General features: G+C 46.4%; 2 protein-coding genes and 1 pseudogene across 2 annotated transcripts; 1 reads left to right on the forward strand and 2 right to left on the reverse strand.

The window, feature by feature from the left end:
• Nucleotides 1–31,719: 31,719 nt before the first annotated feature.
• On the reverse strand, nt 31,720–32,303 carry LOC109759991 (putative cyclin-dependent kinase F-2; annotated as a pseudogene).
• Nucleotides 32,304–32,911: 608 nt separating this feature from the next.
• Nucleotides 32,912–33,880, forward strand: LOC141027381 (uncharacterized). The gene has a single exon (XM_073504387.1). The coding sequence runs from the start codon at nt 32,964–32,966 to the stop codon at nt 33,774–33,776; it is 813 nt and encodes a 270-aa protein (XP_073360488.1). The 5' UTR covers nt 32,912–32,963; the 3' UTR covers nt 33,777–33,880.
• Nucleotides 33,881–34,339: 459 nt separating this feature from the next.
• LOC109759993 (DNA repair protein REV1) lies at nt 34,340–56,816 on the reverse strand. The gene is given in 19 exon segments (XM_073505153.1): nt 34,340–34,678; nt 35,078–35,137; nt 35,350–36,415; nt 36,581–36,690; nt 37,122–37,190; nt 37,317–37,822; nt 45,008–45,263; nt 45,349–45,408; nt 51,954–52,046; nt 52,331–52,450; nt 52,956–53,159; nt 53,266–53,316; nt 53,410–53,498; nt 53,595–53,727; nt 54,349–54,483; nt 54,838–55,478; nt 55,959–56,035; nt 56,139–56,254; nt 56,369–56,816. Coding segments are annotated over 13 exon segments (2,160 nt in total). The 5' UTR covers nt 56,705–56,816; the 3' UTR covers nt 34,340–34,678; nt 35,078–35,137; nt 35,350–36,415; nt 36,581–36,690; nt 37,122–37,190; nt 37,317–37,822; nt 45,008–45,158.
• Between the last annotated feature and the right edge of the window lie 15,273 nt (nt 56,817–72,089).

Below are 72,089 nucleotides of genomic sequence, written 5' to 3' on the forward strand. Positions count from 1 at the left end.
TAAACAGAGTTTTGCACATGATGCAAACCTTAGTTACCTTGTGAGCTGCTTTATTTGCATCCCTCTAGCACAATTCTTTTAATCGATGTTCCCGGTCATGCCTTTGATACTATCCGTTGACCAACACACACTTCTACAAAGTATGTAAAATCTGATTCCGCCTAAATTTGTAGCACTCGGTATGTTAGGGGAAATTAGGCTTGACACTGCTATGAAACTTTATGTATCATATCTTAGGATCACCCATATCAAGCCTATATATATATATCTTCTCTTGAAGGTATGAATGTTTGGGAACGTAGTATTTCAAAAAAATAATCCTACGATCACGCAAGATCTATCTAGGAGAAGCATAGCAACGAGCGGGGAGAGTGTGTCCACGTACCCTCGTAGACCGAAAGCGTAAGCGTTTAGTAACGCGGTTGATGTAGTCAAACGTCTTCGTGATCCAACCGATCCAAGTACTGAACGCACGGCACCTCCGCGATCTGCACACGTTCAGCTCGGTGACGTCCCTCGAACTCTTGATCCAGTTGAGGCCGAGGGAGAGTTTCGTCAGCACGATGGTGTGGTGACGGTGATGATGAAGTTGGCGCAGGGCTTCGCCTAAGCACTACGGCGATATGACCGAGGTGTGTTTCTGTGGAGGGGGCACCGCACACGGCTAAAAGATCAACTTGTGTGTCTATGGGGTGCCCCCTCCCCCGTATATAAAGGAGGGGCGGAGGAGGCCGGCCGGCCACAAGGGGCGCGCCAAGGGGGGAGGAATCCTACTCCTAGTAGGAGTAGGTTTCCTCCTTTCCTAGTCCAAGTAGGAGAAGGGGGGAAGGAGGAGGAGGAGAGAAGGAAGGAGGGGGGCGCCGCCCCCTCCCCTTGTCCAGTTCAGATTGGGGCAAGGGGGGGGGGCGCCACCTCCTGGCCAGCCCTCTCCCTTCTCCACTAAGGCCCATAAGGCCCAATAGCTTCCGGGGGGGAGGGGGGTTCCGGTAACCCCCGATACTCCGAAACTTATAAGATACGAACCGAACCATTCCGGTGTCCGAATATAACCTTCCAATATATGAATCTTTATGTCTCGACCATTTCGAGACTCCTTATCATGTCCGTGATCTCATCCGGGACTCCGAACAACCTTCGGTACATCAAATCACCTAAACTCATAATACCAATCGTCATCGAACAATAAGCGTGCGGACCCTATGGGTTCGAGAACTATGTAGACATGACCGAGACACATCTCCGGTCAATAACCAATAGCGGAACCTGGATGCTCATATTGGTTCCTACATATTCTTTGAAGATCTTTATCGGTCAAACCGCACAACAACATACGTTGTTCCCTTTGTCATCGGTATGTTACTTGCCCGAGATTCGATCGTCGGTATCATCATACCTAGTTCAATATCGTTACCGGCAAGTCTCTTTACTCATTCCGTAATGCATCATCCCGCAACTAACTCATTAGTCACATTGCTTGCAAGGCTTATAGTGATGTGCATTACCGAGAGGGCCCAGAGATACCTCTCCGACAATCGGAGTGACAAATCCTAATCTCGATCTATGTCAACTCAACAAACACCATCGGAGACACCTGTAGAGCATCTTTATAATCACCCAGTTACGTTGTGATGTTTGATAGCACACTAAGTGTTCCTCCGTATTTGGGAGTTGCATAATCTCATAGTCATAGGAACATGTATAAGTCATGAAGAAAGCAATAGCAATAAACTAAACGATCATAGTGCTAAGCTAACGGATGGGTCTTGTCCATCACATCATTCTCTAATGATGTGATCTCGTCCATCAAATGACAACACATGTCTATGGTTAGGAAACTTAACCATCTTTGATTAACGAGCTAGTCTAGTAGAGGCATACTAGCTACACTCTGTTTGTCTATGTATTCACACATGTACTAAGTTTCCGGTTAATACAATTCTAGCATGAATAATAAACATTTATCATGACATAAGGAAATATAAATAACAACTTTATTATTGCCTCTAGGGCATATTTCCTTCAGTCTCCCACTTGCACTAGAGTCAATAATCTAGCTCACATCGTCATGTGATTTCACACCAATAGTTCACATCTCCATGTGACTAATACCCAAAGGGTTTACTAGAGTCAAAAATCTAGTTCACATCGCTATGTGATTAACACCCAAAGAGTGATCATGTTTTGCTTATGAGAGAAGTTTAGTCAACGGGTCTGCCACATTCAGAGTCGTATGTATTTTGCAAATTTTCTATGTCTACAATGCTCTGCATGGAGCTACTCTAGCTAATTGCTCCCACTTTCAATATGTATCCAGATTGAGACTCAGATCATCCAGATCGGTGCCAAAACTTGCATCGCGTAACTCTTTATGACGAACTCTTTATCGCCTCCATAACCGAGAAATATCTCCTTAGTCTTCTTAGGATAATTTTGACCGCTGTCAAGTGATCCACTCCTGGATCACTATTGTACCCTCTTGCTAAACTCATGGTGAGGTACACAATAGGTCTAATACACAGCATAGCATACTTTATAGAACCTATGACTAAGGCATAGGGAATGACTTCTCCTTCTCTTTCTATTTTCTGCCGTGGTCGGGTTTTGAGTCTTTACTCAACTTCACACCTTGCAACACAGGCAAGAACTCCTTCTTTGACTGTTCATTTTGAACTACTTCAAAACCTTGTCAAGGTATGTACTCATTGAAAAAAAACTTATCAAGCGTCTTGATCTATCTCTGTAGATCTTGATGCTCAATACGTAAGCAGCTTCACCGAGGTCTTTCTTTGAAAAACTCCTTCCAGACACTCCTTTATGCTTTCCAGAAAATTCTACATCATTTCCGATCAACAATATGTCATTCACATATACTTATCAGAAAGGTTGCAGTGCTCCCACTCACTTTCTTGTAAATACAGGCTTCACCGCAAGTCTGTATAAAACTATATACTTTGATCAACTTATAAAAAGCGTATATTCCAACTCCAAGATGCTTGCACCAGTCCATAGATAGATCGCTGGAGCTTGCATACTTTGCTAGCACCTTTAGGATTGACAAAACCTTCTTGTTGCATCATATACAACTCTTCTTTAAGAAATCCATTAAGGAATGTAGTTTTGACATCCATTTGCCAGATTTCATAAAATGTGGCAATTGCTAACATGATTCGGACAGACTTAAGCATCGCTACGAGTGAGAAAATCTTATCGTAGTCAACACCTTGAACTTGTCGAAAACTTTTTTCGACAATTCAAGCTTTGTAGATAGTAACACTACTATCAACGTCAGTCTTCCTCTTGAAGATCCATTTATTCTCAATGGCTCGCCGATCATCGGGCAAGTCAATCAAAGTCCATACTTTGTTCTCATACATGGATCCCATCTCAGATTTCATGGCTTCAAGCCATTTCGCGGAATCTGGGCTCATCATCGCTTCCTCATAGTTCGTAGGTTTGTCATGGTCTAATAACATGACTTCCAGAACAGGATTACCATACCACTCTGGTGTGGACCGTACTCTGGTTGACCTACGAGGTTCAGTAGTAACTTGATTTGAAGTTTTATGATCATAATCATTAGCTTCCTCACTAATTGGTGTAGGAATCACCGGAACTGATTTCTGTGATGTACTACTTTCTAATTCGGGAGAAGGTAGAATTACCTCATGAAGTTCTACTTTCCTCCCACTCACTTCTTTCGAGAGAAACTCCTTCTCTAGAAAGTATCCTATTTTTAGCAACGAATATCTTGCCTTTGGATCTGTGATAGAAGGTGTACCCAATAGTTTCCTTTGGGTATCCTATGAAGATACATTTCTCCGATTTGGGTTCGAGCTTATCAGGTTGAAACTTTTTCACATAAGCATCGCCGCCCCAAACTTTAAGAAACGAGAGCTTAGGTTTCTTGCCAAACCACAGTTCATATGGTGTCGTCTCAACGAATTTAGATGGTGCCCTATTTAACGTGAATGCAGGTGTCTCTAATGCATAACCCTAAAACGATAGTGGTAAACCGGTAAGCGACATCATAGATCGCACCATATCTAATAAAGTACAATTATGACATTCGGACACACCATTACGCTATGGTGTTCCAGGTGGCGTGAGTTGCGAAACTATTCCACATTGTTCCAAATGAAGACCAAACTCATAACTCAAATATTCACCTCCATGATCAGATCGTAGAAACCTTATTTTCTTGTTACGATGATTTTCCACTTCACTCTGAAATTCTTTGAACTTTTCAAATGTTTCAGACTTATGTTTCATCAAGCAGATATACCCATATATGCTCAAATCATATGTGAAGGTCAGAAAATAACGATACCCACCACAAGCCTCAACACTCATCGGACCGCATACATCGGTATGTATTATTTCCAATAAGTCAGTGGCTCGATCCATTGTTCCGGAGAACGTAGTTTTAGTCATCTTGCCCATGAGGCATGGTTCACAAGCATCAAATGATTCATAATGAAGTGATTCCAAAAGTCCATCAGCATGGAGTTTCTTCATGCGCTTCACACCAATATGACCTAAACGGCAGTGCCACATATAAGTTGCACTATCATTATTAACTTTGCATCTTTTGGCTTCAATATTATGAATATGTGTATCACTACGATCGAGATTTAATAAACCATTTATATTGAGTGTATGACCATAGAAGGTTTTATTCATGTAAATAGAACAACAATTATTTTTTGACTTAAATGAATAACCGTATTGCAATAAACATCATTCAATCATATTTATGCTCAACGCAAACACCAAATAACATTTATTTTAGGTTCAACACTAATCCCGAAGGTAAAGGGAGTGTGCGATGGTGATTTTATCAACCTTGGAATCACTTCCAACACACATCGTCACCTCGCCCTCAACTAGTCTCTGTTCCTTTTGTAACTCATGTTTCAAGTTACTAATCATAGCAACTGAACCAATATCAAATACCCAGGGGCTACTATGAACATTAGTAAAGTACACATCAATAACATGTATATCATATATACTTTTGTTCACTTTGCCATCCTTCTTATCCGCCAAGTATTTGGGGCAGTTTCGCTTCCAGTGACCATTTCCTTCGTAGTAGAAGCACTCAGTTTCAGGCTTGGGTCTAGCTTTGGGCTTCTTCATGGGAGTGGCAACTTGCTTGTCATTCTTCTTGAAGTTCCCTTTCTTTCCCTTGCCCTTTTACTTGAAACTAGTGGTCTTGTCAACCATCAACATTTGATGCTTTTCTTGATTTCTACCTTCGTCGATTTCAGCATCACGAAGAGCTCAGGAATCATTTTTGTCATCCCTTGCATATTATAGTTCATCACGAAGTTCCAGCAACTTGGTGAGAGTGACTAGAGAACTCTGTCAATCACTATTTTATCTGGAAGATTAGCTCCCACTTGATTCAAGCAATTGTAGTACTCAGACAATCTGAGCACATGCTCACCGGTTGAGCTATTCTCCTCCATCTTGTAGGCAAAATACTTGTCAGAGGTCTCATACCTCTCGACTCGGGCATGAGTCTGAAATACCAATTTCAGCTCTTGGAACATCTTATATGCTCTGTGGCATTCAAAACGTTTTTGAAGTCCCGGTTCTAAGTCGTAAAGCATGGCGCACTAAACTATCAAGTAGTTACCATACCGAGCTTGCCAAACGTTCATAACATCTGTATCTGCTCCTGCAATAGGTCTGTCACCTAGCGGTGCATCAAGGACATAATTCTTCTGTGCAGCAATGAGGATAATCCTCAGATCACGGACCTAGTCCGCATCATTGCTCTAACATCTTTTCAACATAGTTTTTCTCTAGGAACATATCAAAAATTAAACGGGGAGCTACATCACGAGCTTTTGATCTACAACATAGTTATGCAAATACTATTAGGACTAAGTTCATGATAAATTAAAGTTCAATTAATCATATTACTTAAGATCTCCCACTTAGATAGACATCCCTCTAATCATCTAAGTGATCATGTGATCCATATCAACTAAACCATGTCCGATCATCACGTGAGACGGAGTAGTTTTCAATGGTGAACACCACTATGTTGATCATATCTACTATATGATTCACACTCGACCTTTCAGTCTCAGTGTTCCGAGGCCATATCTGCATATGCTAGGCTCGTCAAGTTTAACCCGAGTATTCTGCGTGTGCAAAACTGGCTTGCACCCGTTGTATGTGAACGTAGAGCTTATCACACCCGATCATCACGTGGTGTCTCGGCACGACGAACTGTAGCAATGGTGCATACTCAGGGAGAACACTTATACCTTGAAATTTAGTGAGAGATCATCTTATAATGCTACCGCCGTACTAAGCAAAATAAGATGCATAAAGGATAAACATCACATGCAATCAATATAAGTGATATGATCGATATGGCCATCATCATCTTGTGCCTTTGATCTCCATCTCCAAAGCACCGTCATGATCACCATCGTCACCGGCTTGACACCTTGATCTCCATCGAAGCATCATTGTCGTCTCACCAACTATTGCTTCTACGACTATCGCTACCGCTTAGTGATAAAGTAAAGCAATTACATGGCGATTGCATTTCATACAATAAAGCAATAACCATAGGCTCCTGCCAGTTGCCGATAACTGTTACAAAAAATGATCATCTCATGCAACAATTTATATATCATCCCGTCTTGACCATATCACATTACAGCAAGCCCTGCAAAAACAAGTTAGACGTCCTCTACTTTGTTGTTGCAAATTTTACGTGGCCACTACGGGCTTCTAGCAAGAACCGTTCTTACTTACGCATCAAAACCACAAAGATTTTTTGTCAAGTGTGATGTTTTAACCTTCAACAAGGACCGGGCGTACTCACACTCGATTCAACTAAAGTTGGAGGAACAGACACCCACTAGCCACCTGTGTGCAAAGCACGGCGGTAGAACTAGTCTCATGAACGCGGTCATGTAATGTCGGTCTGGGCCGCTTCATCCAACAATACCACCGAATCAAAGTATGACATGCTGGTAAGCAGTATGACTATCACAACTCTTTGTGTTCTACTCGTGCATATAACATCTACACATAGACCTGGCTCGGATGCCACTGTTGGGGAACGTAGTATTTCAGAAAAATTCCTACGATCACGCAAGATCTATCTAGGAGAAGCATAGCAATGAGCAGGGAGAGTGTGTCCACGTACCCTCGTAGGCCGAAAGCAGAAGCGTTTAGTAACGCGGTTGATGTAGTTGAACGTCTTCGCGATCCAACTGATCCATACCGAACGCACGGCACCTCCGCGATCTGCACACGTTCAGCTCGGTGACGTCCCTCGAACTCTTGATCCAGTTGAGGCCGAGGGAGAGTTTCGTCAGCATGACGGCGTGGTGACGGTGATGATGAAGTTACGGGCGCAGGGCTTCGCCTAAGCACTACGACGATATGACCGAGGTGTTTTCTGTGGAGGGGGGCACTGCACACGACTAAAAGATCAACTTGTGTGTCTATGGGGTGCCCCCTCCCCCGTATATAAAGGATGGTAGGAGGAGGCCTGCCGGCCACAAGGGGCGCGCCAAGGGGGGAGGAAACCTACTCCTAGTAGGAGTAGGTTTCCTCCTTTCCTAGTCCAAGTAGGAGAAGGGGGGAAGGAGGAGGAGGAGAGAAGGAAGGAGGGGGCGCCGCCCCATCCCCTTGTCCAATTCGGATTGGGGGGGCACCACCTCCTGGCCAGCCCTCTCTCTACTCCACTAAGGCCCATAAGGCCCAATCGCTTCCCGGGGGGCGTTCCGGTAACCCCCGGTACTCTGAAACTTATCTAATACGACCCAAACCATTCCAGTGTCCGAATATAACCTTCCAATATATGAATCTTTATGTCTCGACCATTTCGAGACTTCTCGTCATGTCCGTGATCTCATCCGGGACTCCGAACAACCTTCGGTACATCAAATCACCTAAACTCATAATACCAATCGTCATCGAACGTTAAGCGTGCGGACCCTACGGGTTCGAGAACTATGTAGACATGACCGAGACACATCTCCGGCCAATAACCAATAGCGGAACCTGGATGCTCATATTGGTTCCTACATATTCTTCGAAGATCTTTATCGGTCAAACCGCACAACAACATACGTTGTTCCCTTTGTCATCGGTATGTTACTTGCCCGAGATTCGATCGTCGGTATCATCATACCTAGTTCAATCTCGTTACCGGCAAGTCTCTTTACTCATTCCGTAATGCATCATCCCGCTACTAGCTCAATAGACACATTGCTTGCAAGGCTTATAGTGATGTGCATTACCGAGAGGGCCCAGAGATACCTCTCCGACAATCGGAGTGAAAAATCCTAATCTCGATCTATGCCAACTCAACAAACACCATCGGAGACAACTGTAGAGCATCTTTATAACCACCCAGTTACGTTGTGACGTTTGATAGCACACAAGTGTCGGGGATATACCCCGCGGTATAAACCGCCGGATGTTTGACCCGGCTGGAGTTTGGCGATTCACTGGCGACCCGCTTGGACCTGGCGGTTTACGATTCATTGGTAATCCGGCAGGTGGGTCAGAGGAGCGACAAGATCCGGTGGCCCAACGGGCGGTTCATGAAAGGCCGGCTCATGTTATGGTGGGCCGGCTTAAGAGGAAGACATAAGGAATATTCTCCTACAAAGGAAGCAAGACTAGGACTCCACTTGTAATAGAGTAATCCTAATCCAACTAGGACTAGTCATGTAAACCGCCCCTTCAACATATATAAGGAGGGGCAGGGCACCCCAATGAGAGACAAGCAAGAAGAGACAATCTCTAGGGCTAGACACAAAGAGCCGATTTACGGTGACTCCCTCGTGATGATAATGAGACCTAGCCACAAACAGCATGTAGGGCTATTACTGGATGATGTTTCCCGGGGCCCGAAGCTGTCTAAATCCTTGTCTTGTGTGTTGATCCGCCATGCGTCTCTCGTCCCACTCAACCCCTCTCAAGCTACCACATAGATGCGTTGGCCTCGCGACTAAGTCCTGACACTAAGGACATCTACCGTGACAAAACCACGACAGTTGGCGCCCACCGTGGGGCTTGCGCACGGTGGTATTGAGTTCTTGGAGGGATCTCTCCTAGGGATCGAGAAGTTCGTGATTTTTCGAATAAAGAAGAGCCGGTTTTGAAAGATCTGCATCAACTTCAAGTTCATCAATCCAAATTTATAATTGACGGTATTTTCGGCTACGGATCCGCCAAGGTCCGATTATTATTGCGTAAGAGATCAACGGTTGATCATAATGGATCAAATACCGTAATGGTTCATCAGAAATATTAGAAGGAGTTTTTTGATATGCGATGCACGAGAAGGGCCAAGACCAAGAACGGAGACAGTTATGACTGGAAAATCAACGACCACGATACGGATTCGCCGACGCCGAGCCGTAGCTTATCGGTCTGAGTTCATAGTTTGGAAGATTTAAAAATCAAGGAAAGTGAGGCTATGCCGACTGCGATGTCGCCGCGGCAAGCTGAGGACGTATCTGCGATCCATTTGCAAAGATCAAGTCGCCGAAACCATGGTTTCTTGTTGCAGCACGTTTTCACCAGCGTGCCCAATCCCGAGGTGTTTTGTCGCTACTGCTAGTGCTACTTCCGAGTCGTATCCATCAACCGTAATGACTACTACTATACAAAGGACCAACAGAGTCTGTACTATTCACGGAAGACAAAATCCAGTCATTCTGAGTACTATTGATTGGAGATACTGCAGCAGGTGGCCCAATGCACACATCGTTCAGAGTTTGGCCGATTTTAAACTACTTGCGGCCAAATCTTGGTTCGAGACCGACGAGGCTCACGACAGTACTTCAAACCGCCGGCGCCCCTCGCGCACGTCCTGAGCCGCCATGGCTCCCCTTGCCGCGGCCTCTGCCTGAGCTGCCGCCGTCTGCGGTCATTGCCTCCACGGCCGCTGCTGTCTCATCGCGTCATGCTGAGCCACCTCGGTACTACGCCTCCGCCGCGCCTTTACCACAGCTGTGCCGACGAACCGCCGCCCCGGTTCGTCTCCGCCTCGCTGGCAGTTTCTCTTCCTCTGCCGCAGCACGCCGTGCACGAGTCGCGGTTTTTGGCATGTAAGCCGACCGCCCGCTTCAACAGCAGAGGGAGAGCCGCCGTCGTTGAGCCGCCGGCCCCGTTATTGTTAAATTGCAAATCATCTTCTGCACGCAAGAATCAGAGCAAGATGCCATTAATATTCATGCAAAAATTGGCCGAACAGTAATTCCATTGGTTTGACTGGTTCTAAGTGGTACTTCAGACTACCCACGTGGGATTAAGGTGCTTATTGCTATCCACGTAAGGACCATGGTTCGGGAGTACCAGTACTCAGATTTTTCACTTCTGGCCGGTTTTGGCACGCCATGTAAACAACGACACAGGGGAATCTAGCAACACAACTCACGGGAAGACCATCAGTGCTACATCTACATGCATCCAACAAATCCAAAAGTCTAGTTACCATACTAGCACATCTTACGGGAGGACCACCAGTGCTAGGTCTACGTACTACATCCACGGCCACCACAACTGGGTCAAACCCGCCTGGGTCGACCCGGCCGCTCCCCCACTGCTGCGGCTCTGCCATGGCCGACGCGTCGCTCCGTCACCTCGCCGCGAGCGCCTGCTGCCTCTGCGGCTGAAACAAGCAACCGCACTACCAACTCGCCCCTGTACCATGACCCGCTACTGTTGCCTTCGTTGGTGTGGGTCCCGGCGGACGTACGCACAAGTCCTCTTTTGTCCAAGAAAAACAGGACTATGGCTTACTGTTTATGGCGACATGACCAGATCATCTCTCGTTCAAACATCAGGTGATATTCGTCCAGTTTGTTTTAACAGTACATATTAATTTGTGAGAACAAATATTTTATCACGTAATATTTTTACGCAGGATAGTCATTCAGGACAAAGGTGTTATACAGCGGATATGGAGCGCGAACCAGCATTAATCTGCACTGGCGTTCGTCCGTGTCATGTTGCTCGACGGATAACGCGTGCAAGTCGTCGCCCCGCTGTTCGGTTTACATCTGTCCGCGCCTGTGGCCGAGTCACCCGTCCGCACCTGCTTACAACGCCACGGACGACTCGCCCGTCCGCTCTCGCGGCCGGTTCACGTGTCCGCGCCAGCTTACAACGTGGAAGACAACTCGCTCGTCCGCGACGGTTTACAACACTATGAGCGATTTACCCGTCCGACCCCGTGGCCGACTCTCCCGTCCACGCCGGTTTACAATGCCACGGCCGATTCACTTGTTGTCCGGGCGAATCAGGTGATATCCTTTTAAATATAGATTTGGAACATATTTCTTTTGTCAAAAAACAATTACTCTGGACTGTGATGTTTTGTGATGCAGGACAATTGTTCACTACATCAAAACGACGTGGTTGACTCGCCCATCCACGCCGTCTTACAACACGAAGGCCGGTTCACCAGACTGCACCGGTTTACAACACCGTGGCCGACTCATTTATCTATATCGCCTCTGATGTTGCGGTCGTTTTTGTTGTCCGTCTCTCGCGGCCTGGTCTACATCAACATACTGGGCCACACCTGTCTGTATGAGTTGTTTATTGAGTATGAGCAAGTCACAGCTTGGGTAGCCCGGTTTCTCTTTCAAACAAAATGAAGGCAGATTATCATATACTATCAGCCGCCATCTGCACTGGATGAATGGACAGGCGCACAAGTCGCCGCCACTACAGTTTGGTTAAACTTCAAGGAGCCAGTCGGAAGGAACTATTGGCCGAGTTGCTGACACGGCTCATATGGGAACATTTATAACCCGCCGCGGTCACCTCAACATTCTGTGGATTCACATCGTGCTATCAACACCAATGATATACAATTTATGCCGGTTTATATCCCGGACAACTATGGAGAATCTCAAGCCAACTCCTCGAGTCACCTTGAGACTCGGGGGCTACGATGTCAGGACTCAGCAAATCTTGCCGGTTTCAGCAAATTTAAGAACCCCAGGACGATGGAGGGAAAGATAACCCGGTCCCGGAGGCTCCTGTTATATTAATGAAAGTTTAAAGGCCGTCAGAAAATTTCCGACTTAGAAAGTATATGACAGTTACAAAATCCTGGCTCAATGAAGAAGTTCCGGGTCATCAGAAAGGATTCCGGTTTAAAATCCGCCTCAAGGGAAGTTAGTCTCACTGAAGCTCTCAAATCCGGTTTAATAATTTCCGGTTCAAGAGGAATTAATCTCTCGCAAGTTTGAGCTGAAAGGCCGTCAGAAAATTTCCGGCTGAAAATGAAGGTTCCGGTTTAAAATCCGATTCAAGGGAAAGATGTCTCCCATAAAACATTGACGCTCTCAATATCCGGTTCAAAATCCCGGTTCAAGAAGAATTTATCTCTTGCAAAAAGTTAAAGGTAGCCGAAGAGGACCTGTTGCCATGATGCACGGTTCAAACATGGGTATCCCGCCTTATTGGCCTGTCATATTATTGATCACATGGGGGCTTCTGCTTTATAAAGCGGCGTCCGGTTTACCCCTTGATTCAGCCTATCAAAGCTTTCTACAATATCACTTGGGGGCTTGGTCGTACCTGAACCATAGCTACACCTCTTGATCGGCGCAATGCCACAACATCACTTGGGGGCTTGGTCGTATCCGAACCATAGTCACACCTCTTGATCGGCGCAATGCCACAACATCACTTGGGGGCTTGGTCGTATCCGAACCATAGTCACACCTCTTGATCGGCTCAAAGCCAAATTACTCCGGGGCCAAAGAGAGTGTTGTAAAACAACAACTCAAACATAGGCACCCACTGAGCACAACTCAAAATGTTACTTGGGGATTCTTTGCTGTCGAAATGAACAAAGAATCTACACTTGTAATAGGCTATCAAGCCATGGCTTGGAAGCCTGGTTTATACACCTAAAACCCCGGGTTAGCCTGCCTATTTAAGTAAGTCACTCCGCCCAGGTAAACCTGGTATGATCCTTCAAACTTTGGCAAGTTACTCCAGAAAAGGACCCTGAACTTGTCAAGTTAAAACGATGATTGGTTAAGGATTGAGAACCATCTTAAAAGGCTTTGTAAAATGGTTTAATTCAGTGGCCTGGCAGCCCATGAAAAGCCTCGAATTTGGGGCCTGGCAGCCCGTGAAAAGCCTCGACTACAAGGGTTTCATTTGCTTTTATTTGCTAAGTTTTTCTCCTTGGATGAGATTTCTACTGTTCTTGATAAACCGGCGTTCATTAACCCGGCTTGACTTTCAACTACAAGTTGTCAATACATGATCAATTATAATCCGGCGCTTATTAACCCGGTCTGGTTTCGACTACAAGTCGCCAGTGTTATATATGGATAATCCGGTGTTTATCACAACCCGGTATGGTTTATCATAAACCAGCACAATATGGAAGGAGTTATCAGTACTCAAGATTGGAGTTATCACCCTTACTACAAAAAGTTGGTAAACCAATGATGTGATTCAATATCACAGAAACAGGTTGAAATAAAGCATGATTATAAATCACCGGTGTTTATTAACCCAACCTGGCTTTCAACTATAAGTCGCCAGTATGATGATAAATTATCCAGTATTTATTAGACCGGACTGGCTTGGGATTATAAGTCGCCAGTATATATTTGGATTGCGCCATTGGAATCATGCGCTCATAAATCATTGGATTATATTATTCAAATCTTCAAATAGCCAACATGGCTGGATTTTATTATGGTTATTAATAACCGGTATTATGATTAAGGTTTTCAAAGTCGCTTTAGAGCAATGGCTATTATATTATCAATGGATATGATTTATTCTACAATTGAAGGAATAGTCCCGAGTCGTTGCAGGCTTACGACCCGGCACTTGGGGGCTACATTATTCAAAGTTGAGATTATATCAAATATGCAAGTCTCATGTCGCTGCAAGCATGCACCATGACACTTGGGGGCTAATGCAAAGTCATTTTTTGTTCACTTTATTGAAGACCCGACTTATCACATTGTAATGAGCCGGCCCTTGGGGGCTACCAATTGCTCTTGTCAACAATTCAAGGTACACAAGTCTTAATCTATTATATTGAAGGGTCCACTGCTCAGTTGGTAAAGCACAAAGCTCTTAACCTTGTGGACGTGGGTTCAAGCCCCATGGTGGAGTTACATCATATGCTGTTATTTTCAATGAAGCATGATCATATTTATAAAGTCCCTGCTCATTATTGCATAATGACCTGGCCCTCGGGGGCTATACAGGTTAAAGTTTTTATGAGCATAAGGCAATTACAAGTCCCAGGTTGCTGCAAGCATGACAACCCGGCACTTGGGGGCTACATAATATGGAATATTCAGTTGTGACTAATGACTGAGATGAACAATCTGGATTTCTTCAAAGTTGCAACATTTATATTGAGGCAAGTCTTAAGCCGTCACTTTGTCCTGCTCAAGACTTGGGGGCTACACGTATTATATTATTATCGAAGAAATATTTTCAAATTCTCAGTTTTGAGCAAACCAGTTTGACCCGGCGTCACCAATCATTATGACCCTGTGGCTGCAACCCGGCGTCATCAATAATCATGAACCGGCGTTGGCAACAATCATGACCCGAAATTATCAGTTTTTATAACCCGACAATGGTGGTAATCATAAACCGACAAGTTCTACATCTTCAAGCCAGCTGAATATCAGTTGAATATTTGAAGACCAATATTTTTGTCAAATCAGAGCATTGAAGGATGATTTAAATGGATTCTTTATTTGCAATATTTCTTCTACAAGCAAATTGATTATGAAGCTGGTCTAATGACCCGGATTTTCTAGAAGAAGGAAATAACAAGGACTTAAGGATGATCAGATGCCGGCTTACAAGAATATTTAACCCAGAGCGCAACCTGTCAAATTCGTTCTTGTGTTTATGTTGCAGGATCAGTTTAACATGGATAAATCCAAATTAAACTGGGGGCTAATGTCGGGGATATACCCCGCGGTATAAACCGCCGGATGTATGACCCGGCTGGAGTTTGGCGATTCACTGGCGACCCGCTTGGACCTGGCGGCTTACGATTCATTGGTAATCCGGCAGGCGGGTCAGAGGAGCGACAAGACCCGGTGGCCCAACGGGCGGTTCATGAAAGCCGGCTCATGTTATGGTGGGCCGGTTTAAGAGGAAGACATAAGGAATATTCTCCTACAAAGGAAGCAAGACTAGGACTCCACTTGTAATAGAGTAATCCTAATCCAACTAGGACTAGTCATGTAAACCGCCCCTTCAACATATATAAGGAGGGGTAGGGCACCCCAATGAGGGACAAGCAAGAAGAGACAATCTCTAGGGCTAGACACAAAGAGCCGATTTACGGCGACTCCCTCGTGATGATAATGAGACCTAGCCACAAACAGCATGTAGGGCTATTACCGGATGATGTTTCCCGGGGCCCGAAGCTGTCTAAATCCTTGTCTTGTGTGTTGATCCGCCCTGCCTCTCTCGTCCCACTCAAACCTCTCAAGCTACCACATAGATGCGTTGGCCTCGCGACTAAGTCCTGACACTAAGGACATCTGGCGTGACAAAACCAGTGTCCGAATATAACCTTCCAATATATGAATCTTTATGTCTCGACCATTTCGAGACTTCTCGTCATGTCCGTGATCTCATCCGGGACTCCGAACAACCTTCGGTACATCAAATCACCTAAACTCATAATACCAATCGTCATCGAACGTTAAGCGTGCGGACCCTACGGGTTCGAGAACTATGTAGACATGACCGAGACACATCTCCGGTCAATAACCAATAGCGGAACCTGGATGCTCATATTGGTTCCTACATATTCTTCGAAGATCTTTATCGGTCAAACCGCACAACAACATACGTTGTTCCCTTTGTCATCGGTATGTTACTTGCCCGAGATTCGATCGTCGGTATCATCATACCTAGTTCAATCTCGTTACCGGCAAGTCTCTTTACTCATTCCGTAATGCATCATCCCGCTACTAGCTCAATAGACACATTGCTTGCAAGGCTTATAGTGATGTGCATTACCGAGAGGGCCCAGAGATACCTCTCCGACAGTCGGAGTGACAAATCCTAATCTCGATCTATGCCAACTCAACAAACACCATCGGAGACACCTGTAGAGCATCTTTATAACCACCCAGTTATGTTGTGACGTTTGATAGCACACTAAGTGTTCCTCCAGTATTCGGGAGTTGCATAATCCCATAGTCATAGGAACATGTATAAGTCATGACGAAAGCAATAGCAATAAACTAAACGATCATAGTTCTAAGCTAACGGATGGGTCTTGTCCATCACATCATTCTCTAATCATGTGATCCCGTTCATCAAATTACAACACATGTCTATGGTTAGGAAACTTAACCATCTTTGATTAATGAGCTAGTCTAGTACAGGCATACTAGGGACACTCTTTTGTCTATGTATTCACACATGTACTAAGTTTCCGGTTAATACAATTCTACATGAACAATAGACATTTATGATGATATAAGGAAATATAAATAACAACTTTATTATTGCCTCTAGGGCATATTTACTTCGAATGCCTGCAATGATACTCTGACAGGTTAGTGATTGTACCTTCTTTCCATATTAATATTGCTTTGCGACTAGAATTTCTTCCTTGGACCCAAGCACAAAGTAAATCTAATTTTTGTGTAGATGCCATAATTGCCTTGCTAACATGGCCATGTTAAAAGACTGGATATATTGAAACCTTAGTGCTCTTTATTTATTTATTTCTTTCTTTCTTTCTTTCTTGCTTGCTTGCTTTGTATGGGGCACAATTTTCACCAAGTAGTCCCACATTTTTTGGTAGTTTGTGATGTCCTGCAAGTGCATGGTGCTAGTTTAAGCACACTTTCGGAGATTATTGTCCCATTTATATCGTGCCAACGAAGAGCGTGTGCGGGTAATATGGTGAGTGCTTCTACCAAACACCTGAGGTTCCACGAGTCTCGAGTGAATTGACTACTTTGGTATCTACAAGACTTGAGATGGTTATGGCAGAAGTTGTGGTTTCAAAGGATAATAAGAAAATAAGAGACTAAAGTACTATAAGTAAAAAACATAACTAACCATTTTTCATGAAAAGGTTAGGCACGGAGCACTTCTGTTCATGTTAAATAGTGAAAGTGCGTTGTGCAGCGGTAGTGTGGTCTTAGCCTTCGTATCTAGTGTTTGGTAGGGAGTCACTCTGGAATAGCCAAACTCCTCCTGTCAGGATTGTTTGACTCTATTGTACTGCTTTTCATTACCATCACCAAAGGTTAGCTCAAGCATTAAGATTGTTAGATCAGACCAATGCTTTAGGTGCCAAGGCTTCTTGTGCTACTGATATTGACTTCTCTCAGCATGGATACCAAACACATGTCACATGGAGGTTGTAGAATTGGTAGACAACAAGTGCTTACCCATGTACGTCTCTGGATCATGTTGCACGTGCCCTTAAATTAGGCAACAAGCATTGCGTATGCCATGGATAATCAACCTTATAATCAATCATCAAAGTAGCCATAGATAATTACAAATATGCGTTATGCACAATTACATCTTACCACCCCCTATATCTCCCACACCCATAGGTGATTACTTACAAATGAGAGAGGGGTCACAACTAAACACATAGTTCAGTTAAAAGCAAATCATATCAATAATACATAGATCACCACCACAATATGCATGAGTATCTAGATCATGGTGTTAGAGTAAAGGTTTAAATGGAGTTTATGACCCCATTCTTACAAAGATGGATCTCTCTAATGGTGGTGTAATCCATGGTGGAATGGAGGAGTCTGGGATGGATCTAAGTGAAGCAATTCCCTTTTGGATCTCGCCTCCTCTGGTATGGTTTGTGTTCTTCTTCCCATGCTGATCTGTTCTATCTGGTTCCTTCATGAAAGTTGTTGGGATTGCTAGATGGAACAACCATTTTTACAAGTGGGTGCCCTCGTACCAGTGTCGTCTTCCCCTTTGTTTCGCCTAAATGAAATTTCTTCCAAAAGGTAAGCTGACAGATGTCCTCCCATTTACTTAAATATGGCTCCAAATCCTTTCATAAGCGTAATATCGTGTAATAAAAAACCAAGGTTTCTCTATTTTGACAAATAAATAATAATTTGAGAGTGAAAACCGACAAAGGCCCGGGGTAAGCAATAATAAATCTCCCAGAAAACTCTACATAAACTAGACCCATCGGTGCCTCAATGTAAATTTACGCGAATATCGACTCTTTTGTTAATATTAGTACTATGACTAAGAAAATGCTCATTTTTTTGTAAAAATGCCACTTGTCCAAGATTGCATGCACATTAGGCACCCTATATGTGTTGTAGGTAGTTGCATTCAATATATTTGCTTTCATGATAATTATGGAGTCGTCAACAAATAAAATGAGTGAAACAGATGCTGAAACTCTTTACATACGAATCTAGTCAATGCCGCCAAATACTTATTCAAAAACTACCATACTGGGATCAACACAAAAAGGAATCAAGATACATGTATATTCATGTCATAAATTTAGTAGGTAAACATGTATGTTCTCACTTAATTATTAGTTGATCTACATTGAACATATTGTGTGAGAAATCATGTTTTTATTTAAAGATTACACTAGCTAACCGTTGGGACGGGGCATTTAGGAATAGGAGCAATAATCAATAGATTTAAGTAATTTATGAAAATTAAATAAATAATAGGATATTGTTTATACATGAAGATGAAGCCACACCTGATTTCTGGCTACACCAAAGGATACAAAAGCGGAACAAAAAGTGCCCTTTCATCATTGACAAGAGTATATTCTATGTCCTTCGTATTTTCTGCAGGTGGATTTGTTCGCCATCTTCATCCGCAATACCAAAATAACATGGAGAGCACCGTATTTATAAAAAAACACATCCCCATCTCCATCGTTGACATGGCGCATATACTATCTTTATAGCTTGAAGCATGTTTCATTCTTGGTGTTGTTATCATCGAAGTTGTGTAATTTATTGGTGGGGAATTTATAACTTCAAATTGTAGATTGTGACAATAAATTATGGTTTACTTTAACACCAATAGATTACACCCCTACTAATGCTTATGTTTGTGATTTTTTGTAGTCAAGTTCTTGAGGACATGGGGGGAGCCCTAGTTAATGGGTTGCATATGATACGACAATGCAGTAATGTTTGCGCTTGTGTTGTTTAATTCTCTAATGGTCATGTGTGTACACTTGCCGAATATTACTTCACAATTTATGGTTTTGGAGGAGGGTACTATGTTATGATGAATTGAGAGGGTAGGCCTCAGTGAGAAGAATTTCCCCCCTAAATCTTGGATTCATGGCATATTGGAGTAATGAGGACCTAGAAATGTTAACACTGTAGTTGTAGTTTAATTTAGTTGTTTTTGACGAAAACTTGGTAAATCGTTAGAAAATAAATTTTACTTTAGTTGTTCCCAACAAAAACTTGGCAAGTCGTTAGAAATTTAATGTACCTTAGTTGTTTCGGACGGAAACTTTGGTAAGTTTTTAGAAATTTAATTTTACTCTAGTTGCTTCCAACGGAAACTTGGTAAGTCGTTGGTAATTTAATCATAAGTAGTATATTAGGTTTTGGTATTGTGGTGCAATAAGCATTGGGACCACCCACATGAGAGCATACTGAAAAAAGTACATATGTCCATGAGAATACTTAGCAGGCTTAATAAGTTCAGTCAGCCGCTTGTTATTGAAGTGACCTTGAGGATCAGGATATCTCTAGACATCATTTACTTATATTAGTATTTACTTTACATGCAAATCTCAAACACACAAATACTACTCAACCATCTTTTGCACCGGTTGCTGCTAATTTCATGATATTAGCATAAGCCACTTCATTCTTGATCCTTGTTGCTTTAAACACTCTTACTTATTGAAAGGGATACAAGCAATCCCCTATGGTTTTGGGTATCAAGGATAAAACATTTGTTGGCAAAATTCCCTCATCACTGTGTAGAAATTAGTTTCCTGCGATTTAAACCTTACTAAATACTTGAGGAATCTAAATAAAGCCATCATCAAGTTTACCCATATATATGTGATGGAATTTAAATGTCTACATCATATTTTCCAAAAAGAATCCATTGCATCATATGCTTTGTGCATATCAAACTTCATGAACAAAGATAATATACTTATTCTTGATCACAAGGATATACTCATAGGCTACTAGTATTTTATGTGTAAATTGTAATAAGCCTTCATAGGAAATACATAGTTTGGGTAGTGATATGACCTCGGGTAGAACCATTCAATCTAACATGTAGCATATTTGAGGTGATATTGTGTATTACATTACACAAGACGATTGGCCTAGAATTGTGTGGTAAAATTCAATGAATTGACCTTAGGGGTTAGGATCTGGTCATGTTTCTCCAATATCTTAGACTTTGTAAGTAGTTTACCACATGAACCACTTTCATGTGATCGCCTCCCCAATAAGATGCCAAATTATTTTTACAAATAACATGTGAATCATCCTGTTGTAGCACCTTTCAATCAATACTAATTAAGAGCTACCGTCTTAACTTCGTATTCTACAATCTATAGGAGCACCTCATTGATGGAATTTGTGACTATTGGATGAATTTTCTCATAGACATGTATTATTTATTTCCAAATAAAGGGATCGAGCAAATACGACAACACCAACGTGTTTTAAGTGTCCGTGCCTTCCGCTCACTACCATGGTTTCAGTTTATTTATTAAATTCCACTTCTTTGGGACTTATGCAAACATATGAAAACATGACACGTTCTATGATTATTTCAGGACCTACATATATTTTTGAGCCACTATACTTCTTCTTGTTCTACCAAATCCTCAATTAGATTTGCGAGCTTCACTTTGTTTTCATGATTGTGGTCATTCAATAGTCGTCCATCACTTTGCTGAGATCTCTTTGGGTCTGGCTCATACTTTTATTTGAGCTCTTTAGTAATAACCCCCCCCCCCAATTATTGAGTATGCCATGTAGCAGCCCTAAGTTGGCCATCACTTCAACCCCATGCACGTTGAGAGACGCATCTTCACATGCATGTTGGACCACATCTTTAGATTTCTTCTATATGAGCGTCACTATCAAAATCTTCTCGTCCACTCTATTATTGGTTGCTAACTTGTACACTATTCAATAGCAATGCTATGTGGTTAGAGTGATGGAAATATGCCCTAGATGCAATAATAAAATGGTTATTATTATATTTCCTTGATCATGATAAAGGTTTATTATTCATGCTAGAATTGTATTGACCGGAAACTTAAATACATGTGTGGATACATAAACAAATACGGTGTCCCTAGTATGCCTCTACTAGACTAGCTCGTTGATCAAAAGATGGTTAAGGTTTCCTAACCATAGACATGTGTTGTCATTTGATAACGGGATCACATCATTAATTAGGAGAATAAAGTGATGGACAAGACCCATCCGTTAGCTTAGCATATGATCGTTCAGTTTATTCCTACTGCTTTCTTAATGTCAAATACATATCCTTCGACCATGAGATTATGCAACTCTCGGATACCGGAGGAATACCTTGTGTGCTATCAAACGTCACAACGTAACTGGGTGATCATAAAGATGCGCTATAGGTATCTCCGAAGGTGTCTGTTGAGTTGGCATGGAGCGAGATTGGGATTTGTCACTCCGTGTATCGGAGAGGTATCTCTGGGCCCTCTCAGTAATACAACATCACAAGAAGCTTGCAAGCAAAGTGACTAAGGAGTTAGTTACAGGATGATGCATTACGGAACGAGTAAAGAGACTTGCTGGTAACGAGATTGAACTAGGTTTGGAGAAACTGATGATCGAATCTCAGGCAAGTAACACACCGACAGACAAAGGGAACTACGTATGTTGTCATAAAGGTTCGACCGATAAAGATCTTCGTAGAATATGTAGGAACCAATATGGGCATCCAGGTCCCGCTATTGGTTATTGACCGGAGAAGCGTCTCGGTCATGTCTACATCATTCTCGAACTCGTAGGGTCTGCACGCTTAACGTTCGTTGATGATATAGTATTATATGAGTTATGTATGTTGGTGACCGAATGTTGTTCGGAGCCCTGGATGAGATCACAGACATGACGAGGAGCTCTGTAATGGTCCGGAGGTAAAGACTGATAATGGGATAATAGTGTTTGGTCTCCGGGAGGGTTTCGGAATTCACCGGAAGGGTTTTCAGATGTTTCCCGAAATGTTCTGGTGCGAGAACACTTTATTTGGGCCAAGGGGTAAATCCCACAGGGATTTTGGTAAGTGCAAAAGGCAGTTTTGCAGAGGCCAGGGGCCAGACGCCAGGGTCCCTTGCGTCTGGGTCCAGACGCCCGAAACCCTGGCGTCTGGTCTTGGAGTCCGAGAAGGACTCTTGCCTTTTCGGGGAAAACCGACTTTGAGGAGGCTTTTACTCCAAGTTTCGAGCCTAGGGCTCAACATATAAATAGAGGGGCAGGGCTATCACCCAAGACACATCAAGATTCACGAAGCCGTGTGCCGGCAACCCCGCCCCCTCTAGTTTATCCGCCGTCATAGTTTCCGTTGTGCATGGCGAATCCTTGCGCAGATTGTTCTTCACCACCACCGTCACCACACCGTCGTGCTGCCGGAACTCATCTACTACTTCGTCTCTCTTGCTGGATCGAGAAGGTGAGGACGTCATCAAGCTGAACGTGTGCTGAACGCGGAGGTGCCGTACGTTCGGTACTTGATCGGTATAGATCGTGAAGGTGTACAACTACATCAACCGCGTTGATAAACGCTTCCACTTAGCGATCTTCAAGGGTATGAAGATGCACTTCCCCTCTCGTAGATATGCATCTCCATGGATAGATCTTGCGTGTGCATATAATTTTTTTGTTTTTGGCATCAGAGTCAGGTCTATGCGTAGATGATATGCACGAGTAGAACACAAAGGAGTTGTGGGCGGTGATGTTCATACTGCTTACCACCAACGTCTTATTTTGATTCGGCGGTATTGTGGGATGAAGCGTCCCAGACCAATCTTACATGTCCACGCACATGAGACCGATTCCACCGACTCACATGCAACTTGTTTTGCATAAAGGTGGTTGGCGGGTGTCTGTTTCTCCTACTTTAGTTAAATCGAATTTGACTATGGCCGGTCCTTGAAGAAGGTTAAAATAGAAAACTTGATAATCACCGTTGTGATTTTGCGTAGGTAAGAACGGTTCTTGCTAGTTGCCCGTAGCAGCCACGTAAAACTTGCAATAACAAAGTAGAGGACGTCTAACTTGTTTTTGCAGGGTATGTTGTGATATGATATGGTCAAGACATGATGTGATGTAAGTTGTTGTATGAGATGATCATGTTTTGTAATATCGACAACCGGCAGGAGCCTTAGGGTTGTCTCTTAATTATTGTATGAAATGCAAGCGCCATGTAATTGCTTTACTTTATCGCTATGCGTTAGCAATAGTTGGCGAGACGACCCCGACGCAACGATGGAGATCAAGGTGTCGAGCCAGTGACGATGGATATCATTATGATGCTTTGGAGATGGAGATCAAAAGCACAAGATGATGATGGCCATATCATGTCACATATTTTGATTGCATGTGATGTTTATCGTTTATGCATCTTATTTTGCTTAAAACGATGGTAGCATTATAAGATGATCCCTTCACTTAATTTGAAGATAAAAGTGTTCCCCCTGAGCCCCTCGTGATGATCGGGTGTGATAGACTCTATGTTCACATACAATGGGTGTAAGACATTTTTGCACATGCAGAATACTTAGGTTAAACTTGACGAGCCTACATGTACAAAGATGGTCTCGGAACACTGGAGACTGAAAGGTCAAACGTGAGTCATATAGTAATATGATCAACATAGAGATGTTCACCATTGATGACTACCCCATCTCACGTGGTGATCGGACATGGGTTAGTTGATTTGGATCATGTATCACTTAGATAACTTGAGCAATGTTGATTTAAGTGGGAGTTCATTAGTAATTTAATTAATTAAACTTAATCTATCATGAACTTAGTCTTAATAGTTTTGCATATCTATGTTATAGATCAATGGCCCGTGCTACCGTTCCCTTGATCTTTAATGCGTTCCTAGAGAAAGCTAAGTTGAAAGATGATGGTAGCAACTACATGGAGTGTGTCCGTAACTTGAGGATTATCCTCATTGCTGCACAGAAGAATTATGTCCTTGATGCACCGCTAGGTGATAGACCTGCTGCAGGAGCTACTGCAGATGTTATGAACGTCTGGCAAGCTCGATCTGATGACTACTCGATAGTTTAGTGTGCCATGCTTTACGGCTTGGAACCAGGACTTCAAAAGCGTTTTGAACGTCACGGAGCATATGAGATGTTCCAAGAGTTGAAGTTAATATTTCAAGCTAATGACCGGGTTGAGAGATATGAAGTCTCCAACAAGTTCTTTAGCTGTAAGATGGAGGAGAATAGTTCGGTCAGAGAACACATACTCAGAATGTCTGGGTACCACAACCACTTGACTCAGCTGGGAATTGATCTTCCAGTTGAGAGTGTTATTGACAGAGTTCTTCAGTCACTGCCACCAAGCTACAAAGGCTTTGTGACAAAGTATAATATGCAAGGGATGACGAAAATGATTCCCAAGCTCTTCACAATGCTTAAGGCCGTAGAGGTAGAAATCAAGAAGGAGCATCAAGTGTCGATGGTTAACAAGACCACTAGTTTCAAGAAAAAGGGCAAGGGAAAGAAAGGGAACTTCAAGAAGAATGGCAAGCAAGTTGCCGCTTCCGTGAAGAAGCCCAAAGCTGGACCCAAGCTTGAAACTGAGTGCTTGCACTGCAAAGGGAATGGTCACTAGAAGCGGAACTACCCCAAATACTTGGCTGATAAGAAGGATGGCAAAGTAAACAAAGGTATATATATGATATACATGTTATTGATGTGTTCCTTGCTAATGCTCGTAGTAGCACCTGGGTATTTGATACTAGTTTGGTTGCTCATATTTGTAACTCGAAACAGGAGTTGTGGAATAAACGAAGATTGGATAACGACGAGGTTATGATGTGTGTCGGGAATGGTTCCAAGGTCGATGTGATCACCGTCGGCACGCTGCCTCTACATCTATCTTCGGGATTAGTTTTAGACCTCAATAATTGTTATTTGGTGCTAGCGTTGAGCATGAACATTATATCTGGATCTTGTTTATCCCGAGATGGTTATTCATTTAAGTCAGAGAATAATGATTGTTCTATTTATATGAGTAATATCTTTTATGGTCATGCACCTTTGATGAATGGTCTATTCTTGTTGAATCTCGATCGTAGTAATACACATATTTATAATATTGATGGCAAAAGTTGATAATGATAGTGTAACATACTTGTGGCACTGCCGTTTAATTAGGTCATATTGGTGTAAAACACATGAAGAAAGTCCATGCGGATGGACTTTTGGAATCACTTGATTATGAATCATTTGATACTTGCAAACCATGCCTCATGGGCAAGATGACTAAAACTCCGTTCTCTAGAACAATGGAGCGAGCTAAGACTTATTGGAAATTATACATACCGATGTGTGTGGTCCGATGAGTGTTGAGGCACGCGGCGGGTATCATTATTTTCTGACCTTCACAGATGATTTGAGTAGGTATGGTTAGATCTATTTGATGAAACACAAGTCCAAAACATTTAAAAAATTCAAAGAATTTCAGAGTGAAGTGGAGAATCATCGTAAGAAGAAAATAAAGTTTCTATGATCTGACCGCAGAGGCGAATATTTGAGTTACGAGTTTAGCCTTCATTTAAAACAATGTGGAATTGTTTCACAACTCACGCCACCTGGAACACCGCGGCATAATGGTGTGTCCGAATGTCGTAATCGTACTTTATTAGATATGTTGCGTTCTATGATGTCTCTTACCGATTTGCCTTTATCATTTTTGGGTTATGCATTAGAGACAACCGCATTCACGTTTAATAGGGCACCGTCTAAATCCGTTGAGACGACACCATATGAACTATGGTTTGGCAAGAAACCTAAGTTGCCGTTTCTTAAACTTTGGGGATGCGACACTTATGTCAAAAGGCTTCAGCCTGATAAGCTCGAACCCAAATCGGAGAAGTACGTCTTCGTAGGATACCCTAAGAAAACTATTGGGTATACCTTCTACCATAGATCCGAAGGCAAGATCTTTGTTGCCAATAATGGATCCTTTCTAGACAAGGAGTTTCTCTAGAAAGAAGTGAGTGGGAGGAAAGTAGAACTTGATGAGGTAATTGTACCTTCTCTCGAATTGGAAAGTAGCACATTAGAGAAAACCGTTCCCGTGATGCCTACACCAACTAGAGAGGAAGATAATGATGATGATCATGAAACTTAGGATCAAGTTACTACTAGACCTCGTAGGTTGACCAGAACATGTTCCGCACCAGAGTGGTACAGTAATCCTGTCCTAGAAGTCATGTTATTAGACCATGGTGAACCTACAAACTATGAAGAAGCTATGATGAGCCCAGGTTCCGATAAATGGCTTGAGGCCATGAAATCTGAGATAGGATCCATGTATGAGAACAAAGTATGGACTTTGGTGGACTTTCCCACACCTTGCCATTGAGAATAAACAGATTTTGAAGAAGAAGACAGACACTGATGGTAATGTCACTATCTACAAAGCTCGACTTGTCGCAAAAGGTTTTTTACAAGTTCAAGGGGTTGAATACGATGAGACTTTCTCACCCTTAGCAATGCTTAAGTCGGTCTGAATCATGTTAGCAATTGCTGCATTTTATGATTATGAAATCTGGCAAATGGACGTCAAAACTGCATTCCTGAATGGATTTCTTAAAGAAGAGTTGTATATGATGCAACCAGAAGGTTTTATCGATCCTAAAGGTGCTAACAAAGTGTGCAAGCTCCAGCGAACCATCTATGGACTGGTGCAAGCATCTCGGAGTTGGAATATACGCTTTGATGAGGTGATCAAAGCATATGGTTTTATACAGACTTACGGTGAAGCCTGTATTTACAAGAAAGTGAGTGGGAGCTCTGTAGCATTTCTGATATTATATGTGGATGACATATTGTTGATTGGAAATGATATAGAATTTCTGGATAGCATAAAAGGATACTTGAATAAAAAAATTCAATGAAAAACCTCGGTGAAGCTACTTACATATTGGGCATCAAAATCTATAGGGATAGATCGAGACGCTTAATAGGACTTTCACAAAGCACATACCATGACAAAGTTTTGAAGAAGTTAAAAATGGATCAGTCAAAGAAAGGGTTCTTGCTTGTGTTGCAAGCTGTGAAATTGAGTAAGACTCAAAACCCAACCACGACAGAAGATGGAGAGAGAATGAAAGTCATTCCCTATGCCTCAGTCATGGGTTCTATAATGTATGCCATGTTGTGTACCGGAATAGATGTGTGTCGTGCCATAAGTTTGGCAGGGAGGTACAACAAATGATCCAGGACTGGATCACTGGACAACGGTCAAAATTTTCCTTAGGTACCTAAAGAGGACTAAGGAAATGCTTCTCGGTTATGGAGGTGATAAATAGTTCGTCGTAAAGAGTTACATCGATGCAAGCTTTGACACTGATCCGGATGACTCTGAGTCTCAATCTGGATACGTATTGAACGTGGGAGCAATTAGCTAGAGTAGCTCTATGCAGAGCATTGTAGACATAGATATTTGCAAAGTACACACGGATCTGAATGTTATAGACCCGGTGACTAAAAAAACCTCTCTCACAAGCAAAACATGATCACACCTTAGAACTCTTTGGGTGTTAATCACATGGCAATGTGAACTAGATTATTGACTCTAGTAAAATCTTTGGTGTTAATCACATGGTGATGTGGACTAGATTATTGACTCTAGTGCAAGTAGGAGACTGATGGAAATATGCCCTAGAGGCAATAATAAAAAAATTATTATTATATTTCCTTGATCATGATAAAGGTTTATTATTCATGCTAGAATTGTATTGACCAGAAAGTTAAATACATGTGTGGATACATAAACAAATACTGTGTCCCTAGTATGCCTCTACTAGACTAGCTCGTTGATCAAAATATGGTTAAGGTTTCCTAACTATAGACATGTGTTGTCATTTGATAATGGGATCACATCATTAGGAGAATGATGTGATGGATAAGATCCATCCGTTAGCTTAGCATATGATCATTCAGTTTATTGCTACAGCTTTCTTAATGTCAAATACATATTCCTTCGACCATGAGATCATGCAACTCCCAGATACCGGAGGAATACCTTGTGTGCTATCAAACGTCACAACATAACTGGCTGATCATAAAGATGCTCTATAGGTATCTCTGAAGGTGTCTGTTGAGTTGGCATGGATCGATATTGGGATTTGTCACTTCGTGTATCGGAGAGGTATCTCTGGGCCCTCTCGGTAATTCAACATCACAAGAAGCTTGCAAGCAAAGTGACTAAGGAGTTAGTTACATGATGATGTATTACGGAACGAGTAAAGAGACTTGCCAGTAACGAGATTGAGCTAGGTATGGAGATACCGACGATCGAATCTCGGGCAAGTAACATACCGACAGACAAAGGGAACTACGTATGTTGTCATAAAGGTTCGACCGATAAAGATCTTCGTAGAATATGTAGGAACCAATATGGGCATACATGTCCCGCTATTGGTTATTAACCGAAGAAGCGTCTCGGTCATGTCTACATCATTCTCGAACCCGTAGGGTCCACGCGTGTAACGTTCGTTGACGATATAGTATTATATGAGTTATGTATGTTGGTGACCGAATGTTGTTCGGAGTCCCGGATGAGATCACGGACATGACGAGGAGGTCCGAAATGGTCCGGAGGTAAAGATTGATATATGGGATAATAGTGTTTGGTCTCTGGAAGGGTTCCGGAATTCACCGGAAGGGTTTTCAGATGTTTCCCGAAATGTTCTTGTGCGAGAACACTTTATTTGGGCCATGGGGTAAAGCCCACGGGGCTTTTGGTAAGTGCAAAAGGCAGTTTTGCAGAGGCCAAGGGCCAGACGGCGGGAACCTTGGCGTCTGGTCCTGGAGTCCGAGAAGGACTCTTGCCTTTCGGGCAAAACCGACTTTGAGGAAGCTTTTACTCCAAGTTTCGACCCCAGGGCTCAACATATAAATAGAGGGGCAGGGCTATCACCCAAGACACATCAAGATTCACCAAGCCGTGTGCCGGCAACCTCGCCCCCTCTAGTTTATCCTCTGTCATAGTTTTCGTTGTGCTTGGCGAAGCCCTGCGGAGATTGTTCTTCACCACCACCGTCACCATGCCGTCGTCCTGCCGGAACTCATCTACTACTTCGCCTCTCTTGCTGGATCGAGAAGGCGAGGATGTCATCGAGTTGAACGTGTGCTGAATGCGGAGGTGTTGTATGTTTGGTACTTGATCGGGACGGATCGTGAAGGTGTACGACTACATCAACCGCGTTGATAAACGCTTCCGCTTAGCAATGGGTATGAAGATGCTCTTCCCCTCTCATAGATATGCATCTCCATGGATAGATCTTGCGTGTGCGTAGAATTTTTTTCCCATGCAATGTTTCCCAAAATAGAGTGCTTAAATTCTTGGCTAACAAAGTAACAATGGTTTTGCGATCAATCATTCTTGCATCTGTCACTATATATTTGTTGGGAAACGTAGTGGAAAACGAAAAAAAATCATCCTACAATCAGGATTCCAGGAACACTATGAAGATGCATCAGAGGTTTGGATCTGATCATTAACAACTTCGAGTTGCAGCGGAAGAAGAGTTGGTGTAGATTGTTGATGAAGTCCCTCGAACCGTTCATGAACGATCCCTTGAAGACCGAAAGCACGACCTCTCTACGGATTGTAGGCGTACAAGCTTCACGATCCAGCAACGCTTTGCCATCTAGAGCTAATCGTCGCTAGAGAATTAGAGGGAGAAGAAGAGAACCGCACAGGTTTTTGCTATTATGAGGATTAGAGAGATCTAGGTCTAGCTCTATTAGATCTACTCTAGGTTAGAACTAGAACTAGAGAACTAGAGGAGGCTCCAAAACTTGTGTAATCCAAGGGGCAAAATCGTCTAGTATATATAGGTAGGGGAGAGTGGAGGGGGTGCCCCAAGGGGGAGGATACCCCTCCCCTTGTTCCAAATCGGCCTTTCTAGGCCTCCGAAAAGGATAAGGGGCGCCACCTTTGTTATTCGACCCTAGGGCCCAATAACTCTGCACCAGTAGGCCTTTTAGTATTTTCTTTAGCCCGTTAATACTAAATATATTCTAAAAGCCTCCTAATCAATATTATAACCTTTTATCATTTATTTAACATCTTCAGAAACATTTTCCACCTATATATCAATTCCCGATATTACCCGATAAACCCCGAAATGCTTCCGGTTTCTCTCGAAACCATTTCAAATATTCCTGAAACTATTTCGTGAATATATTCTCATGACTCATACTCCACTTAACACTTAAAAGATTGTGATTCTCTTAAGCGTGTCACCATGTAGGTTCGGTAAGTCATAGACATGAACGAAACTCCCTTTCGTTCAGTGATCAATAGCGGAACCGTGGACATCCATATTGATCCCTATGAATACAAAAATGATATTCGAGTGAACCTTTGGTTATCATATGCTATTCCCTTTGCTTATACTTTACAAAAACTGTGGTGAGATATATAGGTATCCTCTTGAGTCATTCTCATGCTCATTATACCGGTCTCCACATTACCGATTTTGTTCTGCGGGCTGGGAGTCGCGGGCACCATCACCTAACGGCTCCCAGCAGGGGCAGGTGCTGGCTGTGTCGAGCATCGCTGCTCGTGTTGCCGCCTCACGGACGGCGTTGAGACGCTGCAGAGTATGAGCTGACCACCCAGGACGTCGGGGACACTGTTGAGGAGGAGCTCCCGCCTGGTCCATCCACGATCGCCGGAGCGCAATACGGAGCACGAGCTTCTCCTCGTCCGGGTCAAAGGGGCTCGACAAGTTGGCGTTGGCCAGCCCCACCCAGTTGATCTCGTCGGAGCCGGAGGTGGCCATGGCGGAGGGGACGGAGGAGAGATTGGGTGGAAGGGAAGGGGACAAAGGGGAGCGGAGAGGGCGAGAGGACTAAAGCAGAGTGGGTTTGACTAGGGTTCTTCATCCGGATGTGGTTTTTGTGGGGACGGTGGTGGGGTTAACGTGGGTCATAGCGGGCCGGTCTGATATGGCGGCGGTGTCTAGGCGCGTCTGGGCTTCTCATATCCACCCCAGATATGGGTCGGATATGGGGACTGCCGGCCAGTCCCGGCGTTGTGCCGGATTTGCGAAGCGGGGTTGGGTGATAATTTTTTTTTAATTGATAGAAAGAGTTTGCTAAATCACAGGACACTAGTATTGGTTATCACGGTACTATATTATAAACCATGTATTCCACTGGTGTCCCAATTTTGTGTCTACATTGCGTCCGCCAGATATCCTTGAGCAATGGAAGCAAATGCTGTCAACGGGAACAGCGGTTCTGTAGAGGTCACGGGTGCCGTTGGCCTTGTTTGCTGTGCAATGCAACAGCAAGAAACGGTTGATGTTGGACGTTTTGAGTGGAAATGTCCCTGGAACAACCAGCATTTTATTTCCGGATGCTTTTGTTGAACAAGCAGCATTTTATTTCCGGATGCTCTCCCAACAAAGGCTAATTGTTTTCTATGTTGATCACCGATCGTACATTGGAGGAATGGAAATGCACTCCCAAGTGATCAGGTAGAATGGTGGTCGAGCACGCATCCTACGCGGCTGGAGCTGGGACGTCGGCGGTGCCATGGCCGCAGGCAGACGCTCGCCGGGGTCGCAGGCGAGGAGCCCCTCTAAAACCTCGAACCCGCCGCGCGACAGGCGCTCCTCCGGGAACAGCTCGCGCAGCCGGCTGCCGCTTCGGCGGGTTAGCAGCTTCTGCCCCGCGGCGGCGAGCGGCGTGGATGCCATGCACGTGCTGTCGAGCACGCGGAAGATTCTCCGGAGCTGGTCGGTCGCGCTGTCACCAGGGAACAATGGCTCGCCGGCGAGCAGCTCCGCCATGACGCAGCCGAGCGACCAGGCGTCCACGAGCTCGTCGTAGTCCGGCTTCCCAGGAGCATCTCGGGGGCCATGTACCAGAGCGTGCCGGCCTGACCGCGCGGTGTCGTGGCGCTCACTATGGAAATAGACAGCCCGAGATCACATATCTTCACCACGCCCTCGCCGCCGACGAGGATGTTCCCGGGCTTGATGTCCCTGTGGACGATGCCGCGCTCGTACATTCTCCCGGCGCCGCCCAGTATCTGCCGCAGCGATCACGCAGAACGCGGCTGAGGCTCGGGCCGACGTGCTCCAGGACGAGGCTGCACTGCCCGGTGCGGGGGTCCCGTGCGATGCCGACGACGGAGGGGTGGCCGCGATGTAGCACGCCTCACGCAGCAGGTCGCGGTGGAGCGCGTGGGCACGGCGTCCTCTTGCCGCTGCCGTCGTCGGGTGAGCGGATGAGGCATTTCAGGACGACGTCCACGCCGGTGACGCGGTGGCGCGCCTTGACGACGACGCCAAAGCCGCCCTTCCCGAGCACGCGAGTCAGCTTCGTCTCTTGCGGGAGCCGGCGGCGTGGTCGTCGATCATGGCGCCAATGGCGGCTTCGGCAGCGGCGACTCGCGAGACGGTGGCCATGGGGTGGCCGTGAATGTACAGGGCAAGTTTTCGTGGAGCGCGTTTGCCGCTGTTCAATCGGATTCCGGCCGACTGGAGTGAAACGCGCTTCCGAATTCGATCGGGAGCACCGAGTGGAGTACGGTCACCGCCTCGCCGGGAGATATAAGCTCCATTGGGGGCCTCGTGGTAGGTATTCCCAATTTCCCCATCCAATCCTCCCCACTCCCCCATCCAATCCAAAATCGATCACCGGAGCTCGCGGAAAAGCCGCCGCCGCCATGGCCGCGCAGATGCTCCGCCGGTGGAACAGCTTCTACGGCGCCTTCGACCCCTTGGACGCCGCCATCGAGGCCGCCGACCCAGACCAATTTTCCCGCCACGTGTTCCAGCGCGCGAGGGGGGACCTGCTGGTAGGGCTCTGCAACGCCGCCGACGAGGACCAGGCGGAGCGTATCTGCGGGATTCTCGACGACCTCATGGCAGAGTCTCTCGAGACGCTCAGGGTGGTCCCATCAACTCCGGGGGTGCCCATCCCCACGAAACTCGCCGAGTCTGTGCGCGCGCTGCGGGAGCACGACTCGGAGCGCGTCCGCCTCCTCGCGCGCGGCATCGTGAGCGGGTGGGAGGCCTCCGTCCAGGAGGACGTCGCCGAGGTCACAGCAGCCATGCCCATGAAGAAGAAGGTGGAGAACGTGCCGCAGCCCAAGGCGACCGTCGGCCAGCAGCAGCAGCAGCAGCAGCGTGGCTCCGCCGACCCTGACGCGGAGACGAAGCGACCTCCCAAGATCGTCAGCGAGCCGTTGCCCAAGAAGATGGCTGAAATCATCAAAAAGGCATCCGATCCTGCCGCCGGCTTCGTCGACGGTGACCGTGCCCGGCTCTGCTCGGAGGAGAAGATGGAAGCCGCGAAGCGCAAGCTCCGCCAAGGTTACCAGGAAGCAGCGGGCGCCAAACGGAGGCGCAAGACGCAGTTGGTGCAGGCGCCCAAGATGATGCAGCCAATCAGGAGGTGCACCAGCTCCATGGTCAAGAAGACCTTCGCGGTCAGGACGCAGCTTCACGTGTGTAGCTCTGGTCAAGAAGACAGTTGATCCAGAACCAGTTCTGGTCACTTTTTAGGTCACTTTTATGTATATCTTTCTTTCTCGAAGACTCGAAATGGCATACTGTAGTTGTAAGTAGCACTACTGCAATGCAGTTGCTCGTAGCTCGAAAGCATGTTCTGTACGTGATCGAAAGAAGTTGATGAATTCAAAGCGAGATTTAGTGTTAAAAATCTGCTGAAATCTGCAAAGAACTGAAAGAAATTGATCCTCGTATTGGGAAAGGTGTGTTTGGGTCGAATTTTATAATTCTGAACGCACCTAAGCAATCAACAAATCTCCCCTTTTGCAATTTTGAGTTTCTCATGTTCTGAATTTTATAATTTTGAGTTCAGACTTGCAGAGGCCGGGGTCTGGGTTCTTCCTCTTTTTCGAAAAAAATGTTCAGACTTGCAGTCCAAGTTGCAATTGGAATTCAACCAAAATTGACAAAATTCTCTTCTTGCTGTTTCTTGATATAAAACTACATATGTACGACATAACCGTGGTATACATTCAGAAAAAGATGAATCTTTTCTGAGGTTTGCAAGTTGGATTGTGCTCAACACCGATTGCATACAAAGCAGGACATGCGTATATCAGCTCGTGCCATCTTTCATGTAGAAGTAATATTTACAGTTCTCACAAAAAAGGTAATATTTACAGGTGTACATGATTCCCCATTTATACATGGCGTGGCGAGAAAGTTCGCATTCCAACCCCTGATTCAGTATTTCGGTTCATATCCGCAGAACAAGAGAGCAGTCATCACACTCCATGGTCGCCACTGATAAACAAGGGCACAGACCCCCACGCACCTCTGTCCATCCTTTCTATCACCAAACGGCCCGCAATACCTGAACTTCAAACTAGAGACGCGGTGTCCCACCATAATGTTGAGTGATGGAGTCCTATAAAAGGACCAAACAGTTACTGGGATGGGCTTTCACTCGATCAGTTTGACAAGTTTGTGGACAAAAATGTGCAGAATCTGAATTGCCGAGTTGATGCGTCTACTTGCATCCAACTTGCAAATTTGTGTGCATGCAGCACAAATTACTCATATTTCAAAATGTAGTGGACCTTTAAAGCTTAAATAGAAACAACTAAAAACTTTATAATCAGAACGAAGATGGAAGGTGGACAACTGTCTGGTTCCATCTAAAAACTAAGGTAGTTTATTCCTCATGTTTGTGAAAGTCAAAAGTGATAAAGCAAAGGACCAGAAGCCAGCCATAACAAATACAGTGGTAAATCCTAACAATGTCGTCCACAACCAAAATGATGATAATTGAACATGTAAATTTTACCTGCAGTAAGGAATAATGCTATTGTGCAATTCCAGAAAAAGCTCAGATGCTGACAAGAACCTACAATGGAAAAGTTCAGTGGTTAAGAATAAGAACCTGGTTTCATGAATAACCTTCCTCATCGTGAGGGAGACTAACTACTACATTTATACCGATCCATGTTCACTAAGTATGCACATCTTGGTTTGCAACAATTTCCCAACAAATTCACATCTAATAATGGTTAAATGACTGCATGATTTACCCGTTTTTTCTCGAACAGTACACTTTACCTTTTCAAAAGAAGGAAACATTTGTACAGCTCTTCAATATCAGAATCAACTTTCAGGTGTATATACTCTGTAAGAAGAACAGAGAGTCGGGAGAGTGTGTCGTTCCATTCTTCGCTACCTGAGGTAGGACACAGAGGGAGGAGGGAAGCAACATGCTCTAAAATTGAAGATAGAGGTTGACTGGAGATAGAATTTGCGTGTTGCTCTGCAATGGCATTCAATAGTAGGGAACTGCTAACTCTGAACTGTTTGGCCCATTTCTGAGAACTTCCTGGCAGAACACAAATCACTGGATTCTTTGGATCATCAGTTCCTCCATTCTTCAGAGATTTATTTTCAGTAACGTTTGAAGTGCGGCATGTAGGGTCTATTGGCCTATGTGATGGAAGCACATTGAACAAATCAGCCTTGACATCCTCCGGTAATTCCTGCAAAACTGTGAAGTCTGCCTGGCTTAGAGAATTAGGCATGAAATCAAGCCGTGTGACACTCTCTGTATCAATCAATTCATTGGCTCTTGAGCACGAAGCATGGGCAGTTTGAACCTCCTGGTCTGATGCCCCCTATGGGAGTAATGGCAACAATTAGGATACTTGAGGAATGGTTCAAAATAGGAATGACAAAGTAGCAGATTTGACTAGTGCTTCCACTCTGTTTCCAATTTTATGTTTACTGATCATCACCTTAATATTATTCCGTTTCTCCAAATGCATGGAGTCAGTGCGCTCTCCTTATTGGTGCAACCTTGCATTACAAACAGGTATGGAGTTCTGGTTAACGGCAGGTAAAACACGAGATTTTGAATTGCTTTCCTTGCCTTCATCGCCCTTTATCGTGCCCAGAAAACCATGCAATTCTCCCTTATACATGTCATTCATTTCAGATATTATCTCTGGAGGAAGGTTCTTGAGGACCTCCAAATCAAGTTCAGATAATGGTGGCAACTCAGCGGCATGAACTCTGGTAAACCTACCACTTGTAAGCTTCACCTTTGACGAGTGGGATGCAACACCTGTAAGTGATGGTCTGGAGCTTCCCAAATTTCGCATCTCACTGGTAGAGGCTCCTACAAGATCTCTGACAAGTCAAAATCTTTTAAACAAATCCACGGGACGGAAAATTTGCAAATTCAACGCTAAACATGTAAAGCAACATCAAAATAATGCATTTGCTACACGATGGAAAATGACACCTTGATATAATAAAAATTCAAAGAAAAAAAGACCAATACCTGCACCATCAGTCTTCCCAAGAAAGCAGGTTCTCTCACTGCATTGTTTCTTGAGCTTCTCAGATGATGAACCAAGCCATGATTTAAGCATATTCCCTTGTTGTGCTTCACTAAAAAATAAAAACCGTAAGGACATAAGCATTCATAAAATCAGGTAAGCAGCAGGGAAAGAAGAACATGAAGTGCAATTATCATTTTAGCAGAAAATGTATGAGCATTGCAACCTGGAGATAGTATATGAACTGAGACGTACTCGGGCAAGCTATCATAAGGGTGGTGGAAGAAGCAAATGTTATTGACTTACTGTATCAATGTGCTGGAAAGAAACCATTTAATATTACTTATCTTAAAACCAATACTACACGAGAGTACCTTCAGAAAACAATGTGACATAAACACACCTTTTTGGTGTTCTTCTAATGCACAACAACACGCACTTAGAAGCATTGTTAGAGAAAAAGGTTGTTACATAAACAATGCAGCAATATGTATGTATACCATGCCCAAAAGGGTGTTAAGAAATTGAATAGTTAGAAGATACCTCCGCGACCTAAATCTGCATGCTCAAGCTTTGACATTTTTAGTCCAACTCCCCGCACTTCCTTCACATCTAGAATATGGCCTTATAGAACTTAGTATTCAACAAAGTAACCGCAGAAAAGAGGCTACTTGAACAGACTTATATGGCAGTCTACAGCGGTGTATATAAGATATGAGAACAATTTATCGAACTTACCAACATGCAAGGCTGCAAACAATTGTCTTGCAATTCTCTGAAGTGTGACTAAATTGTCAGTTGCACCTGTCATCTTTGAAACAACAAAGAAGAAAGAAAGGTCAAATAGCAGTGATAAAAAAATCACATGATGCATTAAAAATACAAAATAAAATAACAGGCACATATGCACTAAGAACTGAAACTCATTTTACAGGATAAATAATACCGAAGAAGGCTTTCGCCCCACTTTATAGATAAAGCAAACCGCCACAAAGCACCCATACAATGAGAAGTTCACAGCGCACACACCCAAGTCTCAGGACAAGTACACAAGGTTTTGCTGAGGGCACAGCTCAACAAGCCCAAAGAAAAATAAAAAGACAGAAGAGAGGCCGAGGACTCCTATCCGGCTTGGGGGGAGGAGGCGGAGGCGGCGGCGATAGACGGACAGCCATCGAGCGGAGGTCGGCGATGAAGGCGGAGATGGCGTCCCGGTCCTGGGGGCGGCTAAGCGGCCGCCAAAGCTGCAAGTAACCAGACAGTTTGAAGAGAGCGTCAGTAGCACGTCGAAGCGGAATGCGCTGAATCACAAGTCTATTGCGGACCGTCCAGGGTCCAAGCGAGCGCCCCAATCTCCAACCACCTAATGTGGCGAGAACGCGGGGGGGGGTTCTGGAGTTCGGCAAACAGGTCGCAGAAATTGGTGTGGCACCAATTGCCCCCAACCACCTCTCTAAAGCAGCTCCAAATAAATTGAGCGGACACACATGAGAAGATGTGATTCGAGTCTTCGGGGACACCACAGAGCGGGCACAAGCCGTTACCATGGCCATTGCGCTTGCGAACCTCCACCCTTGACGGGGTCCGCCCACGAATCCATTGCCACACGAAGATTCGAATCTTCAGAGGCAAGCGGATGGACCAAACCGCCGTAAGGGGAGGGGGCGGAGGAGGGGGCAATGGCCTGGTAAAGGGACTTGGTGGAGAATTGGCCGGACGGCTCAAGGCGCCACCGAACTAGGTCCGGGCCAGCGTCAACCACTAGCTCGTGGAGGGCGACGCAGTCAAGTAGCTCATGCAAGTGGCAGAATCCGGAGGCCCAAATGGCCTCCGGAAGGCGAGGTGCCCTAAGTCAATAAGGGCCCTCTCAACGGAGATCGAAGGATCAACCGCGATGGAGAATAGGTCAGGGAAGCGCATGGCAAAGGGGATGTCTCCTGCCCACCGGTCGAACCAGAACAGAGTCGCAGCCCCAGATCCAACTGAGATGGATGTCCCAATGCGAAGCACCGGGAGTAGTTGGATGACTGACTGCCAGAACTGGGAGCCGCCCGATCTCTGATAGAAGGCGAGGGGTTGCCCACGAAGGTATTTGGTCCAGATGATGTCTAACCAGAGGCCACCCTGTCCTTGCGAAATACGCCAAAGCCATCGGGATAAGAGGGCGATGTTCATGCGCTTAGAGCACATGATCCCGAGGCCCCCTTGCTCCCGAGGCTTGCAGATGTCAGGCCAGCTAACCATGTGGTATTTCTGCTTATTGTTGTCACCCGCCCAGTAGAAACGAGACTAAACTCTGGCAATCTCATGATGAAGGGTCTCGTGCAAGCTATAAAAGCTCATGAGGAACAGGAGGAGGCTGGAAAGGGAGGAATTAATGAGAATTGTCCGGGCCGCCTTCGACAGCCATCTACCATGCCAAGGCTCAATGCGCGTCTGAAGCTTGGCCACGGTCGGGCGCAAGTCGGCGACGGTGAGTCGAGAGTCACTAATGGGCGTCCCCAAGTAGGTCGTGGGGAAAGAACCCAAGCGGCAGTTAAGCCGGTTGGCAATGCTTCGGCATTCATCCGGAGAATAGCCCATCACCATCACATCGCTCTTGTCGAAGTTGATCTTGAGGCCAGACATGTGTTGGAAGCAGAGGAGGAGGAACTTCAGATTAGAGATGTCCGCCTCCGAGCCTTCCACCATAATGATGGTGTCGTCGGCGTACTGGAGGAGGGAGATCCCAATGCCGCCGGCCAGGTGGGGTGTGATCCCACGAATATGGCCGGCCGCCTTAGCCTTGTCCAGGATAGTAGCAAGCGCGTCCACCACCATGTTGAACAAGAACGGGGAAAAGGGGTCGCCTTGTCTAACCCCACATAGGGTGGGGAAGTAAGGGCCAATCTCCCCATTGATGTTCACTACAGTGCGACCGCAGGAGACCATCTGCATCACGCGGGTGATCCAGCGATCGTCGAAGCCCTTTCGGAGCAAAACTTCCCGAAGGAAGGGCCAGCTGACAGTATCGTAGGCCTTATGGAAATCAATCTTCAGGAAGACCGCCTTGAGGTGCTTAGCGCGGACCTCGTGGAGGACTTCGTGAAAGACTAGCACCCCATCCAGGATAAATCGCCCTTGAATGAAGGCGGACTAGTTGGGGTGGGTAATACGGTCCGCCAGCAGGGTCACCCTATTGGTGTACCCTTTCGCCAAGATCCGGAAGATCACATTGATCACCGTGATCGGGCAAAACTGGCAGATGTCGGCAGCCCCGGGCACTTTAGGGATGAGCGAAATGATCCCATAGTTAAGGCGGCCGAGGTCAATGGATCCTAGTAGAACTCGTCGAAGATGGCCATGATCTCAGGTTTAATCACATTCCAGAAGGTCTGGAAGAACTTCACCGGAAGACCGTCGAGGCCCGGGGCTGAGGAGGGGTTCATGCCTTTAATGACCGCCCACACCTCGCCCTCGAAGAATGGGGCCGTAAGGGCCGCATTCTCGACAGCGGAAACCTGCTGGGGGCCAGCCCAGCAGTCAGGGGCCAGCGACAGACCGCTCCTAGGGGGGAAGAGAAGAGGTTTTTATAGAACCCGTCGACGTGAGCCCGAATGTCACAAGGGGACTGCAAGAGAGCCGCACCATCCCAGAGAAGAGGGATGATGTTGCATCTGCGGCGACCATTAGCAATGGCATGAAAGTATGCCGTGTTCGCGTCGCCTTTCAAGATCCATTTCTGGGAGCCGCGAAGACACCAATAAGCCTCCTCGTCGGTGTATATGACGGAGAGCTGATCCTCCAGGTCGTACCGGGCAAGCCACTCATCAGGGGAGAGGCCGACCGCGTCCGCCCAGAGGTCAAGGGCCTGGATCGCGGTCAGCAGGGCCTTCTTGCGCTCGCGGAGATCGCGACCAAGGTTGGCACCCCACCCCTTCATGAACTGCCGGCCACTTTTGGCACAACACTGCCACGAGTCAATTGCCGAAGGGGGCGGGGGTAGGAGTGGGAACGCGCCTCCACCCAGCGCGCGCCGACGGCCTCCACGAAGCCGGTTTGTGACAGCCAGTATGTCTCGAACCGGAAGCGAGGAGGGATCGGAGGGCGCTCGTCAGCGGGGGATAGGAGGAGGGGGACGTGGTCGGGGCCAATCCGGGTGATGGCCCAGAGGGACGCCAAGGGGCATCGGATGTCCCATTCCGGGGAAACTAGGACCAGGTCCAGGACGGACTGGGTCGGGGACGCCTGGCGGTTGGTCCAGGTGAACCTGGCACCAACCCTATCTATCTCGCAAAGGCCAAGATCAGCAATGTAGTCATTAAACATTTGCATCCGTGCAAAGTTGACATGTGAATTGCTCTTGTCCTCCGCGAAGCGGAGGAGGTTAAAATCGCCCCCGACTACCACAGGGAGGGTGGCGGCCGAAACCTTCCGGTGGAGCTCCTCGAGGAAGGCGGCAGAACGACTATGATCTGCCGGACCATAGACGATGATAACCTCCCACTTGAAGTTAAGGACCCGTTCAAAAAGCTCCATGCTCACAAAGAACTGGCCCCGGTCCATACTGCCCACCTTGAAGGTGGCATCCTTCACGCCTAAAAGGATGCCACCAGAGTGGCCAGCAATCCCACTAGAAGGGAGCCAATGCCAAGCAAAGAGGTGGGAGCTCAGCTGGTCGAGCTCCGATAAAGAGAAATCAGTGCGCATGGTTTCCTGGATGGCGACTATGTCAATGTGTTCATCTCGCATGTACTCAGCAGTTGTCGGCGTCGGCCATCATGGCCGAAGCCTCGGATGTTCCAAAAAAGGGCACGCATTAAGGCGCCATCGGGGGGCTGCTTGACCCCAGAACACGAGACGCGCTTTGAGTGCGGAGGGCGGCCATCCGGGAGCGTGTGCGGCCACGAAGCTCACCCGCCTCCAACGGGAGGCGGCTACCAGCTCTGCGAGGCTGAGCCGGAGTCGCGACCACAGCAGAGGCGGGGTGAGCAAGGCCGCACGGGCTTTCGCCAATCTACCGTCAAGAATCTCGCGTGCCCGGATGGCCTCGATCTGGACTAAGGGGGGAGCAGCCTCCCCCCTGAAGATGATCGCGGAGTCTGATGCGAGCTTCGCAAGGTGACCTAGCAGAACCGACTCGAGCGCAGAAAGTGAACAAGTAGCAGCAGAGGGGGGTGGCTGGGGTACCTGGCTCCAGATTTCGGGCAGCGGCCCAGAGCTCCGCCCGCTCGGGGATGGGCAGAGCCGAGCTACCGTCCGGCCGGGCAACGTCGAGCCGAGCGCTACGGCGGGAAGCTGTCACCGGGGAGGAGGAAGACTGGCCGCGGCGGGAGTAGGCGGCGGAGCGTTAAGGGGAAGGCTAGGAGGCCACCGGGGTGGTCACCCGGGTCCCCCCATCCGCGTCGGGGTCCGGAGCCAGGGCGAGCTGGAGCGCCAACCCGGAGCAGCCAAGGGGCAGGGGCGCTGAGGGTGGAGCGGGCGGCGACGGGACGGAGATGGGGGGCATCAGAGCCACCACCGGCAGCGGAGCAGGAGGTGGGTCCGCTGCCGGAGGTGGGATGTCATCCGCGGGGGCCCCGTAGGGGCGCACGAGTCCGGAGGGGGGGGCGAAGCCTCAGCAGGTGGCTCGGCGGGGAGGAGGGCCGGAGGGGGGACGTCCACGACAAGGCCCGGCGAGACCGAGGAGGGGGCCGGATCATCATCCAGTCCCGGCCCACCGGTGGAGAGGTCGGCGGGAGAGCGCGGAGAGGTCGCCGGGAACACCACCAGGCCGACACTAGAGGCATCACTCCCCTCCAAGGGCTCGGCCGCCGGGTCCGCGGGGACGCCCGGGGGAAGCGACGTGGCGGACAGGGGGGCGAGCATGGCCTGGCGCCCACGGATCCCAGCGGTAGGAGGTGGGGGCGACGGCGACAGAGAGCAGGAGCGCGAGTCGTCCGAGCCCTCCTCCTCAGAGCGGTGGGAGCGGGGGTGGTGGCGGTCGTGGTAGTCCCCGTCAGTCCCCGGGTTGCCACCGGGAGGGCCATCGTCCGAGAAGCGAGGGCGGCCCATGTGGTTGGGGGCTCAGGGGCAATCTGGAGGTCAAAACCCTGGTCGGTGAAGAACACCCGAATGGTGGCGCAGAGCTTGGAGGAGTCCAGACACTTAACCTTGACCCGGACCTCCTCCTCTTTGCGGAGGGAGAGCTCGTCGACCACAACCACCTTGCCAAGGATCCGGGACATCTGGCGGATGACAAAACTCAGACCGAGCGATGTCTGGGAGTCCGGCCACGAGGATCCAGGCAGTGTCCAGGACAGCCACCGCCTTCGAGTCGAGGATCGGCTCGATGATGTCGACGACTAGCTGGTTGAGGACGAGGGTGATCTGACCACTACGGGTGGAGTCTCCGTAGCTGATGGCGTCGGGGAAGATCACGGTGAAGATGTTGCCAGCGGAAGGTGTGACCACCCAGTCCCATTGGCGATGGTAGTGGTGGTTGAGCTCGGCCTCGATCATCTCAGGGGAGGCCACCCCATCCACCACAGTAACAATCGCCTGAAGAGAGGGGGTGGGTGGAGGGACGTCGGGGACCTCGAGGTGGAAGAATCCGAGCCCCTCGATGTCGTGGCCGTACATCATGAGCTCAAAGGTCACCGGTCGCTCCGGGCATAGAAGGGCAGGGTGGCCCGGGTCCTTGCAGATGTAGCAGCACTGAGGGTTGATGTAGTTGACTGGAGAGTGACCCGCCACCTAGCAGTTGAAGCACGGGGGACGGGGAAGACCGGACATGGGCCCCGGAGCGGCGGAGGAGCCCAGAGCAAGCGAGGCGGGTGCGGCCTGGTTGCCCCTGCCTTGCCCGCGCCGCTTCTTTTTCTTGCAAGGGCCTTGGCGGCCGCGGGACGGGCCACCACCGGGGGCGGCAGAGGAGGCCGGGGCCGCCGAAGCAGCCGCGTGGGGGCACATATTTCCGGGTCGAGGCGGCGGCCGGCGGAGCTTGGGTGCGGGGAGAAGGCGGACGGGCAGCACGGGATGGAGAGGGGCTCAGGCCGCGGCGAGGTCCGGGGGAGGGCGAGCGGCGACGAGAACGCTAGTCACCCGAGGCCGCCGGAGGGGAGCGGGACCGACCCCTACGGTCAGAGCGGCCCGGGGAGCGCCGGTCATCCCTGCCACCGTGCCGGAGTTCGCGGAGCTCGCGGCGGAGGGCATCCGGAGAGGGGCGGGGAGGGTCACGGCGGTCGTCGAGGCGCCGTTTGCGCCGCGCCTCGCCGTCATCCCACTCGCGGGTCATGGCCCGAGGTGGCGAGGGGTGAGGGGGAGGGGCGGCAGCGCCGGGTGGCCGAACGGGAGGAGGGTGCGTCGGGTCGAGCGGGAGTTCGGGGGAGGAGACGACCGAAGCAGTGGTGGCGGCGGGAGGGAGGATGGAACGCGAGGGAGGCCTCGGGTCAGCCAAATGCATGGCAAGGGCGGCGCGGGCCTAGGGCACGGGGGAGGCCCAGCCACTAGCTGATTGGCTCCATGGGTTGACTGGCTGGCCCAGGAAGCCATGGTCCAGGGGGCGGGGCGGGACAGCAACCCGTAGGGTTTCCCCTCGACGGGCGGGTGCTGCCGCCATCGCCGCCACCGGCGGGGAGCAGCCGGAAAGGGCGAGCCCAAGGAGCCAAAGGGGCTGGAGCGCGTTGAATCGCAGGGAGGATGAACCGAAAGCTCCAATGAATGGGCGGAAGGGGAGGCGTGAGCGATGGGGGCCGAGACGTCAGCGGCGCGGCGTGTCGCCGGCAGGGCCGGGGCCGGCACGGGGCAATGGCCAGCAACCAGGCGGTGCCACGACGCACGAGACCTGCCGAGGTCAGAGCGGCCGACCACCCCCTAGGAGCGCCTGCGGCGGCGGCGCGCGTCCCCACCCCGCAAGGAGGCACCTTGCGCCACGGCGGGCAAGGCTCCGCACCGGCGTCGTTAGCCGCAGCCGCCGCGAGCCGGCGGCAGAACCCCGCACGAGGGGGGCTGAGCCACCGGCCACGCCGGGTGGTCCAGCACGACGAGGAGCCGGGGAGGGGGGACGGGCGCGCGACGCGGGGGGGGGGGAGGGGGCGCATCGTCGTCGGCTAGGTCGGCCCACCGGACCCGAGCCGGAGCGGCTGGGGTGGGCAGAGATGGCTCCGGCGAGGGCGGCGCCAGCGGCGGAGGAGGAGGCAGCGGGTCCGGCGAGGAACTGCAGAGGGCAGGGGCGGCGGGGGAGGCGCACGCCGCGGCAGGGGGCGCGTCGCCGAGTCCATCCACATTACAATTTCTGGTCCTCTTTAGCTCCTATAGGCGGCTTCCACACGATAAATAATTGCCAAACCCTTGCCGAAAATGGTCAAGATTACAAAACAATGAGACAGAATAGCCAAGTTCATACAGAAAAGCCGAAGGAAACTAAGATTACAACACAATGACATATTCAAATGCCATTATTTAACCCTTACCGTGGTAGAACGACTCATGGTTTCGCAGTCACCACACCCTATAAATTTTAGTGGCTCTCCAGCACCTTTCCTTCTTGTTTCCCCTTCAAGGCAGAACATATGGCTACGAACCTTTAACCAACTGGCAAGAAATGGGAGACAAAAAGTGTGTTCAGTCAGCCCAAAGAACCTTAAGGGTAATAGTACGGCCCTGTAGTTCACATCCTTGTAAGCGTAAAGAAACCTCCTTGCTGAGGTTGACTAGAAAATTATCAGCCTGCAAATAAACAAAAAAAATATTAAACAAGAAAAGGGGCAGTACTAAAATAATAAACAGGAAAGAGAAATAAATAAGAGCATACATCTTTGTTCTCATTAAATCTGACTCCCCAATTGACTTCGGCACCCACAGATTTTGTTTCCTGTATTATTTGGGTCCCAAAAAAATGTTCAAATGTATCAGATTATTCAGTTCCAAAAGAAAAGGAATACCAAAATCAACAGTGCCTGCTAGGTATCAGTGATAAGTAAACTTAAACCTTTGATCCCTATGAGAAAAGAAAAAAGCGCCCATGTCAGCAGCTAACGCAATTAAAAAGAACACAACTATTATTCTTGGAGACCAAGTTAGTCCAATCGTGTATGACGTGTCCACTATGACACAGTTGTATTTCAGCAAATTACCATGCTATGCAGCAGCTAGGGGGGAACCATCATAAACCAAAATAAAGCAAAAATAGTGCAATCTATACATGCAGGAGGCACACAATACTTTAAAACAAAATAATTATATTTCATTTTCCCATTGACTTTTGTATCCAATAGCGACAATCCATAAGAATTATACCAAAGGAACATTAGGACATTTTGTACATCTGTAAGAAGAAACTTATCTTCAGCATTTTAGTAAAATGTGCACGAAATAAGCAATATTAATCTGAATTCATGTTGAAGGCATGCATCCTTCACATAATTAATTCCTTCCAAAAGACAGGACATCTTTACGAAACAAAAACAGTTCTTCGAATTTCAGGGGGCCTGTTGTTCCTTGTATTCACAAGGCACTAGATCGGCAGCGCGCCTTGGCGCGAGGGTGCCGGTCCCAACGTTTTGGTGAAGCAAGTAGTGCTAAGTTAGTAGAAATCTTGGTTTAGCGTATGAATTCAAACATGATAACAAAATAAAGTGAAGAAGAAACATTCGTTTGTGACAGAAGAAACACATAATTGAGTTCAATACCGTTATGAGATTATAAGGCAACATCGAGTTCAGCGTATTCATAAGACCACAAAAGATAACCACTTGTCATTAAGTTTGATAAAAGTAAATAAAAGTAGGAACATAATGGATTAGTAGGCGATATGAGCATGCTGCTGGAGAGTGCATTGGAATTTTACCTTTGCTTTCAATATAGTAGCTCAAATCTTGACGCATCAAGTTTGGCAAAATGCAATATATCAAAAGCTATGCAATATGATAAATCAGAATTAGAGCGAGTTGTTTATATAGAAAGCAACACACTCCACAGGTCTTTCATAATAATTAGACCAAGTCATTTGTGCAGAAAGAGAGAGACTGAAGTCTGAGAAATGCATTAGAGGGTAGCCGTACAGTACAGAATACATATCCCATTGCTCTGGACAGAAGTGTAGAAAAGCACAACCACACTGATTGTGTTCTGTGAGTACATCCTTAGACGATAAATTACTCTACAAATTCCAAGATGATCCAACATGATATAAAGAATGATCCTGGCCGAGATTCTCACAATAGTATGGTCAACCTGAGTCATCGAAAATGGTTTAGAGACAACTTAGATAAGTGGTTGAAATATATAAGCAATAAAGAAAGTACATGCACATGACAAGAGACCAATTCCAATTGGATTTCTTGCACAAACAAAGATACATGATACAAAGCCTTTTTACAAAGCAAGTTGATAACTTTCGGCAAACCTTGTGGATGAACCCAATAAGAAACTAAAACTTTGAAACCATATTCTGCTAGGTTTCTTTAATCCTTTTCAACATGAGAATGCAAGAAACTCATTTCCTTGTGAAACCTTAGACGTTAATGGATACCCCATCTAGCTAGCATACACAGTTCATCTATAAAATCTACTCCTATTAACTAAATCAAGCTAGCATAGACAATTTATATCCAAATAGGATTACATCTCTTGGGGTCTGGTTACCCAAATCCAACCAGAGATCCTCACATGAGTTGGGGGGTGTAGAAGAGCAAAATGAGCTTACTTGAAAGAAGAAGCCAGAGTCCAGGGTCAGGCAAGTGTTAGACATGTCGTCACGCGCACCATTGCGGCTTCTGATCCATATCCCCTGCTTCGCCGTATGATGCCACCTGAAAATAGTGTAATTTACTGAGAGGGAAAAAACACTGCCTTTCATACCCGGGTGGGAGGGAAAAAGTCAATTAGTGTAGAAAAGAGAGACTCTTCTTGAAAGAACATCCAATTTTATGGGTCAGTGGCAAAGCAACAGTACAAACAAAACAAGGAATAAACAATTAGTGCAGAAAAGATAGACATTAATATCTTGAGAGTACTTGATTGCACTACCTATATATTCACACTCACATATGTAGTCGATTTTTTTAAAATTGAAACATTATTGGCATCACTACATAAAAGTGAAGAAATGAAACTTTTTGATGCAATGAACTTATATCTGCAACTTCAGTAGACCACATATGCAATCTCGTTGGTGCGAACTTACTGACCAAGAGACAAATTGAAATAAACCGCCACTAAATTCAGATAGCATATATAGGTTCATATGGCTGTACACAGGTATGAATAGAAGTCAAATACACTATGGAAAGTATAGGTTCATTCTACGCCACCATATGTTATTTTGCATCTACTGAGACACGCCAGCGTCACCAACTTTCCTTGCAACAATGGCAGTAAAAATTGTTCAAAATTTACCTTTAGTAGTACAAAGAGCAAGCAGATCAGCGGCCAATTGCTTGCATGATGACAACCGCTGAACTGACAGTGTTCTTGACAGCAATTACATGAGTCTGCAGAAAGTGCAAATAAGAATTGTTTCACATTTTTTAGACAAAACATGAGTAATTCATTGTCATCGACAAATAAAACATTCAGTGTGTTGCAGGTTTCCATACGAGAGCAGAAGAAATTCCATTATAGTGTATAGCTTCCAATATCTATGTACGTTCCTTGACTGAATACAACAGGAAGAGCATAAATCTGTTGTTAATCAAGAGAATGAGGCTAAGACTGACCATGGACTTTCAAGTAGTAAACCACGATTCCAGATTTATGACCCTAATAGATCAAGAAAGAGGGGAGAATAGGGTTTTGCACGAGAATAATACCTTCCATAGGAGCCCAAAATAATAATTCTTGCATCGCATGGTTCAACATCTTCAGCTTGAAGTCGTTCGTGATCCTGCGACAACAACCATGAAACGAAAAAAAAATCAAAACCCAAAGTAAAGGATTGCAAAAATGCCACCACAAGCAGAAATGTACACATACAAAAAATACGATGCCATCTCACCGAGGCTGGAAGGGGCAAGAAGTTACTGGAGTTTTCCGTGTGGCGGCGATGCTTGCTGCTCCTACACCCATCCAACCAAAGCAAGGGAACATTTCTGTAAGTCAAATAAAATAGTCTAAGAAAACATGAAACTATATACAACATCAGTGCGAAGTAAACTAACACAGTCCTCTCTGAAGCAAGCATGTAGCAACAATGAGCATAAAAGAGACACGGGAGATGCATAACTGAGATTAAAATCAACCTTTTCATCTTATTGGCTCTGCACTGGAAGAGGAAAACACAACATCCAATTTTGAAGCCTTAGCTAAATTACTTTTGTGGTACCAACTAATGCTAGACCAAAGTCAGTTAATAAGAATTGTTGTCTGATGAAACTACACCATATGGGGACAAGAGCCAACACCTCAGAACCAAACATTAACATTTCACATTTGTGTTTCTACCTTTCTCTATTGGCTTTAGGAGTTTATGTACCTGAACTGTGGCCCTATAATTCCTATAATTAATGCAACTATTAATTTTTTGCCTCTGCTCTAGTGTGAGGATTCAAAATCTGTGCCGAAAACATATTGTCGGATCTAGTGTGAGGATTCAAAATATGTCCCAAAAACATACTATAAGGTTGTGTTCTGTGAGAAAAGAGAAGTGCCTGACACACAAATAGATCCATTATAGACAAACATTTTCAGATTCTCAACTTCTCAATTAATCAATTTTCAACCACATGTTATATTCTTTAAAAGGTGTGAGTTGAAATGTGTAAACTGAACCAGGACATTCCTTTTTCTGTAGTACAAATTAACCTAATTCACCCAAGGCAAACAATAAACTCCATTGCTTCACAAATTAGTCCAATCTTGTAATTCTCACAATCAAATTTGCAAGCATAATAGAGCAAACCTCTTGGAATCTCGCCTGGAACTAAAGCTCACGGATGACATGTCTGTGCCAATGGCCACCTGGACTCGTTGCCAAAGTCAAGCTTCAGCAGCCACCATCGACATGTTTGCAGCGCGCTTCCACGAGCACTCACTCATGTGCAGGTTGAGCATCTAGCTTCAGCAGCTCCACTGAGACGCTCTATCCATTGAGGGCACCAATGAGGAAACTGATGACAACCCTGCAAGCTGAAAATGATCTGCTCAACTGGAACTACCAAAGGAGATGGTGTGCTTATACTGAGCACAAACATCGATATTTATAGAACCAGGTCAGAGAGTAGATAGGTGGTTGCAAGAATTGATTTGCACAGACCTATTAACTAACCTGATGCAAACAAAGTAACAAACAATGCAATTATATCACAATCTATATAAATGTGCAAGAAACAGTTTTTCCTACATAGTTTTATATGTACTGTCCAGCTCCCTCCAAAATTCAGTACCAAGCAGGTGATAAATGTCATGTGCAGAATACAGTCTATTACTCTGTTTTCGATAAGTTCTTTACACATATTAGTATGTTAGAACAATGTAATAAGCTAAAAAGATTCTTAAAATGACGTGAAGTTTCTAAACTGATCATCATCAATGGAAATTATTTGCATACTGGCATATATATTGAGCCGTACCTGCAATTTATAAAGGAAAATAGCGATTAAACTTCGGATACTTTATTATGCTGCTGACGACCTTATACATCAAGTAATCTGAAGTTATTCTGTTATCAAGCTCCTGATTAAGAATGCCGTGAAGAAGTGTGATAAAACTTGTTCCCCCAAGAATATATGTACATTTGAAATATATTAAATTGGTGATAGCTAATTCATTGACGATTTACTGGTTCAAAATAATAGTATAATCAGAATGCCCTATAAGCTACCAATTCGGCAACCTGAACCCTTGCAGCTGTCTCTCTTCGCTCAATCTTCTAAGTAGGTTAAAAAGCTCTGTTTCCATAAAATATTTGAATCACAACCACCATGGCCCAGATATAAAGATGACCCATATAAACTATGAACACAGAGCCTCCAATCATCCACAAATTGAATATGTACAGATAAGAATTGACTTGTTCTTGTTTTGGTCGCTGACAAGCAAAACCAGTCCACTGGCTGTATTCCCATTGGTGGCAACCTGAAGAAAAATATAAGATTAGCTCCAAAAAAGATACTCAACAGATACTCCATTATCAACAAAATAGGTGAATGACTGGTACACAGCAGCACAAGATTTTGACAGCAAACATCCTGCCACAAACGATGAAAACCGAACATAAGCAAACCCCACACAAAAAAGAAAGCCTGACAATAATAGTAGATAGATCTATTAAGGCACAATCCTTGCTTAAAATACAGCCACTCAACTAAAACACGATCAGAGAAAGATGGGAGAAGATGAGCACCTGCAACGGGATGGCCGAGCATGACATATTACCAGCTCACAGCAGTCACCAATCCAATAGAAAATCCTAACCCTAGAACATCAACGGGGCAACAGAAGACCTAGATGAGCACCTAGAGATAACAAATCGATCAGAGAGAGAGAGAGGGGGGGGGGGGGTAGAACCTGGAGTAGAACTGCGGCCAAGTGCAGCGCCTCACTATGGAGGAGGAGGAGCGACGGGGGAGCACCAGCTGTGGGCATAGAAGGAGTGACGGGGGAGCCGCATCAAGCGCCTCCGACGGGTGCTCCTCACCCTGCGTCTCTACCCCCGCTGCTCTTCGGTCGAACTGACGGCGTGCAGTGGACGACGGATATCGCGGCATGGTGCGAGGGAGACGAGGAGAGAGGTCCACGGCGGCGCGGTCTGAGGGGCGTCGGCAGCGGCGAGGTCTGCGGGGCGTTGGTGGCGGCGAAGTGGGTGGGACTGCGAGGTCTGGTGGAGGGAGAGGTCAGGGAGAGGGCAAGGGCGAGCGGGGCTGGGATGCGGGAGGACAGGGGTTGAGGGCGCAGATGCGAGGGAGAGGCGGCTAGGTCATCTACACGGAGCGGACGCAATTTATATGCGTAAGCGTGAAATGACGAAAATGCCCTTGGCGGGGCAAGCTATTTACAGGCGGTGGCACGAATGCTTCCATACTATTCATTGTAGCAGTGTCCGTTTTTTATCCAAAGGCCCAGATCTTCCAGACGCGAGATCGAATGGTTCACAACGCATCAAAAAACCGATCCGACGGCCGAGAGTCGCTCAGCTCTGAGAGAGCCCATGTTCTCCCAAGTAACATATATCTGGATACTTCCTGTCTATGAAATTGGCTACGAGATCAATTCAGGAGAAAACAATTACATGAATGTAGTTACTTCGAGGCGTTTGCAACAATGTGTTAACCGTGTGCAGTCTCAAGGTACCATTCTTTGCTATGCAATCTTAACACAAAACTGGCATCAAATTTGCATGTTTCCCTGCAAGAAAATTATGGCCTTGACAATACAGGCGCAGGTTCTCACAACAGAAAAAAAAAACTAGGATGCTTCTACCTGAACAGCTTCAACAACTGAATGATCAATTCCTCTGCAATAGTTCCATAGCATGTTACTGATCTTTTTTCCGAAGTCCTTATGGAGAGCATCCTATATAAGAATTGTCTGCACGCTAGTAAGTTAACTGAATGAAATCAGTAAAGAAACCATATGTACAGACCTCCAAATCACAGATATGGCAATGCGTGATATAATCTTTAGGTAGCAGATACCCCAGATAAACTGACAAACAGTTTCTCATTGAAAAAGATGGAACAACTGATATTCATTCGAATCCATATTAGTAAATTTAGTCAAGCATGGTATCAAACTTGTAAAAATAAAGGATCACTTGACTGTGCCCTTGTCAATTTCCTTGAAGAGAAGGGACAAACCTTTGAAATGTTGCGAAGCTGACCACAGTGTTCAACTTCTTTGCTTTTCAGTTTATCAGAAACAGTATAACCAATGCCTGGAAGTGCTTTGATAGGGAGGGTACTCAAATAATCATCAACCTGTAACAGCGTTGCTCTTGGACAAAACAGAAGTCGATTTAGCAAGTCAAAAGAAACTGTGCCATGATGAATAAAGCAAATACTTGCACTAATTAACTGTTTTGAATTATATTCAACTGTATGAAAAGACTAAAGTAAAATCAGTAAGCAGATCGAAAATATTTTCCACAAAAGATTTACATGACACACAGTCACAGACTCTCAAGGTTATTTTTCATTTAGCTCATACTCTCCAGGTGAATAGCCATTAGCACCTTACGTTGTAGTTAGATCTAATATACCCAGAAACAGATTACAGTTTTCTAAACAACAGAACATGCACTTTCTTAGTCAATAAGCTTGTGTAGTTGACTCAACCTCACAGTTGTAATCAACAGGGCAATTCCTTCATATTTATTCCTACAAAATTGTTGTTCCAAACAGGAACTCATTTAAACTAACCTGGTACATGGAATGGGACGGTTTTACAAATCTAAGGATGGACGCGATTAACATCGACGCATACCTTCTCAGATGAAATAAATAACTGTCCGTTCGGCTTTGCGGATCTGGTGGCTAATCGGGCTAGGAGCCTGTTTTCAGCAATACCTGCACTGGCAGTGCACTTTGTTGTACCAAAAATCTCATTTCTCATTCTTTCTGTAACTTCCTCTGGATTATCGTGTAAGCATTCCGTCATGTCCAAAAAAGCTTCATCACAACTCAAAGCCTAAATAACTTTGTTAGACTTCTGAATGCAAGTGCGGCAATCACAGTGCCAGGATTGTATTGACATGAATACATGCTGAGTAATCATGGGATAATACGGTACAAACCTGAACCTTAGTGCAATATTTATGCAAAATACCATAGAACTGATCCGCAACCTACAATAGTTCCATACCAACATCTCAATTATAACAACGGGAGTGTCCAGACAAAATTTGAAGGCAAACTGACCATCGTAGTAAACTATATACCTCCCCGTATGCATCGAAGTTATAAGGAACAACCGTTAGGTGAGGGCACCGAGCTTTGGCATCTCTAACGAACATGCCAGCCTTTATCCCTGGAACCCACGAAAGAGGACACATAAATAGTCAGATGTGTCAAAAGTACCAAGATTTTAAGCTCCAGCTGTGATATCCAATAAAAATAAAAGCACCATAGTTTCGTGCAGGGTAGTTTGCAGATGAGATTTCTGCAGTTCCTTTAGGATTGTCGGAATGACAAACTGCTACCGGCTTATCGTGCAGCTCTGGCCTATTTCTGATGATGACGGATACAAAAAAGCAGTCCTGGAATTGCGGAGAAAATGTGTAAAATGTGATGCAAATAGCTCTGGCATACGCAGCATATACCAAAATACAGTAATGAATCTGCAAAAAGGTTATGCCCAGGATCAAGATAAGCAACTGAGAAAATATTGATCTTCAGTCTTCTGTGAGTATTTAATTCAACAACTGACTGAAATATGTATCTTGGACTGAAGTTTTAAAGATCTGATTTGCTGCTTACCTGCTAGTCTCTGTGGATGATTTTTTTTCACAGAATCCAATGGCATAGAGAACTAAGTCATGGTTAGCGGTATTTAGCTCTTTTTCAGCACATTCCTCAAAAAAGATGGTGTGTCCTTTACAAGTAGAATTTCAATTTACCACGCTTGTTAGATTCATTATTACATTTATAAACCAAGTTACAAAACTGTGACTGATCACTGATCAGGGATTCCTAATTCATAAGCATGGCATAACTAAACCTGGATTCTAAAGGTCACAAAGTGATATGCCTAATTATACAGCTAAATATAGTGCAAAGCAAAAAAAAAAGGAACTTCACGGCCAAATTTACAAGTATAGAAGTACAATTTGTTTGTGGTTGTACAGCTAGCAAATAGGATGACATGTTAACAAGATTACCATATCAATATGAATGATTGTTTTCTTCTTCCCTGAATGATCATTGTTGCCCTTACTGCTTTTAGCTCCAGGCAAATTTGAGAAGCGCTTGCGGTAGCGATTTCGCCAAGTCCCAATGAAATGCAGTCGAGAATGCTACAGTACCAAATAAGGTTATTGTAAAAATAATAGGTGTGACAAAAAAATGCAACATCACAGTTATGAAAAGATATCTGATATTATAATGAAATAGAAGCAGCAAAGCATTTCAGTAATTACGAGCTTCAAAAATTATTAATGAAACCTCAAACCACCCCTCCATATACACTTACTGCACACAAGATTGCATTCTGTCCAATCCTTACCAACACAAGAACAGGGCTTCGACATAAATGTGATTACTTTAAAAGAGAATATTTTCAAGACTTCAGTGGCAATGTTACAATTTTAAACCACACCATGCCAAGAATAGTGTAACATCGATGACGCTAAATTGTTTGAGTAACATGCCTTGAAATAATTCTATACAAAATTAGGATCTGTCAGGGTTGAATGTGACCGGCTAGAAGATTTAGCTGTATCTTTCTCCAATGAACCAATTGACAAATGGCTGCCCACAGAGCCTGTACCGCATACATCTGAACACCTTGAAGTAGCATCAGGAGACTGAGCCACATGAAGTTCAGGATCCATGCCATTATCCATACTTTCTGAAAATGCTATTTTACAGGCATTATCATCCTCATCCACTGCAAAATCTTCATCATCTCATTCTTCAAATGTTAAAACTCCATGTTCATCTGAGGATAGTGAGTCATCTGCTACCTCCACATTCATCAATGGAACACCATGTTCATCTGAGGATAGTGAGTCCTCTGCTACTTCCACATTCATTAATGGAACTCTATGTTCATCTGAGGATAGTGAGTCTTCTGCTACCTCCACATTCAGTAATGGCCCTTCCTGTTCACAAGACTCAGTTTGGTCACGTGATCCCTCCTGAGCAGAAGAAGTTTGGAACTCAAGGTCTTTGTTTTCATCATTTTGATTGCCCTGATACTGTATTCCATTTTGTTTCCCAGAAAAGAAAGCAGAAAGCTTCATCTGCTTTCGGCTTGAAGAATTATGCTGACTTATTTGGTATGGAATCCCTAAGTGAAAGTAAGAAAACAGAATCATAATTACGTACAAGAACAAATGAAGTAATATAAGTGCATACAAACTTTAGGTGTCATAAAAAAACTTCATAGGCAATACATGTGCTCTACTGAATTAAATATAAGCACCTTCAGTGAGAATAAATAAAATTATCGTAGGTGGAAATAAGCAAAGAATTGAATCTTTCCATAATAATTAACATTGTGTTCAATTAAAAAAGTTTGCTCATTCTGCTAGCACCTGCTACTTGTATTTAATTCAGTAGAGCACATGTATTGCTAATTGAAATTTGAAATTTGAAGAAAATGATCTTACTAATTGCATCGCAACTCACAACTCAACCAAACATATTATTGTACAAAAAAAACTAGCAACATGGTTTAACTAAACAATCAAGGAAAAGCTGCAACAATGAAGCAGATCATTCAGCACTAACAGGCTTGTTACAAAAATGGAAGGGGGAAAGAAAGTACAGCTGAGGAGCCGGTTCTCTGCAAGGGAATCCACCACCCACCCCGGCTTGACAACAGGAAGACCCTTGCTGAATGCTCTGGATGAAGCAGCAACAATATCATGGACAACACACACAGAAAAACATAATCATTACACGCGTCCGTAGACTGGCACAGAAAGTGAACCTCCATTTGTATTACCTCATGTTCCGCATTTTGCTCTCCGGGAGGTGCGTGCAGATGATGTGCGTTACCGTGTGCCTCGAGAAGTAGTTGACGAACCGGCCTCCGTTGTTCAGCATAATCTCCTTCAGCTCCTGCCAATCCCCAAACACTAATAAGATTGGAAATCGACATAGCCATGAAGCTACAACAAAATCCGACGGAATCACGCGACTGCAGTATGAGCCGGCGGCGAGCGGCGGGGGCACCTGGCTAGAGGGGACGGTGAAGCCGTCGACGAAGATGGAGACGCCCGCGAACAGGGCCCCGGGCGCCGCGGCGGCGGAGGTGGAGGCGTCGGCGTCGAACTGCGCGGAGAGCTTGCTGTTCTTCGCGGACATGTAGCTCCCGAAGTCGGCGAACGGGGAGGAGGCGAAGGCGCGGCGAGGGTTCTGGGCCGGGGCGGGGGCGGAGGCGGAGGTGGAGGCGGGGTTGGAAACGAGCGACGTGCCGGGATCGTCGTCGCCCCTCGCCCGCTTCTGGCCGGACGAGGAGGGCGCCGGCCTCGGCGGCGGCGAGGAGCGGCGGCCGGAGGAGGTGCTCATGGCGGGAGGAAGGGGCGAGCGGGGCGGGGAATTTTCGGGAGCGCGCGAGTCAGAATAGCGGCGCGGTCGAAAGGGAAGGAAGCGGTCGTGCTTTGCTGGAGCCGGTGTGGGTGCTAGTCCACTCTGCCCCGCCGATAGGGGGTGAGACAGACACTTGTGTGCAAATAAAACGATCATAATGTAGTTTCCTCAGCGATACGTACATATGAAATGGTCACAAATTTTTTTACTCAAATGTTATGAAATGGTCAGTTTTTAAATCTTGAATTTCGAGTACATTGGGAGTACTCCCTCTGTAAAGAAATATAAGGGTCTTTAGATCACTATTTATATCTTGAATTTGGAGTGATCGTTTGACTTTTTTTTTTGCAGGGAATCAGTCATTATTCATTGATAAGGCGGTCTTTTATCTTATTTCATGCACATAATTTAGAGAAGGAAAAAAATAGCATACAAAATGGATTATCTCCTAAATTTGTGGGGATTATACTAGAAAATATGTAAATAAGAGATGACAACGTGTACAACAGGTAGAATAGTCTTTTATCTTATTATGCGGGATTTCACCCGGATCCATGGCGAGGGCTACACGACGGCTTGCTTTGGCAGGGATGGTCGCACCTGCTGAGAGTGGGGAGTTGAAGCCGGGGTGGCGGCCCCGGATCGACGGCTGCAACAACATGTGTGCTCGGGTTTGACCATGGACAGACGTGACATGAGGAGTGGTGATTTTTTTAGAAAATGATGAGGAGTGGTGATGGATGACGGAAAGAGTGGCATGGCGGCTGTGTTGGGTTGTGCTACACAACAGGCTTGTCTCCATGGTAAGGTACCCTAGGTGCTTCAGATCTACAAGCCCATCAATGAAAGAGGAGGAACACAGGCGAAAGCCTTTTGTCAATGGCGTTGCATGTGGGCATTTGTTTCCTCCTTGGAGGCGTTTTCTCTGAGATCCTCATCCTCTCTCTTCTTGTAGTGGTTGGACTCTCCGAATGAAAATTCAAACTCCAGACTCGTGGAGTGGGCGACAACGACGTCTACGTTGTAACCTCCTTGGAGGCATCGCCTTGGAGGGCTAGCTTTTGTCTGTTGTGCGGGGTTCTGTCACCGTCGCGGGAGGTGTATGACGGGGCAACGACTTGATACGTCCATTTTGCATCATGTTGTTATGTTGATATTTATTGCATTATAGGTTGTTATTACACTTTAAGATGCAATTTTTACGTCTTTTCTCTCTTATTTTACAAGGTTTGCATGAAGAGGGAGAATGCCGGCAGCTGGAATTCTGGACCGGAAAGGAGCAAATCCAAGATACCTATTCTGCACAACTCCAAATGTCCTGAAACTTTACGGAGAATTGTTTTGAAATATATAAAAAATATTGGGGAAGAAACAACATAAGGGGACCCACCAGGTGGCCACAAGCCTGGGGGCGCGCCCTACCCCCCAGGGCGTGCCTCCCGAGCTTGTGGGCCCCCTGGCCAGCCCCCGGTATCCATCTTCTGCTATATGAAGAGTTTTGACCTAGAAAAATCATAAGAAAGCTTTCGGGACGAAGCGCCGCCATCTCGAGGCGGAACCTGGGCAGAAGCAATCTAGGGCTCCGGGGGAGCTATTTTGTCGGGGAAACTTCCCTCCGGGAGGGGGAAATCGAAGCCATCGTCATCACCAACGATCCTCTCATCGAGGGAAGGTGAAGCTTCATCAACATCTTCACCAGCACCATCTCCTCTCAAAACCTAGTTCATCTTTTGTATTCAATATTTGCTTCAAAACCTCATATTGGTACCTATGTGTTGCTAGTAGTGTTGATTACTCTTTGTAGTTGATGCTAGTTGGTTTATTTGGTGGAAAATCGTATGTTCAGATCCTTAATAATATTCAATACCCCTATGATCTTGAACATGAACATGCTTTGTGAATAGTTACATTTGTTTCTAAGGACATGAAAGAAGTCTTGTTATAAGTATTGATAGCATAGTGATATGGCACTATGTCAAACCAACTCATTTACAATTCCATTACAGCTCAAGCTTTGTACACTTTTCACAAGGTGCGTTCGTCCCTGGCAGTAAATTCGTCAATATACATTACAAAATAAATCATCTTTGTACATTGGAGTAATGGAAATGCACTCCCAAGTGATGAGATAGAATGGTGGTCGAGCATGCATCCTACGCGGCTGAAGCTGGAACGTCGGCGGTGCCAGCAAACGATGGGCATTGGAGCGCCATGGCCGCTGGCAAACGCTCGCCGGGGTTGCGGGCGAGGAGCCCCTCTAAAACCTCGAACCCGTGGCGCGACAGGCGCTCCTCATGTTTTGAATTTCGGCCGAGAAAAATAGATTTCGGCCGAAATTCGACCATCTCGGCCTGGGGCGAAAAATACCTTCCGGCAAAAAAATGGATTTTGGTCAAATTTAAGAGATTTTTAGGTCAAATTTTGTTCAAATTTCGGCGAAATTTCGGTAAAAATTAGCAATTAGTGTGTTCTACGGGGAAGAGGAACTTCAAAGCCTAGCGCGCCCCTCCCCTCCTTCTCCCTTGCCGGCGGCCACTCCGGCCCCGGCGACCACCAAGCCCACGCCAGTGTCCACTTCGGAGCCGGCGTCCACCCACCCTCCCTCTCGCCTGCGGCCGACCGGGCCCTGCGACCTCCGTCCCGTGCCGATTCGAATCTGGTGCCGTTCGCCATGGCGTCTCGGATGTCTCTCTCGGCGTCCTCCTCCGGCTCCCCGCCTCCCCCCCCCGCCGCCGCCGCCCCCTCATCCGGTGTTGCGCTTCCTATCGGTGTCAAAACCGGCGGATCTCGGGTAGGGGGTCCCGAACTGTGCGTCTAAGGTCGATGGTAACAGGAGACAGGGGACACGATGTTTACCCAGGTTCGGACCCTCTCTATGGAGGTAATACCCTACTTCCTGCTTGATTGATCTTGATGGATATGAGTATTACAAGAGTTGATCTACCACGAGATCGTAATGGCTAAACCCTAGAAGTCTAGCCTGTATGACTATGGTAATGAGTCTATCCCCCTTTCCGAACTAAGTCCTCCGGTTTATATAGACACCGGGAGGATCTAGGGTTACACCAGGTCGGTTACAAAGAAAATGAATCTACATATTTAGTCGCCAAGCTTGCCTTCCACGCCAAGGAGAGTCCCATCCGGACACGGGTGCAATCTTCGGTCTTCGTACCTTCACAGCCCATCAGTCCGGCCCATGGCTAACAGGCCGGACGCCCGAGGACCCCTTAGTCCAGGACTCCCTGAGTATCCCCTGAACCTGACTTCAATGACGAGGAGTCCGGCGCGCAGATTTGTCTTCGGCATTGCAAGGCGGGTTCCCTTCTTTCCGGATACTTCACAATGGTCTTCAAATGATCGAGTTTGGCTTGGCAGCACGAGCAGCATATATTTCCATAGAGGGCGTAATAATTTATAAGTCCCACCCTCTGGCAACTTTTTACAACATGACATCATGTCAGCCCTGTCATTATTTCGAACCGTTGTTTCGCCTGCGGCCTCACGTTCTGAAACGCGGTTGTCATTGACACGTCTCATCCAAGCAAAGATCGTGTCCCCTTATTAAGGGATTTTTTATCGACACGGACGTGGGTAACCCAACCGTCCTTAGGGTACAACTCCTTGGGAATAGGCAGATTTTTAAAGCCCGGGAGGAGGCGTTCGATATTCTCGGCCTTTATAAAGGGGCACAGACCCGCCTTTCCTCTCCACGCTTGCTTCTTCCTCGGCTCTTACTACCTCGAGTTCCCACACCCAGGTTTCATCCTCCGTAAGCCCCAGTCATGTCTGGATCCAGCCGTCAAGGCCGGTGGGTGGCTTCTTCTGTCACAGAGGAGGATATCACGAAGCTTCGGGCGGCCAGATACCTGACCGCAGAAATCCTCCACCGGCTTCCCACGGTGGGGCAGGTTATCCCTACCCCCAGATCCGGCGAGAGGGTCGTGTTCGTTTCCCACTTCCTCCAAGGATTGGGGTTCGCCCTCAATCCCTCCGTCCGGGGGCTCATGTTCTATTACGGGTTAGATTTTCACGATCTCGCCCCGAACGCTGTTCTTCTCATCTCCGCGTTTATCATCACGTGCGAAGCCTTCCTCCGAACTCCTCCACACTCCGGCTTGTGGCTCAAGACCTTCGATGTGAAACCACAAATGATAGAGGGGGAGCAGGCGGAGTGCGGTGGTGCCTCAGTGAGCAAGCTTACCAGCGCTATCTGGCTAAAAGGATCTTTCAAAGAATCTTCCAACTTATGGCAGCAGGAGTGTGTTGGAAATATGCCCTAGAGGCAATAATAAATGGTTATTATTATATTTCTTTGTTCATGGTAATTGTCTATTATTCATGCTATAATTGTATTGTCCGGAAATCGTAATACATGTGTGAATACATAGACCACAACGTGTCCCTAGTAAGCCTCTAGTTGACTAGCTCGTTGATCAACAGATAGTCATGGTTTCCTGACTATGGACATTGGATGTCATTGATAACGGGATCACATCATTAGGAGAATGATGTGATGGACAAGACCCAATCCTAAGCATAGCATAAAAGATCGTGTAGTTTCGTTTGCTAGAGCTTTTCCAATGTCAAGTATCTTTTCCTTAGACCATGAGATCGTGCAACTCCCGGATACCGTAGGAGTGCTTTGGGTGTGCCAAACGTCACAACGTAACTGGGTGACTATAAAGGTGCACTACGGGTATCTCCGAAAGTGTCTGTTGGGTTGGCACGGATCGAGACTGGGATTTGTCACTCCGTGTGACGGAGAGGTATCTCTGGGCCCACTCGGTAATGCATCATCATAATGAGCTCAATGTGACTAAGGCGTTAGTCACGGGATCATGCATTGCGGTACGAGTAAAGAGACTTGCCGGTAACGAGATTGAACAAGGTATTGGGATACCGACGATCGAATCTCGGGCAAGTAACATACCGATTGACAAAGGGAATTGCATACGGGATTGATTGAATCCTCGACACCGTGGTTCATCCGATGAGATCATCGTGGAACATGTGGGAGCCAACATGGGTATCCAGATCCCGCTGTTGGTTATTGACCGGAGAGGCGTCTCGGTCATGTCTGCATGTCTCCCGAACCCGTAGGGTCTACACACTTAAGGTTCGGTGACGCTAGGGTTGTAGAGATATGTGTATGCGGAAACCCAAAAGTTGTTCGGAGTCCCGGATGAGATCCGGGACGTCACGAGAGGTTCCGGAATGGTCCGGAGGTGAAGAATTATATATAGGAAGTCAAGTTTCGGCCATTGGGAAAGTTTCGGGGGTTATCGGTATTGTACCGGGACCACCGGAAGGGTCCCGGGGGTCCACCGGGTGGGGCCACCTATCCCGGAGGGCCCCGTGGGCTGAAAGTGGAAGGGAACCAGCCCTTAGTGGGCTGGGGCGCCCCCCTTGGGCCTCCCCCCATGCGCCTAGGGTTGGGAACCCTAGGGGGGAGCTTCCCCCTTGCCTTGGGGGGCAAGGGAACCCCTTCCCTCCCTTGGCCGCCGCCCCCCCTTGGAGACCCCATCTCCCTGGGCCGGCGCCCCCCAGGGGCCTATATAAAGGGAGGGGGAGGGAGGGCAGCAACCTACAGCCTTGGGCGCCTCCCTCCTCCCCTGCAACACCTCTCTCTCTCTCGCAGAAGCTCGGCGAAGCCCTGCCGGAGACCGCTACATCCACCACCACGCCGTCGTGCTGCTGGATCTCCATAAACCTCTCCTTCCCCCTTGCTGGATCAAGAAGGAGGAGACGTCGCTGCACCGTACGTGTGTTGAACGCGGAGGTGCCGTCCGTTCGGCACTCGGTCATCGGTGATTTGGATCACGGCGAGTACGACTCCGTCATCCACGTTCATTGGAACGCTTCCGCTCGCGATCTACAAGGGTATGTAGATGCACCCCCTTCCCCTCGTTGCTAGTACACTCCATAGATGCATCTTGGTGAGCTAGGAAAATTTTAAATTATGCTACGATTCCCAACAGTGGTATCAGAGCCAGGCCTATGCGTAGTTACTATGCACGAGTAGAACACAAAGCAGTTGTGGGCATTGAGTTTGCCAATTCTTCTTGCCGCTACTAGTCTTTTCTTGTTTCGGCGGCATTGTAGGATGAAGCGGCCCGGACCAACCTTACACGTACACTTACGTGAGACAGGTTCCACCGACTGACATGCACTAGATGCATAAGGTGGCTAGCGGGTGTCTGTCTCTCCTACCTTAGTCGGAACAGATTCGATGAAAAGGGTCCTTATGAAGGGTAAATAGAAATTGGCAAATCACGTTGTGGTCATACGTAGGTAAGAAAACGTTCTTGCTAGAAACCTACAAACCACGTAAAAACTTGCAACAACAATTAGAGGACGTCTAACTTGTTTTTGCAGCAAGTGCTATGTGATGTGATATGGCCAGAAGATGTGATGAATGATATATGTGATGTATGAGATTGATCATATTCTTGTAATAGGAATCACGACTTGCATGTCGATGAGTATGACAACCGGCAGGAGCCATAGGAGATGTCTTTATTATTTTGCATGACCTGCGTGTCATTGAATAACGCCATGTAAATTACTTTACTTTGTTGCTAAACGCGTTAGCCATAGAAGTAGAAGTAATCGTTGGCATGACGACTTCATGAAGACACAATGATGGAGATCATGATGATGGAGATCATGGTGTCATGCCGGTGACGAAGATGATCATGGTGCCCCGAAGATGGAGATCAAAGGAGCATAATGATATTGGCCATATCATGTCACTATTTGATTGCATGTGATGTTTATCATGTTTTTGCATCTTATTTGCTTAGCACGACGGTAGTAAGTAAGATGATCCCTTATGATAATTTCAAGAAAGTGTTCACCCTAACTGTGCACCGTTGCGAAGGTTCGTTGTTTCGAAGCACCACATGATGATCGGGTGTGATAGATTCTAACGTTCGAATACAACGGGTGTTGACGAGCCTAGCATGTACAGACATGGCCTCGGAACACACGCAATACACTTAGGTTGACTTGACGAGCCTAGCATGTACAGACATGGCCTCGGAACACGGAGGACCGAAAGGTCGAGCATGAGTCGTATAGAAGATACGATCAACATGGAGATGTTCACTGATCTTGACTAGTCCGTCTCACGTGATGATCGGACACGGCCTAGTTAAACTCGGATCATGTTTCACTTAGATGACTAGAGGGATGTCTATCTGAGTGGGAGTTCATTAAATAATTTGATTAGATGAACTTAATTATCATGAACTTAGTCTAAAATCTTTACACTATGTATTGTAGATCAAATGGCCAACGTTGTCCTCAATTTCAACGCGTTCCTAGAGAAAACCAAGCTGAAAGATGATGGCAGCAACTATACGGACTGGGTTCGGAACCTGAGGCTCATCCTCATAGTAGCCAAGAAAGATTATGTCTTAGAAGCACCGCTAGGTGATGCACCAATCCCACAGAACCAAGACGTTATGAACGCTTGGCAGCAGCGTGCTGATGATTACTCCCTCGTTCAGTGCGGCATGCTTTACAGCTTAGAACCGGGTCTCCAAAAGCGTTTTGAGAAACATGGAGCATATGAGATGTTCGAGGAGCTGAAACTGGTTTTTCAAGCTCATGCCCGAGTCGAGAGATATGATGTCTCCGACAAGTTCTTCAGCTGTAAAATGGAGGAGAATAGTTCTGTTAGTGAGCACATACTCAGAATGTCTAGGTTGCACAACCGCTTGTCTCAGCTGGGAGTTAATCTCCCGGATGACGCGGTCATTGACAGAATCCTCCAGTCGCTTCCACCAAGCTACAAGCGCTTTGTGATGAACTACAATATGCAGGGGATGGAAAAGACCATTCCCGAGGTATATTCAATGCTGAAATCAGCGGAAGGGGAGATCAGAAAAGAACATCAAGTGTTGATGGTGAATAAAACCACTAAGTTCAAGAAGGGCAAGGGTAAGAAGAACTTCAAGAAGGACGGCAAGGGAGTTGCCGCGCCCGGTAAACCAGTTACTGGGAAGAAGTCAAAGAATGGACCCAAGCCCGAGACTGAGTGCTTTTATTGCAAGGGAAGTGGTCACTGGAAGCGGAACTGCCCCAAATACTTAGCGGACAAGAAGAAGGCCGGCAACACCAAAGGTATATGTGATATACATGTAATTGATGTGTACCTTACCAGTACTCGTAGTAGCTCCTGGGTATTTGATACCGGTGTGGTTGCTCATATTTGTAACTCAAAACAGGAACTACGGAATAAACGGAGACTGGCGAAGGACGAGGTGACGATGCGCGTCGGGAATGGTTCCAAGGTCGATGTGATCACCGTCGGCACGCTACCTCTGCATCTACCCACGGGATTAGTTTTAAACCTCAATAATTGTTATTTAGTGCCAGCTTTGAGCATGAACATTGTATCTGGATCTCGTTTAATTCGAGATGGCTACTCATTTAAATATGAGAATAATGGTTGTTCTATTTATTTGAGAGATGTTTTATGGTCATGCCCCGCTGGTCAATGGTTTATTTTTGATGAATCTCAAACGTGATGTTACACATGTTCATAGTATGAATACCAAAAGATGTAAAGTTGATAACGATAGTCCCACATATCTGTGGCACTGCCGCCTTGGTCACATTGGTGTCAAGCGCATGAAGAAGCTCCATGCAGATGGACTTTTGGAGTCTCTTGATTACGAATCATTCGACACGTGCGAACCATGCCTCATGGGTAAGATGACCAAGACTCCGTTCTCCGGAACAATGGAGCGAGCAACCAACTTATTGGAAATCATACATACCGATGTGTGCGGTCCAATGAGTGTTAAGGCTCGCGGAGGATATCGTTATGTTCTCACTCTCACTGATGATTTAAGTAGATATGGGTATGTCTACCTAATGAAACACAAGTCTGAAACCTTTGAAAAGTTCAAGGAATTTCAGAGTGAGGTTGAGAATCAACGTGACAGGAGAATAAAATTCTTACGATCAGATCGTGGTGGAGAATATTTAAGTCACGAATTTGGTGCACACTTAAGGAAATGTGGAATAGTTTCACAACTCACGCCGCCTGGAACACCTCAGAGAAACGGTGTGTCCGAACGTCGTAATCGCACTCTATTGGATATGGTGTGATCTATGATGTCTCTTACCGATTTACCGCTCTCATTTTGGGGCTATGCTTTAGAGACTGCCGCATTCACTTTAAATAGGGCTCCGTCGAAATCCGTTGAGACGACACCGTATGAATTATGGTTTGGGAAGAAACCTAAGCTGTCATTTCTAAAAGTTTGGGGATGCGATGCTTATGTCAAGAAACTTCAACCTGAAAAGCTCGAACCCAAGTCGGAAAAATGCGTCTTCATAGGATACCCTAAGGAAACTATTGGGTATACCTTCTACCTCAGATCCGAAGGCAAGATCTTCGTTGCCAAGAACTGGTCCTTTCTGGAGAAGGAGTTTCTCTCGAAAGAATTGAGTGGGAGGAAAGTAGAACTTGATGAGGTGATAGTCACCCCTTCCGAACCGGAAAGTAGCGCAGCGCGGGAAAATGTTCCTGTGGTGCCTACACCGATTGGGGAGGAAGTTAATGATGATGATCATGAAGCTTCAGATCAAGTTACTGAACTTCGTAGGTCCACAAGGACACGTTCCGCACTAGAGTGGTACGACAACCCTGTCCTGGAAATCATGTTGTTAGACAACGGTGAACCTTCGAACTATGAAGAAGCGATGGCGGGCCCGGATTCCGACAAATGGCTAGAAGCCATGAAATCCGAGATAGAATCCATGTATGAAAACAAAGTATGGACTTTGACTGACTTGCCCGATGAGCGGCGAGCCATAGAAAACAAATGGATCTTTAAGAAGAAGACGGACGCGGATGGTAATGTGACCATCTACAAAGCTCGACTTGTCGCTAAGGGTTATCGACAAGTTCAAGGGGTTGACTACGATGAGACTTTCTCACCCGTAGCGAAGCTGAAGTCCGTCCGAATCATGTTAGCAATTGCCGCATACTATGATTATGAGATATGGCAGATGGACGTCAAAACGGCATTCCTTAACGGCTTCCTTAAGGAAGAGTTGTATATGATGCAGTCGGAAGGTTTTGTCGATCCTAAGAATGCTAACAAAGTATGCAAGCTCCAGCGCTCAATCTATGGGCTGGTGCAAGCATCTCGGAGTTGGAACATTCGGTTTGATGAGATGATCAAAGCGTTTGGGTTTACACAGACTTATGGAGAAGCCTGTGTTTACAAGAAAGTGAGTGGGAGCTCTATAGCATTTCTCATATTATATGTGGATGACATACTATTGATGGGAAATGATATAGAATTCTTGGAAAGTATAAAGGCCTATTTGAATAAGTGTTTTTCAATGAAGGACCTTGGAGAAGCTGCTTATATATTAGGCATCAAGATCTATAGAGATAGATCAAGACGCCTCATTGGTCTTTCACAGAGTACATACCTTGACAAGATATTGAAGAAGTTCAGTATGGATCAGTCCAAGAAGGGGTTCTTGCCTGTATTGCAAGGTGTGCAATTGAGCACGGCTCAATGTCCGACCACGGCAGTAGATATAGAAAAGATGAGTGTCATCCCCTATGCCTCGACCATAGGGTCTATTATGTATGCCATGCTGTGTACCAGACCTGATGTAAACCTTGCCGTAAGTTTGGTAGGAAGGTACCAAAGTAATCCCGGCATGGAACACTGGACAGCGGTCAAGAATATCCTGAAGTACCTGAAAAGGACTAAGGATATGTTTCTCGTTTATGGAGGTGACGAAGAGCTCGTCGTAAAGGGTTACGTCGACGCTAGCTTCGACACAGATCTGGATGACTCGAAGTCACAGACCGGATACGTGTATATTTTGAATGGAGGAGAAGTAAGCTGGTGCAGTTGCAAGCAAAGCGTCGTGGCGGGATCTACATGTGAAGCGGAGTACATGGCAGCCTTGGAGGCAGCACAGGAAGCAGTCTGGATGAAGGAGTTCATTACCGACCTAGGGGTGATTCCCAATGCGTCGGGCCCGATGACTCTCTTCTGTGATAACACTGGAGCTATTGCCCTTGCGAAGGAGCCCAGGTTTCACAGGAAGACCAGGCATATCAAGCGTCGCTTCAACTCCATTCGTGAAAGTGTTCAAAATGGAGACATAGATATTTGTAAAGTACATATGGACCTGAATGTAGCAGATCCGTTGACTAAACCTCTCCCTAGGGCAAAACATGATCAACACCAGGACGCAATGGGTGTTCGATTCATCACAATGTAACTAGATTATTGACTCTAGTGCAAGTGGGAGACTGTTGGAAATATGCCCTAGAGGCAATAATAAATGGTTATTATTATATTTCTTTGTTCATGGTAATTGTCTATTATTCATGCTATAATTGTATTGTCCGGAAATCGTAATACATGTGTGAATACATAGACCACAACATGTCCCTAGTAAGCCTCTAGTTGACTAGCGTAGGAAAATTTTAAATTATGCTACGATTCCCAACAGAGTGGTTCTATATCACCGAGCCCCGCGGTTCCAAGTGGGCAGCTGCGCATGCGTTTCGATCCAGCCCGCCAATTCAGCTTGCATCATGGATTAATAAGGGGTTGGACTGGGGATCAGTTGACGAGGTGCGGACTCTGTAAAGTCGCATTCGAAGCCTCATTGAGAAGGATATCAATATTTTCAACGTTATTCAGGTAATGCTAGTCCGTCGGACCCTGCGTGCCAGCGACGGCCTCTCTGCCTATGGGAGTTTAACCCAGAAGGGCCACGGACTCTTCATCACTTCTTCAGCACTACGCACGAAGGAATGTGGAAACTATTCTTCGGGAGACGAAAACAATGGCCGGACACCACCGAAGATACCGGCCTAGACTGTAACCATCCGGACACCCCGGTAAGTACTCGTCCGCCAAACACCTCATAATCAGATATCCTGTGGTAAGACATTGAGCAAACCATCCTTTTCTAGGGTTGGATAAAGAAAGTGGAACAGATTAGGTGTCCAGCCCCTCTTCCCGAAGACTCAGCAGACCCCGTGTTAACAAGGATGCTGGCACCGGCACCGCACCAGGCGCCGGCAGGGGAGGGCAAGATGGAGAGTGAGAAGACCGGGGAGGACCTTCGTTTCGGAGGTGAATTAGATACTGAGTCCGGAGAAATCGACATTTCCTCGCCCGAAGACAAAGGTGAAAGAGAAGCCAGTATCCCTTCTCCATTCAGGAGGAAAAGGGCCGCCTCCGAAGGTTGGGAAGGGCGGTCTCCTAAGAGGGGCAAGATGCCACCGTCGAGCGGCTCGGGACTGGAAGGCGACGCCGTTGAACAGCTCCGTCATGAAGACAAGCCCTCCACCAAACCGTAAGTGAATCCGGGGTGCTTTGATAGCGTCCCACTCATTTCCTGTTACGAAGAGATACGTAACGTGCTTGTGTATTTTTATAGTTCGGCACAGGGTTTTTCTGGGCAATCCTCTTCTTCGGGAGATCTCCTCCCAGAGATGATGGAAAGCGAGACGCCTCCCCTGACCTCCTCGCTCAATAAGGCAGACAACTCTGAAGTGTCATCTCGGAGGGTTTTTCTTGATCAACAAGCCGTGCAGGGGATGAAAGAGGCAGTACCCGAAGGTGGACCTCCGATCGTTCGGGATTCGGGGGCCAATAATGAAGGCCCCGGACTGTCCGGTTTTCAGCCAACGATGATTCTGGAGACGGGTGCACGAGTTCCTTCAAAGGATGGTCGTGCTCCTATAGCGGCTTCCGGAGACCCGGCGGCGCCGGATATATTGAGGGATATGTTGCGAAAAGCATCTGTCTCGGGGGAACAGCGTACCTTGATGGGTACGGTGGTTGAGAAGATTCTGTCCGCAAAGAGCGGATTGAATGAAGCCTTCATGAGCCTGCTAAGAGGCTTCGAGGTTTGTGATGTAATGTTTTCAACTATATTTTGTTTGCAAAGATGCACCTGTGTATAGGTAGTAGCCCCTGAGACTCGGGTTGGCTTCCGATGGGAGGCAAGCGGAGGGTCAAGAAGAAATATTCAAGGACTAACCTGATTAACTTGAACACATGCTGCTTCCCACTGGCTACTTCTCAGACTACGGATATTGCCGAGCTGCAGCGGAAGCTTGATGTGGCCGGGGATGACATTGCGTTAATCAATATGCGTCTTGACGAGTCGCAAGGTATGTATTCGGGGCAGTCCATTCACATACATTTTAGCATGACGCTAAAAGTTATATACCGGAATATGCATGGCTGCAGATGGTGCTGCCGCCGTTGAAATTCTTCGGGCGGAGCTGGCCCGGGCCAAAGAGCAGGCCCGGTTTAGTAATGCGGCTGCCGAAAAGGCATCAGCTGAGTTAAAAGCCGAACAAGCTGCTCGGCGCCAAGACGAGGAGAAGATATCCACGATGACACTTGAACTAAAAAATGCTGCTAGCCGCTGTGAACTTCTTGAGAAGGAGAATGAAGCCAAAACGGCTGAACTTGACAAGGCCTTACAAGAGGCGCGAGAAGCGCGGTCTGAATCCAGAGCAGCCCGTGAGGAGATCCGGCAAGCTGGGGAGATTGCGGCTGGTAAGCCCTTTTTGCTACAGACTAAGTTTGGCGATCTGAACTATGCTCAGCTTAGCCAAGTGTGGAGTTCTCCGGACGAGTTTTTAGACTTGCCAAAGAGTTCTTCCGATGCCCCGCAGTTTTACTAGGCGCGAGAGGGGTATGCAACGGAGAAGCTTTTCTTGTCACAATTTGGCGCGTCGAAGCGCCCTCTGTTGCTGAATGAACAGATGTCCCAATGGGACGAGCTTCATAGGATATCCGGCGCTGCCATGAAGAACGTCATAATCCGGTTGTGGCCAACTGAGCCTATTCCGAATAGCTACTTTAGCTTGGTGCAGCGACTTGTTGATGCGGTGCCACGTATCGACGCTGTGAAGCGGTCGGTGTGCATTGAGGATGCACGGAAGGCCTTTGCCCAAGTCAAGACATTCTGGGGGAAGATGAAGGCCATCGATGTTGCGGCGAAGAGTCCACCCAAGGGCAAGGACCGTTACGAACCGGAGCATTATTTTGAAGACGTCCTAGAGGCCGCCCGCTTGATAGAGGGTCAATGCTCAAAAGACATAATGTTCGAGTGAGGTGTATGGGGATTGTAAAAGACAATTTTATAGTTAATCTATTTTTATGTTTTGCTCAAAAGCTTGTGTTCCTCCTGTGCGGCCGTTTTTATATAATCTGGAAGTTTTCCAGTCGTTGGCTTCAGCCCCCTCGTAGGAAGTACGGGGGTGTTTGGAAAAGCATTTGATCACTCTTGACCCAACGTCTTGGTCCATGAAGGAGGTGACAATGCGGCGAACCAGGCAATCAGACTATAGGGCGTTAACACTTTCACTTAGCCATAGGAGTTTTATAGGGGGGACTACGATATAGCCCCTGGTATGTGTATGGCTTATTCCAATATGATGCGTTACATATATGACCTGAAGAGAAGAAGTCCTTCGTGTGACACGGAGGGAATCACGACAGAGTCCGATAAGTCTTTGAGTGGTTGACCAGCTCTCGTAGCATCATGACAGTCAGTTTTCGGCTTTCTCTACTGAGGTGCTTGACCAGATGAACCGGAAGCACAATCGCAGTAGTTCTCCCTTTACTACCCTAGCCGATAGGGTGGAACGTAAGGTAGCAAGCACAGGAGCCGGGCAACCCAACCATTGACCCAAGACATGATTCGGAGCTGATGCATATAAGGCCAAACTCGCGACGACGAAGTACGCTTATAAAGCTGTTCGGACTTTGTTGGCAACTCATTTGTTCCCGTACCGAGCCCCTGGCAGGTTGTGCCGAGGTATGGCTATGAAACATCTATAGGGGCCAAATTCATTTGTGAAAAAGAAACGAATAATTAATGCGGATTATATTTACTAGGACCTGAGTGATATGCCGATGATTACTCTATATATAAAAAGACCACAACCCTGGCTATTTGACATGCCCGGGGTCGAAGGCGGAGGAAAAAGGCGTATTACAGGCTCAAAATAAAGTGCTGTCTACAAAAAGTTATTTTGGACCTCCTGTCGCACGTCTGCGCCGCCTGTCCTCGGCGAGGGGAATCCTTGACGGAAGTAGCCCCGTAGGTGAGTGTACGGATCCGAACTCCGATGGAGTCCGTTTAGATGTTTGTCCTTTGTGTCACCTATTTTTAAGAGATAATAAAGAAAGAAAAAGGAAAGTAGATAAAAATGTTACTGGAATGCTTGCAGGCTTGTCTATATTGTGCTTCTGCCAATGCCCATGGTATCTTAAGTGCGTAGTGATGTATGCGGGGTACAAATTTTGCGGGTATATGAGGTGGGCGGCGGAAGCCGAAC

This window comes from Aegilops tauschii, chromosome 7 (genome assembly GCF_002575655.3).
Source record: "Aegilops tauschii subsp. strangulata cultivar AL8/78 chromosome 7, Aet v6.0, whole genome shotgun sequence".
Classification (NCBI taxonomy): Eukaryota; Viridiplantae; Streptophyta; class Magnoliopsida; order Poales; family Poaceae; genus Aegilops; species Aegilops tauschii.

Coding starts and splice junctions, on each gene's coding strand:
- LOC141027381 (XM_073504387.1), top strand. CDS start 32,964: ATGGCCGCGCAGATGCTCCGCCGGTGGAACAGCTTCTACGGCGCCTTC.